The following is a 72,089-nucleotide window of genomic DNA, read 5'->3' on the forward strand; positions in this document are numbered from 1 at the left end:
ATTTTATAATAACTACACAACTGCGTGTATGATTAATATGTATGTAATAAGACAAGACAAAAAATCAGCTGGCCTTTGCCTGGTGATTGCACCATTTATTTCACAGTCATTGCAGCCAGTTGTGGTAATCAGCTGGTTGGCTGCAGGCTGAGCATGTGACGCCCTCAACCTCTGGGCAAAGTCGCAGGGCACAGGTCACCTGTGGGAGACAACCTGTCCTGTCTCCAAACGGTTGCAGTCTGATCCAGACTGGCTGCAGTCACTCTCAGACAGGTTTGTAAATAATCACATTCAATTTTAGCTACAGACACCAACTGTGGCGGGGCGTGGCCTGCGGTGCCGTGCAGAGGAGGCGGACGCACCTGCACGGCATCCGCAATCACGCCCCGCTGAATTAAATATTGTACTGGGTCCTGTGGTTGGGTTGTTGGTGTTATGTTGAGCTGGAAGCGGGAGAGCTGCAGCTCTGAGTGCAAATGTACAGCAACCGTGTAAGGATTAATAAAAGCATCAAAATGCCACTGGGTCTGCCGTGTATGTTTACAGTGCTGTCAAAACCCAGGATGGGAGGCACGGCAGATCCAGGAGTGGGCCAGCAGAGGGAGGAGCTGGCGAGAATGGTGGCCGAGCTGGCGGCCACGCAGCAGGAGCAGGCGGCGGTGTGGCGGGAAGAGCTGCAGGACCAGACTGATCGCCACCTGCAGAGGATGGAGAATCTGGCGGCGCTGTTCCGGTCCTGCCCGACACCACCGCCACCCCCACCGGTGCTCCCCAATGGCGCTGGAGTGGAGGAGATCCAGTCCGTGCAGGCGCCTGTGCCGGCCCCCAGGTTGCGACCAGCTAGCATGCAGCGCCTGTCCCCACACCTCACGTGGGAGCCGCTGGGGCTCTGCAGGGCCCGGTGCCCCTTCCTGCGCCCCGGAAGAAGGCGGCGGAGGAGGCGGTGGAGGCGGCACCCGAGGAGCCGCTCCAGCCGGGAGAGACAGCAGCGGAGGCCGCGCCCGAGGAGCCGGGTGCACCGGCCGCGCCGCGTGCATTGGCCGCGCCGCGTGCACCTGCCACGCGGCCGACTTCGGAACCAGCTAGGCCTGCGCCGCTGGATTCGCGGGCGGCCACCTGAACTCGCACCTCCCCGTCGCTTGGCCGGGGCCTGGGGTCGCCAGCTGTCCGGGCTCATTCCCTCTCCCACTGGCGGTGGGGGAGTAGGTTCGGCCGGATGGTTCCCCGGTCTCAATCGGGCGATGGGGGTATGTGGGGGGGCGTGGTCTGCGGTGCCGTGCAGGGAGGGCGGACACACCTGCACGGCATCCTTAATCATGCCCGCCTAGTTAAAAACACGGGGACTCAGGGGTTTGGGGATTGTTGTGGTGAGATGTAAATAAAGATGGCTCTGAATGATACTCCGTGGTCCCGCCGTGCCTTATTCTCGCCACACCAACATTTTACAATCAGCCTGAGGTCAGTCTGTACCAGTGAGCGCAACCTTCAGTCTTCTTCACACACTGAGGTTAATTATGGAGTTCCACAGGGTTCAGTGCTAGGACCAATTCTGTTTACATTATACATGCTTCCCTTAGGCAGTATCATTAGAAGACATAGCATACATTTACACTGCTATGCAGATGACACCCAGCTCTATCTGTCCATGAAGCCAGATAACACACACCAATGAGTTAAACTGCAGGAATGTCTTAAAGACATAAAGACCTGGATGGCCGCTAACTTTCTGCTTCTTAATTCAGATCAAACTGAGGTTATTGTACTCGGCCCTGAAAATCTTAGAAATATGGTATCCAACCAGATTCTTACTCTGGATGGCATTACCTTGGCCTCCAGTAACACTGTGAGGAACCTTGGAGTCATTTTTGACCAGGACATGTCCTTCAATGCACATATTAAACAAATATGTAAGACTGTTTTCTTCCATTTGTGCAACATCTCTAAAGTTAGAAATATCCTGTCTCAGAGTGACGCTGAAAAACTAGTTCATGCATTTATTACTTCCAGGCTGGACGACTGTAATTCATTATTATCAGGAAGTCCAAAAAACTCACTGAAAAGCCTTCAGCTGATCCAAAATGCTGCAGCAAGAGTCCTGACAGGGACTAGAAAGAGAGAGCAGATTTCTCCTGCTTTGGCTTCCTGTTAAATCCAGAATTCAAAATCCTGCTCCTCACATACAAGGTCTTAAATAATCAGGCCCCATCTTATCTTAATGACCTTGTAGTACCATATCACCCTATTAGAGCACTTCGCTCTCGCTCTGCAGGCCTACTTGTTGTTCCTAGAGTATTTAAAAGTAGAATGGGAGGCAGAGCCTTCAGTTTTCAGGCCCCTCTTCTGTGGAACCAGCTTCCAGTTTGGATTCAGGAGACAGACACTATCTCTACTTTCAAGATTAGGCTTCAAACTTTCCTTTTTGCTAAAGCATATAGTTAGGGCTGGACCAGGTGACCCTGAATCCTCCCTTAGTTATGCTGCAATAGACGTAGGCTGCCGGGGGATTCCCATGATGCATTGAGTTTTTCCTTTCCAGTCACCTTTCTCACTCACTATGTGTTAACAGACCTCTCTGCATTGAATCATATCTGTTATTAATCTCTGTCTCTCTTCCACAGCATGTCTTTATCCTGTCTTCCTTCTCTCACCCCAACCAATCACAGCAGATGGCCCCGCCCCTCCCTGAGCCTGGTTCTGCTGGAGGTTTCTTCCTGTTAAAAGGGAGTTTTTCCTTCCCACTGTCGCCAAAGTGCTGCTCATAGGGGGTCATATGATTGTTGGGTTTTTCTCTGCATGTATTATTGTAGGGTCTACTGTACAATATAAAGCACATTGAGGCGACTGTTGTTGTGATTTTGTGCTGTATAAATAAAATTGAATTGAACCCGTCTGTGAAGTGTTTCTTCGCAGTAGGAGACTGGACTCAGCTGGTTACCAGCTGGAGGGTTTAAGTTTACATTTGTAGCAAGTTTGCTGAGAGATGTTATTTACAAATTAAATCGCTGTCCTGCAGCAACTATGTCGCTATTTGTGGTTGAATTTCTGAATTTCTGCTTTAAAAAATCTACAAAGTAGTATAACCAGTTAATATCAATTTGTGTTTAATGTCAATTTGTATGTATGCAAATGACAACAGATGCAACTTGATCCTATGATTTCATATTATTGCTGTATTATTACCATCTTATTATGCCAGCAGTCGTAGAGCTGGTGTCATTCTTTGAATCACCCATGTTAAAGGAAACAAAACTGGAAGTCTAATGTACACAGCTGCAATAACTTCAACCACTGTTTTGCCCTGAGTGAGTGTAGCATCATGACCAACAACAGAAACAAAGGGAATAATGCTGATGTGACACACAGTACTTTACAAGTAAACATCATTATTATATCAGTATGGTCTTAGTAATCTTTGCACACAGAGGGAAGGTCAGTGTAAGAAGGCAAACTGTGGGTGGGAAGCAGACCCACGTCGGTCTGTTCAGTGCTACTGCATCAGTGTTTAGGCTAACAAGACCTCTGTTGTACAGCTGAGCAGTGGGAGGACAGAGAGGCGGGAAGACGGACTACCAGCACAGCTGCCACGTTTTGTTTTCTCACAGTCAATAATCTCTTTGCATAATAAAGAGCCACTGTGTCAATAAGCACTGTATGACATGTTTTTCATAACAAATACATTCCAATAGCCACACAAGCTAAAGGAGCTGCTAATCCACAGCACTGTGGCAGAAACATGACCTCACTCTGTGGATTTACAAACTGATGACTGCAGTGACATCATCATTTACAAGGTTTTACTGTAAATTCAGTGCGTGGGACCAAAAAGCTTTTTTAGTGACCAGGTTGGAGTTATACCAGGATGGGCTCAGTTTTTTACTTTGAATGCAACTATTCTCCCAGTTTGCACCACACGTTGTCCAATTTCACTATCTTTCAGTTGTTAGTTCGTCAGTGCAAGTCAGTGCTGTTCATGCAAACTACCAGTAATCAAAGCCTTTAAATAGTTAGTTAGTTGCTACTGTTACAGTAACGTGGCTAATAGCACAACCAGAAAGTAACATGGAGGGATGAAGAATAAATCCAACATGGAAGCGCCAGAAAATCCAGTTCCTCTAATCACTCCAAAAGCAACTCAATCCCCTGTTAACACGCCAAACTGAACAACATTAAAAACCACGTTTATAACCTCTAGTGAAGTCCTGGGCCTGCCTATATTTAGGCTGGTGATGGATTTTGAAGAGTGTTAATAGATTTAAATTACAAACTTTACCATTTGTTAGCTGCTGCTTGGCCTGAGTTAGCATGTATCTGTGTCTGGATGTTAGCCCTGTACAGTTTATGGATGTAGCTTGCCAACCAACCAAGGGTTAGCTGGCAGTTTAGCAGCATTTTGTCCAAATATGGTCCCTTTTGGCTCCAAGAAACTAAAAAAGCCAAAGTTAAGGATTAGTGCACAGCCTAAGAGCAGGTATTTGCCTACGTCCCGTCTTTGCATACGGTTAGAAGAACAACAAACCTATGCCAGTTAGCAGTTGCTTCCACACTGTGTCTTTTGTCCTGTCTCCCTCCCTCACCCCCATCCAGTGGTGATAGATGGCTGCCCCGCACTCAGTATGGTTCTACCTGACGTCCTGTTCAAAGGGACTTTTCCTTCTCAGTGTCTTCAGGTTGTTGCTCATGTAAGGCCATCTCATTGTTAGCTTACACTAGAAAGTACCTGGAGGGAACTGTGGCTGTGATTTGGCACAATATAAAGAAAACTGAGTACAGTTGAAATGAAATAAACTAATTACTTTTATCTAAAAAAACAGTCAATGGGAAGTCAATTCTTCAAAAATATTTTACTTCATTTGTTGAGGAAATACAAATCATACATCAGAGCAGTAAAATGAAATAACAACTAGTTTTCAAATGTGCACCACCTGATTAAAACTTGAAGTTGCTGTCATTGTTTCTAAAATGAGATTTAGTTTTTCTCACAAACAGTGAGAAAATTCAAATCTTACCTTTATTTAAACGTGTTTAAATACCAGGAAATGATTAAACACACATAAATCACTTTCCAAATCCTTCTTTTGTGAGTCCATGTCCTCATTTCCTTCTTCAAATATCATGTTGTGGTCAAACGTGTGTTGAGAATCATCAGCAACCTGTAATTAGTTTGACCAGCTTATAAACCCTGGAGGTTCCAGCACCAGGACTGGCCTGAATCTCGCAAAACATGTTTTCCCGCTTGCAAAGGAACATCATTGTCCCTGTGATATTAAGAGCTTAACATGTTTCATGTTCTCTCGGAAACAGTGAACAAAGCACCTGCTCAGGTTGACAGGATTGTGAGAGTGTACCCATACCCTTAGTTGTAGCGTAGAGGCATAGTTTTGTGTTTGGAGCTACTCGTGGATATGAAAACTCACCAAATGAGAGGTGGTGCAATGCCTGGAATGGCCACTTAAGGCTGAATAAAGTAAGCCAGTTCCTGCACACGCACGTGTTTAAACAGCATTAAAAGCATGTTTGCTGACTGGTACAAACACATTCAGGGGTTTGGATGCTTGACACTGGGAGCCAGAGGATGTCTCACCACTGCTAATGTAACAGAGTGAACTGGACCTGTTGGACATGTTTGTGCTATAATAGAATAATCTGACAAACAATAAGGCTTACTGTGTGAAACAGACCATCCAGGACAGTTTTGTGTGACTGAAATGATGGTGTTTTAATATTCTGTTATTTAGCACTAATCAGCACATGTATATGAATGCAGCTTGCTAACTAGTGTTAGTTGATAACACTCCGCCCTCAAGCCCAAATATGGTAACTTTTACTGCCAAAATACATGTCAAGATGTCAAAATGTAACCACACTGTTTAGTAAGTTAAAGAGTTAAACATCCACATCACCAACGCGTCACTGCAACTAAGCTTAGGCAAATGGTTTGGCTAACAGCAACCTGCTGCATCTGCAGCGACAGACATAGCTACAACTACTGATGCCATTCAGGTCACGTGACTAATGGAGATGGACACCTGAGGAGTGACTGGGCCAGACAGGAAGTGCACCTCCTGTCTGTTTGCCTGCCACCCTTTACAGAAAGCTCACCTAACGAGGCGAGCAGAGATGAAGATCGACAGGTAAATCAAGAGCTTCATGGTAAATGCACTGATTCTTATACAGCGCTTTTCTAGTCTCCCAGAGTACTCAAAGCACTGTATACAACATGCCTCATTCACCCATTCACACCCACTCATACAAGCACTTCTAAACACAATTGCAAACTAAACTACATTCATGCTCCGATGAACGCATCGGAGGGCAACTTGGGGTTAGTATCTTGCCCAAGGATATTTGGCATGCAGACTGGAAGCCAAGGATCGAACCACCGACCTTCGCAGCACCAATCCCTCTGTCACTCTCTCGCTTGCCTCTCACCTCACCTATCAACGAGACGCCACGATAAAAGCAGATACTGATTAGACCACCCGAGTGGAAGCTTCCGCCACTTGGCTACGCCTACAAATTCTGTCCAACTCCCACTAACCCTCCAGGAATGCAGACCAAGCTCTTGCAATGGTTGTATGAGGACTGAGCTGCTCATAGCAAAGTGCTGGACACCTCATACTCCCCAAGCACCTCCCACAATTTCACATAATTTCCTGGGACATGGTCGAACGCTTTCTCTTGTATCCGAGGTTCGACTAACATAAAAATACAGCCTACTGTCCCTCTGTCAGAGTTGTCTGACTGTCCAACCCTGGATGCAAACATAGATTTGCACATGGGAGACACAAATAAACATTTCTGGTTTTATAGCTTAATTTTAATAAAAATGATACAAATGTTCTTTGGTAAGTAATTAGTAACAGTATTTTGTTTCTGCTACATTCTTGCTATAAATCACAGATCAGATTTAGTAGAAAGTACAGTGTGAGTACAGCAGCTTCTATCACACTTGTGACTGAAACCACAGGTTCTGTTTTTAACCCGACTGCTTCTGTTTCTTTCTACTTTTTTTAAGTGCTGCTTATTAATTGAATGTTTGCTTTACAGATGGTACTGTTGGCCAAGGCTTGTTAAAATAAACACATATATATTATTATGTATTAGCAGCAGCTAGGCAAAAGGTTGTGAATTAGGGTTATTTGCCAGTGATGTTTTGTTCTATAATGTGCAAAATATTTTCCTCTCATAAAAACATTCCCAACAGAATAAGAGTCCTCGACCACAGCAAAGCTGTTAATGGACTTTGTGAGTCTTTGGCTCATTTGTGTTACGCTGTTATACACAAGTGTCGTAAGTACAGCCATTACCTGGGAATGTTGCTGCTTTGTTTCCCACAAGACCCATGAAAGTATATTTAGGGAACTCATACTGTACCAGGTTCTGTGCCAGGAACATGGAAAATGAACTCTTGATGCACACAGAAATTACAGGCCCATTTAAGGGTTGTTGTGCAGTGAGAAACCGGGTGCATAGTAACAAGCCCTGAATAAAATCTGAGATTCTCGAGTTTTGCTTTCCGTTAATCTCTATTTGAATTTTTGAACCGGAGGCGAGAACAGTAAACAATCTGATGACAGGTTCCAAACAAAACACTCGCTCAAAGGACATCATACTCTGACGGAGTGAGAGCCAATCCTGTAAGGCAAGCAACAAGGTTGCAAGATGCTCATTTCAACGTTGGCTCTGACAGACAGAGGAAAAGTTAACTCAAAGCTGAGGCAGTCTTCCCAATATAACCTACTCTCACAGTAATATGGGAAATGTGTTTGATAACCATCTTGTTTGCAAGTTAGTGTACCGCTCTTGGCAGGCCACGTACCTTCAAAGCATTTCTGCCGTCTACTGCACTTTACGTCAACGTTTGAGGTATAAAGAGAGATTACTCGCTCACAAATGAAAACCTCAGGAAGTTTGGCCTCACCACGTTATCCAAGCAGAAGTCCAGTTACTCACGTCTCCAAAACGCTGGACCTCTTCAAGAGCAAATGAAAGAAAGCTTCAATCTCCTCCTGACACTGTGTGCAGTGGAGAAATACCATTTCACTTGTAAACATATGTTCTGCATTTTCAGGAACAGTCGCTCACTCTGCTGTGCACAGAAGCTAGCTTGTTAGCTTGAAGCCTTTAGCCTGTTAGCTTAGGTTTGTATACAACTTTATTTGGTCTGGTCCTGCTTTGCTTTTCAGTCTTTTGGTTTGTCGGGTACACTGAAACTAATTTTAGCTAAAAGTGAAGTGACTAAAGCTGCGAGGACATTCAGGCCTGGATGACATTTTTGTCACAGTTTCTTACTATTTAATTCAGACGTACCAGAAAAATAAGGAAACAGAAACTGACACTGTGTATCTAACATGGATGGATTCAGAAGAAATGGAAAAATTATTACAAAATGATGCCTCGTGTTTGTGGCAGACCCTTAAAATGGTTTCTTCCACGAGGAACCAAGCTGCTCTGCACTGTTTGCATAGTTCATAGAGGAAGTGTGTGCAAAATACAACGTACAAAACTGTCCCTGGGTCCAACACAGCTCGGCCTCAGTTACATAGGTAGCATATAGCTTCTCCTACAATTCTTTTTAGTTTTAAAGGTCATGCATGAATTATCTTGAAAAGTGATAAAAACAAAGAGAACAGTGGAAACATGTATAGACGTGGAGCCTGAGCAATGGAGCAAAGGTATGGTTTCTTTTAGCTACCTTTAGCTACATTTTCACCATTTATGCTAAGACACACACGGGTTGATGTCTAACACAGGCTTCTCTCGTGTCCCACTGACAACTGCTTTTATTTTATAATAACCTACCCGGACAATAACACTTCCATCACCCTATGGAAAAACAAACTGGAAGTTCCAGGGAGCCATTAAAGGATGTTTTCTTAGCAGCCATCAAAAGGAGTCAAAATGAAATCTGTGAGTCAAGGTGGTGTTTGACTGAAGGAAGATACACTGCGCTGACAGGTTGACCCTTTAGCAATGTGTGACTGATGGTTGAATGAGTGCCTGGTCTGCCTGAACGAGCAGAACACAAAGTATTTTGACATAAACACAGGTTTGATGGAGAGGCGCTGTAAACAGACTTCATCCAGATGTCCTTTGCTGGTCAGATTGTGCCTGGAGCTTGTTGTGTTATTGGGTGAGGATTTTGTTAAACTGATCTGAAGGTCTCATATCCAAGGAATTTCCACTGCTTTTAACATCTAAACCAGAAGTAATAAAAGCGATTAGAGTTACACACAGAGGAGCTAGTAAGCCATCGCATATCTGGATGTTAATCCCACAGACAGTCTCTCTGTTATATGATCTTTTTGCGTGGCCTTTTTACCATGCATGAGTAAATGAATTCATCGCCCACATGGTCCACCAGCACTCACTGAGGCCCTCGAACAAGCTGCAGTGCCCTTTGGTGCCCTATGAAGCTTGCTGCAGCTTGTTGGCCTTAAATCTTTCTCACATCGCTCTCCTTTGTTTTTACTGGATGTGTTTTTTCAAAGCAGTTGTTGCATGTTTGTCAACAATTTCCTCCAATGGCAGCACCAGCAGTTTTATGGAAGTTTACACTGGCCTTCATCCCAGCTGTTATTCCCTAAATAACCTTTCCATGCTGTTCCACAACAAGATGGCAACACTCATGTTTCTGCCTTATCCTCAGTACTTGACCAAACCAGGAACTTTTCTATTGTGTTCTGGCTGATTGAGGCATCACGCTGTATGATTATAACTATTTTTATAAATAACCTCTAATTTTCATAATGTTTAGCAACAACACAACTTGGTGTTTTTGCTCAGGTGTTGAATAAATATAAATGTGCCAGAATTAGCATAACAGCTACAGATGCATTTCAATTCAATTTTATTTATATGGCACCAAATCACAACAACAGTCACCTCAAGGAGCTTTATATTGTAAGGTAGACCCTACAATAATACATGCAGAGTATGTATAATTCATATGACCCCCTATGAACAAGCACTTTGGCGACAGTGGGAAGGAAAAACTCCCTTTTAACAGGAAGAAACCTCCGGCAGAACCAGGCTCAGGGAGGGGCGGGGCCATCTGCTGTGATTGGTTGGGGTGAGAGAAGGAAGACAGGATGAAGACATGCTGTGAGGGTGAAGCTGCACAGATGAGAATGGAATTATTGGCCCCCATGGAAATGTAGTTTTTCAAAAGTAAGCTGTGCTGTGAAATTTAAACACAGAAACTAAATGAATTCACAAAAATGGGTCAAAATGATTCAGAACATAATGATTTTTCTTGTTCTGCAACATCACAGTCGGTTTCTGTTTTTGCTGTGATAACTTTTATATACCCGTCTCATGTCTTGGTGGTATAAATAGTTATTTTGTCCTTATCTGCAGTTTGCTGCTAAAGGAAAACAAGTAAAGACACATAAAACTTTATACTGCCTACATTTATTGTGTCACAATGTTTGTTTTAATTCTGTATCCACAGGAGACAAATACACTGGAAGGATGCCAAACCTTCTGGTTAGAAGAAAGTTGACCTAAAGGGAAAGGAAACAAAATAGCCAAACATTAAACAGCTGAAATGACCAGAACAGGTCCACCTTAAAGTTGCAACAACTGTTCTGCAGGTCACCTGAGGCCTGCAAAACAAGCTTGACCTTTCACCTTATTGAAGCTGGTATGACTGACAAGACAGAAAGCCACATCTATTTACGCTGTGGAGGACTTGGAGTATGGAATTTTACATCATGGTTATCAAAGACGTGGGCGCCACGAAAGAGCAAAGAACACAGAAACAATTACTCTGAGAAATATCAAACACTTTCCCCACCTCTCCTAAAACATAGAGTTAGGGTTACCACCTATAATAACTCAGACCTCCAACATTTAAACATGCTGTGATTGCATTAGATAAGAACATTTCCTATATAAGAGCGTGCACTGTGTTTGCCTAGGATACAAGATTAATTAAATCCACTAATTTACTGTTATTGTCTCACCCGGCGCCACACAAATGTTTGTCATTCCAGCTCATTGTCACATCTGTTGCTTGTGTTTGAATTAGACCAATAAAGGGAAGTTCCTCCTTCCTTCCAGTTTATCTAAACCTCTTTGCCTGGCTAAGGCCACGGGGCAGCTCTAATTATGAAGCCGCATGCAGTGCAGACTTTCAGGGTGTGTTTGGGGAGTGTTTGGAGGAAGGAGATGAGTGCTGACGACTCACTGACAGGAGGTTCAGCTGTCTGCATCCATCAATAATCAGCCCAAAGGTCTTTCTACAGCACAGATGAAGTGGTGAGAGAGACACTTGTGGTGTAGTACAGAGAGGAACCTGACGAGCTCGTGCCTGGCTCTCTTATTTTGCTACTGGATAACGAGCGCTGCTGCACAACAGTAGCAGCTGAATTAATAAAGTGTTACATTTTAAAGTCAACGTCAGCTACGTAATCAACACTGTGGTTAAGCAGACGCCTCCAAACATCAGTTAACAACCACGGTTTGCATTTATTTGGATGGAAAGTTGCCTTAATCACACCAGGGTTGATTTAATAGGGGTGAACAAAGCAGTCCGTGTTCAGTCAACTGTTTGGTGAGTTTTCAAGTGGTCTCATATATAATCTTTGTTTATGGACTTTGAACCACAGTCAAAGAACAAACTCTGAGTGTTGTTGTTGTTCTACTCTTAGAGTTACAGGCAGATAGTTCATGTGATGTTTGTTAACCACCATGAATAAACAGCAGACACAGCACTGTGACTGTATGTGCTGAAACACAGGCTCATAGCAGCCAGTGTGCATTGGTCTGACGCTCAGGCTCCACCTGTCAAGGTGGAACCAACAGCAGTCACCTTATAGCAGTAAGTGTGTGGTGTATTAAGTCATAAAGGCAAAGTCAGTGTGTGTAACTCTGGACACACATGCAGTCAGCAGTCAGTTCTTGTAGTTTGCATGTTGTTGGATGCTTGGAAACTTAATGAGTCAAAAACAAAAGACATGATCATTGATTTCAGGAAGTCTTACAGCTCATCGCCTGCTATCAGGTGGACAGTTACGGGTACGGGGGCTGTTCTTGATGAAACTACCAAAACGATCAGCAAAGACTGTTCTTGTTAAGGAGAATGGGATCTGTTAGTGTCTCTGAAATGTTACAGACATTTTATTGAATCTGTTATCTGCAGGTTTGGGCAAACTCTCAGGGTGTTGGCAAGACGGGCTTTTGGCCATCAAGCATGTGCTGAGGAAGGCTCCTCTATGTTAATTGTTTCAACCATCAACTTCACAGTGAGTCTGACTTGTTGCCCTGTGGCCATCGTTTTACCTGTGAGGACCAAAAGACTCCGGGTTTCTCCTTTTATCCCTACTGCAGCCCATCTCCTTGTTTCCCTCGCTGCTAAACTAACTTCTCCTTGTGGGACAATAAAGTTTTGAATTGAATGGAATAAAGACTTAGTAACTCTGATGAGCGCTGGGCGTGTCTCCAAAGGAGCGAGGTTATAGAGAGCTGTGACCAGCAGCAGTCTGTGGAGGGACAAACCATAAACTGCTAACAGGATGCTGGAGGACAGCCTGATTCACAGTGGCTCCAACTTATAGGAGCAACGGATCTGCTGCCATTGTGTGCCAGATACTGCACACTAGCCTCAGATGTCCCCTACAGACCATGCATCGGTAGGTTGGACATGTTTTTGTAGCATGTGAAGATCTAACCGTATATTAGGCAGGGGTGGTTATGGGCTCATTCAACTCCTGGACCTGTGGGTAGATTGGTTTTTACAGTGAGGTTGAATCTATTTCAGTAGGTCTATAAATTAAACTGCAGACGTGGTGGTCTAACGTGCAACAATACAGCCACTGCTCAGTATGGTAAAGATGGGTTGTGGAGCCAAAGACGAGGTTTAACATAATAATTGTCATTAACATGTCTGTTCTAGACATCTACTGGAGTTTTTCTCATCATTCAGGTCCAGTTTTCCGTCTTCCTGTCTGCGTTTCCAATCATGTTCGTTGCTAATGAAAACCCGTCCAGGTGTCACATCACTCCAGGCAGACCAGTTTTATTTTCCCTCTCGTTAGCTTTGCTCCCAGTGACTTACATGGTGGAGGGGACAAGAGAAGGCTTTGCCAATGGTCATGGCCTGACACGTGAACACATGAAAGACCACAAGGAAGTGTTTGCCGTAACCCTCCTCTGCATTGTACCTGTACCTGAGTCATTTCATCCTGGTGCCCGGCCTGGCCGGTGGGCTGGACTTTACAGTACAATCATAGCAGCACAGATATTATTTTGTTGATTGTTGTGTTTGCCTTTTCAACCTTTACTGACAATACACAACGACGATTAAACAAAAACACTGAGGAGAGGCGTTTCTTATATCTGCTGACCAGGTTTATGAATAGAGGAGACATCATTTTACGACTTGGTTACCAGAACAAACGTGATATTTAAAACCAACTGAGGTGCCATGAAAAAGTGTTCACTGCCTTCCTGATTTATTTGTTTTTTGAATATTTGTCTCACGTTAATGATTGAAATCATAAAAAAAATTTCAATATTTACTTTGAATATCTAATCTTCTGTGGCCCTGTGTGGAAGTAAGCTGAGCTGAAGGTGGAGAGTTGGAGAGTCTAGTCTGTGTGAGGGGCAGCTGAGGTTGGGTGCTGTTACAGAGGGTTTGGACATGTACAGTGGGTCTTCTTTACAGCACACTGATGATGGAGTTCCACAGGGTTCTGTGCTAGGACCAAATCCATTTATATTATACATACTTACCATAGGCAGTATGTATAATACTGTAATGTATGTATAATACTCTTGGTAACAGTGGGAAAGAAAAACTCCTTTTAACAGGAACAAACGTTCTGCAGCTGCCTGCTGCGACGAGCTCTGGGTGAGAGCTGCGAGGCAGGGGGGAAAGGACAGGAGGACTCGAGAGGAAGTTCATGGATGATAGGATCAGATGGATGCAGATCATGGAGACGTCTATAAGGAACAGGTGAGAAAAAGTTAAAAGCAACATAACACTTTCACTGTCTTCTGTTGAGTGCCTGCTAACTACCATTCACATTCTGATAGAAGCAGCTTTGGGTTAATACCTTGCCCTAGGATATTTGGCCTGCAGACTAGAGGTAGCCAGGGATTGAACCACCAACCTTCCGATCAGCAGATGCCCTGCTCTACCTCCTGAGCTCCAGCCACCCTTTTCAGCCTAACAGCATCTGAGACGCTTGCTATAATGCTGATCAACTGTTATTCTATTAAAATGACTGTGGAGAGCATGAGCAAATGTTTGGAGAATGCTCTGAGGAGCAGATGTAAGACCATTACTCAATAAAATTGCAAGCACCGTCGTCTGCCAAGTGGACAAATTAAAGGAAGAAAAAACTCTCATCTCAGAGTTAAACAGTTCACGGTGATGTCTAAAATGAAGACATCTCTTTTCATTTTCTCTGTAGTTATCAATATAACCATTGTTTATTATCACAAATGAAGCAAGTCTTGAATATTGAAATCATTTTCTTAAAAAGGCCGTTGGGGACCTTTTGTTATGCTTTCCAAATAAGAATAAGAGACCTGAAAAAGACAAGTGCTTTTCCTGATAAAGACTCAACAAATCACCAGCTAGGATAAGCTAGCACGCTGCAGTTTGGGAAGCAGGCTGACAAATGTCTTGACTGGAGATGTTTGTCCTGGCACCTGCATGGAACAAACAGTCGAGAGCTAAACATGGTCATAAAATCTCCTTCGTGTCCTTTTGGCAAACCTGGATTCAGAATCTTGAGTCATAACGCCCATTCCACTGATGACATGCATGCTATCTTTAATTATGATAAAAAATAAAAAATGCAAATGAATAAAATATAATAGAAATGCAATACAACTGTGTGCCTGTGTGGGGCAGGGATAGCTCAGTAGGTAGAGTGATCCCCACATGATCGGAAGGTCGGAGGTTAGAATCCACTAAATGGTTACCCTGAGATACCCCTGAGCAAGGTACCGTCCCTACACACTGCTCCACGGATAGGTGGCTGCCCACTGCTTCACTGAGTGAATGGGTTAAATGCAGAGGGCTAATTTCCCTGTGGGGGTTAATAAAGTATGCATTGCATACTTGCAGCCTACATGCATTTAGGTTTGTGAGCCTCATGGGCGCTGCTGCACGTGGATCACAAGTTAACCCTAACCCTCTTAGTACAGATACTATATATAATAAGTATATATATGCAAAATGTACTTTACTATATGTATTAATTCATCCTGTCCTGATGAGATGGTCATCTGTCTCACCTGTCACCTGTGTGTGGGGGTGGGGCTAAACTGGCTCTTTTCATGTTGTAGGTTACAACCCCTGGTCTACACACGTATCCTGACCATTAGAAATTAACTTCAAACCATAGCTGGTTGGCTCGGTATTAAAACTAGCAGACACTACAGCAGAGCCAATGTATTGGGGCGATTGTGGCTCAAGAGTTGGGAGTTCGCCTTGTAATCAGAAGGTTGCCGGTTCGAGCCCCGGCTTGGACAGTCTCGGTCGTTGTGTCCTTGGGCAAGACACTTCACCCGTTGCCTACTGGTGGTGGTCAGAGGGCCCGGTGGCGCCAGTGTCTGGCAGCCTCGCCTCTGTCAGTGCGCCCCAGGGTGGCTGTGGCTGCAATGTAGCTGCCATCACCAGTGTGTGGATGTGTGTGTGAATGACTGGATATGTAAAGCGCTTTGGGGTCCTTAGGGACTAGTAAAGTGCTATATAAATACAGGCCATTTCCCGTTTTTATTTATTTTAGTGTGGAAATGTAGCGGCGTGTTGGCTTATTCTGAAAACTAGAACGCAGTTTAGCTTTGCCTGATTCAAAGACATGTAGTTAGTTTAGTATGAAATCCAGCTGCTTGTTGTCTTTGCTCAATTTGAAAACTAGCAGCCACTTCTACCTGTTTATTTTGAAAGCTTAGTTTAAAACTAGCCTCCAGTCAGTTTTGCTAAACAGGAAGTTATTTTATTTTGAAACCGGTCCAGAGTTTTGACAGTTGTGCTTTAGCTTTTAAAGCCCAGTGTCTTCAGCAGTCTGTGTGTTTGGTGCTTGAGACTTGGACAGTTACCCTTTCCCATTTTTGGCAACTGAAGCTAATGAGCTGCAGCCAGTCAGTCAGTCTGACGTCACTAGCCGTGTCTGGGTCTAAACTCTGCTGCAGGTCCACGTATCAAACGATCACTGTGGCATTACTGAGAGTTGAAAAACTGTCTAAAGTCTTTCATCTTTAATAAAATGATCAGCGTTCTGCTCTACCAGGTGTAACAACTGAGTTTAACATCCAGGCATCCATGAAAACGGAATTTATGACATTTAACAGAGTTAGAAGTTAGCAGGGAGTTAGCTCGCTAGCTTCTATCTAAATACAATATAGCATGTCCTGACTGCGGGGTTTTGGAAACAAATTAAAACGTACAGCTCTGTTATTACTTCCAGCATAAATGAAGACAGAAAACTAAACAGCAGTGACGTTTGTAGGGTTACTGAAGTTTGGCTAGCTGGTATATAATGATGTGCTACGTGACCGCTAGCGACACAGCTATGTTAGCATAATATAAACAAGCTAACTTTTTTTCCACTCGATAAAAGTTAACGTGAGTGTTCTCGGTGGTCAGGAACAAATGTAATCGCATGGCAGGATGCTGTAAAAGGACCAAACTTCAGCCAGGAGAACAACTGAGATAATCCATCCACAATACGAGGTTAGTCATTCATATACTGCTGCATGGGCTGGGCTGTAGTTACATCCTAAGGTTTTAAAAACTGAGCTTAAATAAATGATTAGCGGTAATAAAAGCCGAGGGAGGTCAACAGCGATCACTGACTGTTTTAGGAGCTTTTTGAGATTAAATAGAAGAAAATACAAAACATTAAACATGTTAACAACACAAAAGCCATATTAAACGCAGACTACTTTAGACCCGGAAGTAGGATTCGTCACGTCATCACTTAACAATCGGATAGCTTTATATTTAGCAGCAGATCCAAGCGCTCTATCGTCTTGTCTAGCTTGGCAGGAAAGCGAATAAGTGCTTTTCCTAAAAGCTCCAGCTACGAGTTCATGTTTGAAACAAAGTGAATAATAAAGACATGGAGTCAAAGGTTCAGTTGCAAATCTTACACAGATCTTTATTGTTCTTTTAATTACATCAAATTGCCGTTTCACTCGTTTTCATCTCAACAACCAGCCAAATCCTGTAGTCACTTTCCCAATCCTTCCTCATCTGCCTTCCCCTACGTACAGTTTCCTTTCATTTCTTTCCATCCATGAGCAACATTCCCCATCCACCTGAGCAGATGACGGGAGTTACACATGTCACACTGAGCATTTCACTTCCTAAACGTTCTCGTCTTCGTTCTCTTCTGCCTTCAACAACTTTCATCGTCGCTTAGTCCCGTCCCTCGGGACAGTTGCATACATCATGCCGCCTCTTCAGGTGCAAGCGGCGTCCACAACTAAAGCTCCATGCAAGATCCTACACTGAAAAGTGATCCGCCTCATTCTCAGGCATCAGCTTTTTAAGAAACCAACGTGGCTCAGTTCAAAATTTTGTCTTAAACAAAACTCATCATCTCGTCTGCGATATGATTTCATCACGGTTTTTTGCTGACATATCATCTGTTCTGGAATTAAATTAATGCCTCTGTAGTAAATAAAATAAAATAATGTCTGGCTTCTAGCATCTGTTATTTAAGGAATGTATAAAAATAAGACATCTTCTGCTCAGTCTAAAAACCCAACTATGACAGAAATCTGTTTGTGTGGTACACCTCACCTTTTTGGGGTTTGGCTTTTTGTCTTTCACCTTGACATCGGCAAATGTTCAAAAACCTGCCCTAACAGCTAAAACTCTGCTGCTTTACAATACCTAAAACAATACTAGGATAGATCTGAAAATATAAAGTGTATTATCCCCCAAAGAAAGGTCTAAAAGAATGTTTAAATATGAACTTTATAGTAAACAGGATCTGATGCACCAACTCTTTCTTCAAGAACTCAGCAAACTGGCCACACCGAGTGTGAACCGTGGGTTTACTTCTTGTCATGCTTCCCTTTTAGAGCTGAACCACGTGCACCCCCCTCCAGAATACTGTGTCTCTATGGGATGCACTTGGATGGAGGAGTAAGGTAAATAGCTGCCAAGGAGGACAGTAACAGAACACTGCTGTAATAACACGCAGACACTCATAAATGTGCTGTGCGGTTTTATGTACAGGAAAAACAAAGAGGTCCATTCACGTTCTCTACCAACGCTCCACCTCACACCATCGTCTCTTTTCTCTTCCCTAAAGAACACAGAGCCTTCTTGTCCTTTTTGGTTTTATGTGTCGTGGGTGAGGATGACGTCGATGACACGGACGTCGTGGACGACGACGGGGAGCGAGGCGAAGGGGACGCCGTGGTGGGGCTGTTGCACAGTGAGGCCGGGGCCGACTGAGAGCCTGGCTGCGGGTAGTTCTCGTCTGCTTCCTCCATGTGGATGATGGCAGAAACGGAGGAAGGGCGGCGCTTGGAACGGACGCTGCCTGTAGGCGGGCTGGGGCTGGAGGGCTCGCTCAGAGGCCGGTGGACGGCAATGGCACTACGGAGGCAGTTGAGCCACTGCTGCTTGTGGAAGACGTCGTTGACCTGCAGAGTGTGTGACTGTGCCTGGCTCGGGTCTTGGGAACGTACCCGGAAAATGTTCTTGGCTGCAGAGAAAGCAGAGAGCGTCATTAGGAACGGGGGCAAAGTGCTGCTCAGGCTACTAGCGGACACTTTCTGGGACGAGCCTTACCTTTGTCTGCATTGCTGAAGGCTCCTCTGAAAGAGCCGCCCATTCTGACATCGCCATCTTGCAGGTCCTCCAGCACCAGATCCTGCACTGCGATTGGCTGCCGGTACACCTGGAAGCACTGGCGCTCGTTCCTGGTGACGGGGCGGGTCAGGATCAGCAGGTCGGTGAACAGGAACACGTGCAGCTTCTGAAAGAATTTCCAGGAAAAACAGAAACTTTCAAACCAGAGCATCATCTGAGCACATAGCCCGCCTCATGTGGGACGGCAGCCTCGTGTTAACATGCAAAGAGAAGCACCGAAGGACGACTTGGAAGTGTGCGCTGTGCTCACCGTGCCGCTCTTGTTGCGCAGCTCCCCGTGACACAGAAGACTCTTGCACCGTTCGATGCGAGCGTCCCTCTGCCTGTCGTCCAGATACTCCAGCTTGTCGATGTAGTACTGGCACTCGGACTCCCCTTTCTTCTTGTTGATGCCAGACAAAACTCCCTGGATGACAGTGATCTGAACACACAAGCAGCCTAATTATTACATGGGAGAGGCACTATGATGGATCAGTGTGTTGAACCAGTTTGTCTCCTGGACTTACAGCTTCCTGCAGGCTGGCAGCATCGGGGTGTTCTGCTGGAGTGTGTCTCAGGATTTCCTTGAGCAGTAGGGGGTACTTGACCAGGCGGGATCTGGGAATGTCCAGGAAGCTCCACAGGTCCAGTTTCCGACTAAAAGGTGACTCAAGGCACCGCTGCAGGAAGTCCTGCACACGTGGGTCTTGCTTCTTCTGGTCCAGCAGCGCCTTGGCTGCCAGCTGGTTACTGCAGTAGTCTTTGTAGGCATTGAGCCTGGGCAGCTGCAAAGGAAGGAGGGACTCTTTATCTAACTGCTAATTCAAAATACGGTTTTACTAGCGTAAAAGCTTTTGATGGCTCAAAAAGTCAAAGACACTTACCCAGCTAATAACAATTTGCCCAATCTGGCCCACGGTCCCGTCTGGCCCCGTGGCTTTGGAGAGCTGCGCCAGAAGGTCCTCGTGCAGTGGGATGTAGGCATCCAAGTTGCCGAAAATGTGAGTAAGCTCCTCCTCCGACATGATGGACAGCTTCAGCATCGGGTCGTGGTATGCCTGTGGATGGAGCAAAGTGATCAGTAATATCTGGGCAGAGCTTTGGGAGCGGCTACTAAAAATATCTTGGTCAACAGTTTTAGGGGTACAAAAAAAAAAAAGACAGAGGAACAATCCCTGTCTTTTTATAGCTCCTGGCTGCGCTGCATTCAAAGCCTGCCAGACTGATTTAATCTGTTTGCTTTATATGTACTCCCGCTGCCTCAGAGCTTTTAAAATTACAAACCTTGCGTGCAAGCTGCAGGTCCTCAATCAGATCCTGTTCTCCACGAAACAGCTCAAATATGGCCTGAGGAATGGGAGAAGGCACAGACAGATGTTTTTTTAGTAAACATGTAAATCAGGTTGTCATTACATCGTAGCCTAAACCATAGTGAGCTTAGCCAAGATGGCTGAATGGCTTCTAGTCCAATTTAAACCATTTGACACAAAGACATGTGAACTAGTCTAGCAAGCATGTAGAATTCATCCCTGTCTGGACTCCTGGACTCACCTCTTGCCGCTTGATCTCTTTGGTGGAGAAAGTTCCTTTCTGGTGGATGTCTAATGTCTCGGACCATAAGGTGCTGTTCCTCCTTTTAGGTGGTGTGGGGGCCGCTGCCTTGCTGCAAGGCTTCTGGGGCACGCCCGGCAACTTGCCATCGCCCCGGAAAGAGGCCTTCAGAAAGAAAGAACACCACATGTTAGACATGTTGAAAGGGATGTCCCTGTCCCCCCAATGCGCTGTGTTTCCATTGGATGCCGTGAGCGCTTACCTGGATGGTTTGGCCGAAGCGCCGGACGGCCCCATTCTTTACCGGAGAAATGAGGTTGGCTAGCGACGTCACCCTGCCGAGAGAACGGACGCGCTTGTTGCTGGGTTCCTGCAGAAGGAGGCAAAAACAGAAGGGGAGGTTAGTCGTGCAGTTATTCTATCATAACTCGTGTCTGAAAACCCTGAACGTCTGAAGTGCGAGAGAGGCAGATCAAAACAAATCGATCAGTAACTGTGACACCTCAGCAAAGACTTCCTTGTGACAAAACACGTCAAGTCACGTCATAAATCCTGGTTATGAACTCTAGTCCCTCCTTTAAGACGAGCAGCTGGAGCCGAGGTCAAGCCGCAGGCAGACAGCCTGGCGGAGCGGCAGACAGAGATACTAAGGAGGAGGAAGCACTTCCAGCAGCTGTTGGCTCCATCATATGAAGAGTCCTGAGCCAGGCCAGCCCACTGAGCACAAAGACCCTCTCTCACTGCTGATCTGGAGGGGAAGGGGGTCTGGAGGAATGCCAGGAATGCACGAGACCGTGCTTCTCAGCTGTTCAGTGTCTCTAATCTGCTGCTATCTGCTCTGACAAGAGCGAAAACTCAAGTACAGAGTGGATCTGCTGCATCGCTCAAACTGGGGTAAATGATTCCTGATTTACGGATGGAGCTGCGTGGCAGCGTGCTGCTGCTACGAGCAAGAAAAAGGAGCAGCAGTCAGGAATACAGCAAAGTGTTTACGCAGTGCAGCGCTGCATGGGGCACACCACACAATTTATGGCTGCGAGTTGAAACACGCTCTTCAACAAGCCTTGCGTGAGAGAGTACTGCACCTGGGGCAGGTGACCCCCCCAAACACACACAACTCCTCACCCGCCCCGAGGCTGGGAGAAACAGGAATCAAAGAGCAGCAGGGTAATGATTATAATTCCACACGATTTGCATTTTCTTCTGCAGTGTAACATCTTAACATGACAGTAATGCAGTTTTGCCCTCTGAAGATAAAACACATCGCTTGTGTTTCCCTGACGCACACCAAATGAGATTTTGTCCCAGCTCAGCAAATGTGGGAAACAGTACAGCCACTGAGGCTCCGGTCTCTGTGGACGCAGCTGTGGAACAGCTCAGTCTGCTGTGGCTGCGGTCAGACTCTCCACGGAGAACTTAGCAAGCCCTCGAGTGGCGGGGGCCACATGTCAACTGCTTTCCTCTTTTTGTAACTTATCTGTGGCTACCAGACTTGGCTCCCTCTAAGTGATCACCAGTTCATATCTGTGGACAAATAAGTGGTAACAAGTAGTTTTTGGTGTGTTTTTGGGGGGCAGAGGGAAAATAGTGGAAAAGCGTAGTGGCCATGAAGCGCTGTGGACGCGGATAATGAGAGGCCACTCGTCCTGCTCTTTGTATATCAGTAGTTAAACAGGGAATGCTGCTATTCCTGGCAGTCCTGTGGCATTAGAGCGAGTCAGGCTGGAAACCATTCAGATCTGGGCTCAGTCAGTCGAACCCTCCAGACATAATATACATGTAGCCTCCTTCAACTTTCAACCTCAAACTTTTCTCAGCTCCCTCCCTGTGCTTCCTCTTTGATGTAACCTCACATGTGCCAGATGTGTCCCTGTGATTACAGCTTAGAAAATGATGGAAAAAAGAACAGGCACAAATCAAAGGACGGAGGTACTTAGAAAGTCAGCACAGAGTGAAAATACAGGGTTCTACTGAAAGAAAGGACTCAATTCGTGAAGTGTTTCCAGACTTGTCTTTTGCAGAGATTTACTGTCAGTGAAGCCACACAGCCACAGGGAAATACACAGACAGCACCTGGGTTTCCTACGATATCTGCTGCTTTCATTGTAAAACGCATTACCCTTTGAATGCTTGGTTGTTTACTGAGACCCTACCCCCTGCTGTCTCACTGTTCCTGTACTCTTCTGTGTGCTCACTATGGACCTGATCTCCCCATTTCCCACTGAGACTGAGGTGTCTGCTGGGGTGCGTACGAGAGCAGGGGGAATACACAGCCGTGCGTGGGGGAGGTCGTTACTGTTCACAACTAAAAAGGTGCAGTGTAGTCCAATGATTAACTTTTCAGGGTTTGACAGTATCTTAAGCATTGTCCCAAGTGCCCTGGAACAAAGGTCAAAGTCTCTGTGCACGCACGCGCACACACACACACACACACACACACACACACACACACACACACACACACACACACACACACACACACACACACACACACACACACACACACACACTGTGTACATACGTGAGATAAAAACCAGGGTTAGGTGCTGATTGACTCACAGTGTGATACCTAACACCACACTATGACTTCATTTCCAGCAGCTCTGGTCAAACATTTACAGAGTAAAGTTTCAGCCATCTCACCTCTAACTCCTTGTTGGCCTGGTTCTGGCAGTCTGTCACTTGCAGAGTCCGTTTGATAGGCACCAAGCTACCCACTTCATCGTAAGCCACCATATCTTTCAGTAGAAACACAGTATCCTTTTAATCCTCACGAGTTGGCTTCAAGTAATCCACACCAGAGAGAAAAAAGGTGGCAGAAAATCAAGAGTTATAAGCACGTAAAAAGACGGAACAGATACACCTTCCCCCTGTTTGGCTTTTTCTGGCATGGGGCTCCCTCCTCACTCTGCCTCGCACTCAGCTCTAAACTTTGGTCTGAGGCAGAGCAGGAGGGGAGGACTATATATGCAGGGGAGGAGTCCCGAGGAGGGACAGAGGGACGGGTCTACCTGAGGAAACAGAATGCCTTTGAACAGCTCCTACTCAGTGCAGACAAATAGCTGCCCGCATGCTTTGCTGCTCTATCGAGTCCAAATATTACTATGAAATGTAAAAATGATGGGCAAACGTTACTGCTAAGTGTGGTGGACACACAGCAGGTCCATACTACGGGCTAGTTTCTGTAATTCAGTCAATGGAGCCTGAATTCGTTGAATTAAAGACACATTTCTGGAAAGTATTTACAGCTGTATAGTTTATCAATATGTTTACCGATCCACGATTTGCTACATCTGTAGATCCCATAATAGCATTACTTAATCATAAAGGTACCTAGTGATAAACCATTTGTTACATTCTTCTACATTTAGTTCAGATTTCTGATTTTACTTTTAAATCCAAAGTTAACCGAATAGTAGAAAATATGTCCAAGAGAGACACAATCTGTGCAGCAGGGCTCATTAATTACACTGTTCTGCACATACGTTAGCTGAATAACTGATGGATACTCTGAGGCATTGTTTCTTTTTACCAAATTCATCAGGATAAGGGCCAGAGGCAGGAAACAGGCTGATTTTTTCATGTTATCCCATCAGTCTTGAGCTCCTTACCTTCAGTCATCTACAGGACAGAGGCTCTTATCATGTGAAGACAGTTTGATGAAGGGCTGAAAGACTAAAACAGTAACTTACTATGATAAAGACATGATTTCACTGCACAGAGCGCGAATGACAGTAAAAAGATAAAACATTGGAATCCGTGTTATTTTAAATATCAACCATTGCTCCTAACTGACAGAAACCATGACAATCACAGTTCTCAGTGCTAATTATTATAAATGGAAACATTAAAACCTAAAAAGAATCAAATTTAGCTTTCAGAAGTGTCACATGTAGCTAGTTTGCGTCACTAAATCAAAGAGTATAAACACTGTTTTAGTTACAGTTTCAATGTCACAGGAATGTTTTAATTAAAGTCTTAATCAAGTCATTAAAAACATTAAAAGGTCGTACGCTTGGTCGTACTCAGCTTTCCATCAAGTGCCACAAAAGCTGAAACTAATTGATTTGGTTTGATTAATGGATTTCAATCAACAAACTATTATGGGGGCAGTGGTTTCTGCTTCTGGCTTGAAAGTCTTCCTATCAGTCTCATCAGCTGAACTGGGACTGAGGAGATGGTCAATTTGCATATCAACAGCAGGGAGCATTGTGACACACTCAGCCAGATGTTTGAACTGAAACCGGGATATTGAGCAGCACTGGGGTGGGGGTGGGGGCAGGGGACCGCTGCAGCTCATATGTTGATTGCTCTAATTAAGGGAGGGGGTGGCAACATGCTGCCAGTTTCAGTAAGGACAAAAGAACTAAGCAGAAGCCAAACACGTGGCTCTTTTCATGCATATGTGCACATCGAAAACGGACATTTCATCCGACAGGCGAACACGGCTGAAGGACAACCTTGTGAAGCCTGTGTTTTCCTGCCCAAATGGACTCTGTTCATCCGCCTGGGTCAACACAGAGGTGTGAAACCAGCCACAAGCTTCATGCATGCTCCTGATGGGGGTGTCGAGATGTTAACACTTGGTCTTTGGGTTTGTTGACGCAGCAGTCAGAAGTCTGATGATCCTCCAACCAAAGAGGAGTATGAGCATGTACCGAGTAACTTCAGTCTCAGGCTAAAAATGAGAGTTTATACTGTCACATATAGTTTATATGGCAAAGCACAGAGAAAACTATGCAGACAGAAGAGTCACGCAGGCTCTAATAAAACCTGTCTGTGTGTAGTCTGTGTGCCTGTGGTAGACACTGTGCAGTCCTGCTGTTACTCACTCTTACGGGGAGACCTCGGCTGAATCAGCTGAACGTCTGGTCCAGACCCCGTAAAAACAACACCAGACTGAGCTGCAGCTGGAGTACAGTGGTGACTCCCAAAACCTGTCTGAGCGCAGCCCGCCGAGTTGTGCAGTAGCGTGTGTAATGCACCGCTCTGCACACTTTCACCTTTGTCTAACCTATGTCGTGCCAGGGACAGACAACCCCGAGGCCTCAAGAGGCTGAGCTCAACCTGTACTTCACATCAGCAGCTGTGAGTGCAGAGCACATAGAGCCTAATTACAGCTTGCAGAAAGGCATAAAGCAGGAAGCTCCAGGCACAGAAATACTGCTGAGTGATTCAAAGTAAGAAGAGAACAGGGGGAAGGTGCTGCTGCCCTCTGCTGATGGAATAGAAAGCGAGTGTTTCTGATTCTGTGGCAAACTGGAGGCATGAACACATCCCCCTAAAATGTATTCCCTACATGGAAAATGACCGTACATGCTTCTGTCCATTCCAGTGCTCAGTGCTTTTCTGTTGCGCTGTCTTTGTTTTTGTTTTTTGCAGTTTTTGCACACTTTATGCAGTCCTGTGTAGACTGTCTGTCACAAGTAGCACCAGGGTCTGTCTCCTTCCACTGTGCACTGTACCACTGCACGTGGTTGGAATGACAATAAAGCCACTTGACTTGACTAAACTACAGTTTTTGGGGGTTTTTATGTAAAGTATCCTTATAGTTTTAGAAACCTGCAGATAACTCACTGAAGAAAGAGTGTTTACAGTTCCAGTGCAGACCTATTTTTCAGCTGAAGCTTTAGTTAAACACAGAGGACGTTTTGTCCAGTCCTTTAACACAGTCAACACATTAATTATGTAAAGTCATCACACGATTCTGCTGCCTGTTTTCAATGATGCCACAAAAATGCTGGGACTCTATTTTAAACCCCGATAGCTCAAACTACTTGAAACATGTTTTGATTGATGTTGAAAGCGATGTGTTGTTGCTCATCTTTTAGAGATTTCGTGTCTCCATGGGACCACTCAGGCTAAAGTAGTCCATCCTTAGAGGGTGAATGCGGATAACTGCGCCAATATTGTACATATATATATATATATATATATACATATAAATACATATTGGATGTAACTATCCAATCATGTCCTCGAGGTGGACTCCAAGCAGAAATGATGAGATGTGGTACGTGCAATTGTCCCCATGCAATTCTGCAAGCCAATATAATCCCATGTCAAACATTATAAAGAGACGTTTCCTTTGTCATTATAACTGGATGCTTCTCAAAGTAAAGGTTACTGGTGCTGCAACTTGCAGCCGAGAGTGGCAGCTCTCTGTCCTCTAATCCTCGCCTCCACTAATTGGATTCGTTGACTAGACCTCTGGAGCATTTTTTAAAAGTCAATAACTTGACCTTCTGCATGGTTCAGACCATCCAAGAGGTTTGCCTTTCAGTTCTGGTCAAATTAAACTCAGTATTTTGTTAGTCTAATCCTAATCCTGTCTTGTTCATTGCACCTATACAGTCTTGCTAGCTTTAGCTAATGACTGGCCACACTGTCGTTTGTACATAGGTAGGTCACAGGCTACAGTTAAAGGTTTTCAAACACAGAATTCAAAACCAACACAGGACGTCACAGTGGGCACATCAGCTTTGATCAGAGAAAAGCTGTAGACGGTGAAAAGCCAGCACCTGTTGCTGTCAGAGCGTTTGGAGTGAGACGAAGAAACGCCGTAAACTTAGCCAGGCATCCAGATCCAGACCCACATGGCTTCATTTAATAGCCTGATATCAAAAACATGCCATGGAAGTATTCACTGAAATGAACTTCTTCCATTTCTGTGACAAAGGTGTTCTTCCTCCCCACTGTCGCCAACTCATAGGGGGTCAACTGATTGTTGGGGTTTTCTCGGTATTATTGTAGGTCTTTACCTTACAGTGTAAAGCACTTTGAGGCGACTGACATTGAGACAATTTGAATTAAAATTGATCTATAATAGTGACAACTGCGTCTGTTGTAAACATACCCCTTGAATACTATTTATCTTAGACGTGTCAGCTCTGAGGACAGAAAGTCTAATTCCCTTCACTCTTTTGAAGGTACAGAGATTGAAAAGAAGCAAACAGTGATATAATTACACAACAGGGTGTAGGAACAATGAAAAGCACAGTTCCCAAACCAGACTGGCATCCTCAGGTTACTTTCTTAAAGGTTTGTTTTGACACTGTTCACACCCAAAGCACACCGGGTTGCTACCAAACACAGTAACATGACTAAGACTGAGTGAAACCTCCAACGCTTTGTCAATAGAACAAACTGAGACACTGACAGAACAAACTAATGGAGAAAAACATGTCAAGTTCATATCGAGACGTCTGTCACTGAAACATTTTTCACGTGAGGACAAACAGACATTTTAAGGAAACACATGATTCGTAGCCCCTGAAGTGCTTCCTCTGACCTCAAAGTGTCAAACGCTGCACTTTCTTATTCTCAGGAAATCAAAACGAGCAGAAGTGAAAGGAAAACATTTATTGTGACGACTTTCTTGTTAGAATGAAAGCAACTCATGCAAAGTGAAGAGGCAGGACTGGGCTTGTGTAGGGTGAAGCCTTCCACCTAAGTGGCTTATTCAGACTCAGGGGAGAGCTTGACAGGAAACGTGAAGGTGTTAACATTCTGGAGAAGAGATGGCTGGTATGATATACACCATTAATACCTCTGCAGCCACATTCTTCCACAAGATTACTTATACTGATATCCGTAAGTGGAGAATATTAAAGAGAATGGAAACTTTGGATTAGATGAAATATTACTAAACTAAAGACAATTAATAGAGGCGTTATCATCCTGTAAGAGACCAACAGATGTGATGCAGTGTGCAAAAAGCTGGTGCACACTGAGAATAGCCAAGCAATAACACAATCAACTTTCCAGCATTTGTTATCAGGACATGATAAGAACAATCTGGTCCTTAGCAGCACTGAAAATTTATCGATTCAGGTTTTTAAGTGGTGAACATGAACAGCCTATAGGGCACGACCTGGCCAGTCAGCCAAGGAAACATGTGACGGTCTAACAAAGCTTTTTACCATTAGTTTCATCATTTAAACTATTTGAAACCCCAGTGACTCAGAGGACAGACAGTTTGCTGTCTTCAAGTTAGAAATTCACATAAATTAAATCTGCTTATTCAATCCATCTCTTCTCTTCTGCTTATCCTTGTGGGGGTACACCCTGGACAGGGCACCAGTCTGTTGCAGGGCTAACACACACAACCACTTGTGCCTATAGAGTTACCCATTAACCTAACCCCACTAACTATGGACTGTGGGAGGAAGCTGGAGGACCCAGGGAGAGTGAGATCCCACGCAAACATGGAGAGAACATGCAAACTCCGGCCTGATGGTGGAAATGAACTCAGGACCTTCTCACTGTGAGGCAACAGTGCTAACCTCCGTGCTGCTCCTAGTTTCCCACCTATCTTGGTTTCTGCATGCTCTGTCACAAATTTAGACTGATTTGCAGTGATCTGATGGCAAGATTTATTACAGTTTTTTACAGACGCTAGGACACATGTCTCAATACTTAGGTCACGTTGGCAAAACTCCTCACACAGTGAGCACAACAGAAGTCTATGTGGGCTAAACTGAGGACCAGTTATCATTGTTTTGGCACAAAATGCATTCAATGACTACATCTCTCAAATTTCATGAATTATCTTCTCACTCAGACACAACAACTGCCAATAACCTTTGTACGTACAGGACATTTTGCATGTGCTTACATACTGTTTTCAAAACTGTTAAACTTATGGCCAAAACAATAACACAATGCAAAACTTGAAAAGAGCAAAATCCAACAGCAATATTTTATTGAAACATATTTTAAATCTAAAAATGCAGTTTAACCAGCCACAGCTGATTCTCATTGTAGATGAACATCTGCACAGGTGTTACTCCTTCAATTGTTCAACTCCTTCAATTCTGGCAGCCAGAAGATTCTTTCCTAGGTGTGTTGCCCTAGATGACATAAGATGTGATGTGGATGAGAACCTGTGGCCAAATGGAGGAGACCGAGTAGATTAGCATTACTATTGTATGTGTATCAGTGGATGGTGTGTATACAAATTCTTGTATTTTGGGATTACTTAGTGCAAAAACATAAAAATACATAAACAAATATTAACGAATTCTGCATGATGTCTGATTCATTCCAGTAACATATATTGAAATTATAAACAGAGATGTGTCCTTGTTTTACACAGGAAACACTGTGTAATGCTACATGTTGTTAGTGTTTTTAGGTCATTGTTTTGTGGGTGACAAAGTGTGTTTGTCGGCTGTCAACCTTTGCTAGTGTTCTGGAAGAATGAGTTTATTTGAGACCTGAATGAAGTGTTTTGGTAGTTGTAGTGCATTTTGAATGTGAAATGAACTGCTTTGCCAAGCTGACGGTCAGTTAGGAGGATTGTGTGAAGAGTTTTGCAAAAGTGACCTAAGTATTGAGACATGTGTCCTAGCGTCTGTAAAAAACTGTAATATGGTGGCAAACTGACTGCACCTGTGTTTAGAAAACAAGGCAACTTTTGTAAATCACCTGTGAGACTGTCCACAAATACGAGCACTTTTTGGGGATTACACTGGCATCAGGCCCAAACTCTGAAAGTTTTGCCGAAAGTCTTTATTGCATACAAACTGCAACAAGGTCAATGTGCCAGGTGACGTGAACAGAGGAAAAGCCGTAACTTCACCTTTTAAACAGAGGAGAATCCATGACTTTGAAAAGGACTCTCATGGTGTTGAAACTAGAGGGCCGCTTTAGCTGGAGAGGCAGAGCAGGTCAGCTGCCAGGTTGATCCCTGAACCCCGACATGTTCATCACAGTATGCACGTATGTGACTGTGTGTTTAATAAAAAGCACTGCAGTAAAACAAATGCTTGTGAGGCATGTCATATATTTGAGTGCGCTACATAAGAACTAATTGATTTACCATGAAACTCTTGAACCTTGAACTGTAACCAAACTGTATCTCTAACCTTAAACTAAACAGTTTGCTGGTGACTTGGTGGATCCAGCATGAGTTTATCATTACTCTGTGAAGTTTTATAACATGTTAAAGAGAGGCAGAGAGGAAAGTGTCCCATCTGCTCGAGCTACTCGGTCCATGATGACTAGCAGCCTAACCTACGCCTACGTGTGGCTGTTGTTGTTACCATATTTTTCAGTTTGGTGTGCCCTGTGAGCCAAGTGTTTACTGTTGAGTTAAGCCAGAGACACACCTGAGAAACAGCTGAAACCTGCAAAAACAAGACACTCAGACAAAGCTCTTCCACCAACAGAGTTTAACACTTGCACACTTGTTTCTCCAGACAGAGCCAAAGGGCAGCCTCGTGTCAGCAGCCACATGGTTGGTTCCAACAACTGCCCCTGTATATGGAGCAGACGGTGCTCGGATTAGGCTGCACTGGAAACTGGCTCAGTTAGAAAAGAAAGGCAGAGCACAGTAAAGAGTGCCTTCCTCTGACTTGTATCAAGGAGTGGCCCTGGGGACTCTCAGCAACACTATCAGCTTTGTTAAGCCAAATCAGAGCCACTGAAGTCCAGGCTGTACGTCTCTACTTGTCCCTCTCACGTGGGCGCAGGACTAGAGCGACCTGGAGGGCCACAGAGAAGATGTAAATAAGCCGTTTCATCAATCAGTGCCACCCTCCTCGTCAAACTCAGGCTTTTAAAACCAAGAGACATGAAGGAAAATACCCCTGAAGCTAAAGTTATTACACAATGATCCCACATGCAAACAGCACTGACAGATCTTTGTGTGCACATGAGTAGGAGCGCTCATTTAACACCCACACACCCACTGAGGTGTATTTTCCGACCGAGCCTGTCCGGCCTGTCAGATCTCAGCATCGTGAAACCTGCTTTGGCGTAACAGTTGACTTCACCAAGCAAACAAGCCTGTAGATGTCTGCTAAAGATAAGCTCAGTCATTTTAATGACATGTAGAAATACAACCAGCACAGTTATTAAGACAATGCAAGAGACCAGGACCGTGTTCAGAAAGCAGGTTCACCAAACTGAAGCTAAGCGCTCCAAGCTAACGAGGAGCAAAAGGAAATTACTGTGAAATAATAATAAATGTGAGATGTAATCATCATCTTCCTCCTCCGTGCTCATGTTAGGCATACAAATGAAAAACTGGTATTTCAATGTTTGCACAAAACATAAACTGCAGATGAATTTGCTGCACTCTGTGCTTTGTGTCACGAAGGTCACCAGCAGGTGAGGAGTCGGAAGGAAAGTGTGTTGAGGAAAACCTGCCAGCGAGGACAGGGATGTACTGCGAGATTAATGGACTAGCGAGCCGTCAGCGCTCTGTGTCACGAAAGTGGCTCTCTGTTTACCTGGCTAAGTCACCATGGTAACGTACACTGAACAGAGCAGGTTATGTCCAGAGTTTAGAAACGTGTGGAATCACCAGCTTCTCATTGGTTCTTTTATTGCAGGTGCACTTTTTCATGTAGAGAAGGTTAACGAATAACACGATGACACACCATGCAAAAAATCCCCTAAAAGTCCGATCACCCCAAGGTGAAAAGTTTCAGTTTTTCTTCGTGACTGGAGTTTAACGTTTCAAACTGGTTCGACACGTTCATGTTATTTTTCCTTACAGTACAAATGATGCTAAACCCTGTTTGCTCCGAGTGTGGCCGAGTCCTGGAAACTGAACTCTGCTCTGGGTTCGGCCTGGATCGACACGTATCACCGATGAATGAAAACTATTTGTCTGTAAATTCGTTTGAATATTGTTTGATTCTGCTTTAATGACAGGGCCATGTAAACCTAGCAGTAGCTCTGTTTAACTTCAGCTATGCAGATAAATCTTGGCTAAGTGTGATTCAAAGCAACAATAACGGCCCAACATCTACAGGTGCAAAGAGGCGCAGACTGTGAAATGAAACTGAAGAGCAAACTTGTGATGTGCAGATAAATCAAAAGTAAAAATCTGAAGTGAAATACACTCAAGTCAGTTTAAAATGATGAAATGAAAGTATTGTTGGTGTTTAGTTACTTTATCTACTTTTACAAGGCTAACAGTGATTTGGTTTCAAAGAAGCTTGCAAAGAAAAGCGTCTGGACTTCTTTAAGTTGCTTGAAGACGTTTCACCTCTCATCCGAGAAGCTTCTTCAGTTCTAAGGTCAAATGGTGGAGAGTCCCAGATTTAAACCTAGTGCGAGTTTCCCCCCACAGAGGGACAAAAGGACCCCTGATGATCCTCTAATCGCCTGAGCCAAGGTGTGAAACTGGGTGTGGGTCCCAATCAGCCAGAGTTTCGGGTGAGTTCATGACCTGGATGACTGAGAACTTTCACAGACACAGTGATTTGGTTTGTTTTCATTTGTCAACAGCCTGCTGGTGTAAATAGCAGCACTAAGGTCTTTTCTTATATGTGTATCTAAAGCACAATATAATGAATCGTGGAGACCTCGTTTTCATTTATTTGGATGTTTTCAGAGAACAAGTGGCTCTCTGCCACAGAGGGAGGCAGCACGCCTGGACACCAGCTTTGATTTCGGTTTTCTTGTTATCAAAGCAGCTCTAATTTCTGTGGCATTTTACTGATTCTCAAAGTTCAAGTGATTTAGGTGATTCCTACGAAACCAGGGTCCCAAGGTCAGCGTGGTGCACAGCTTGCTGCCTGATGATGTGTTTATACCTTCAAGTCGAAGCTGCAGAGGCTGACTGCATCGCTGCCATCTTTCTCCCTGTGTGTGCACACATAAACATGTGGGATGTGAACAGGAAGGTTCAGCATGTCACTGTGTCATCGAGTGTATTGTTCACAGTGTGAAGAACCATGTTTCCAATGAACACTTGTACCCAAGGCACAATGTATACGTAGAGAGCATCTCCCCCTGTTTGAGCCTACAGCTGGGTCCCCGCCCTCGCTGAAGTCTACAGCAGAATTTAAACTGTCTGAGCACAATTATCAAAAACTTCTCAACATGCAGGTTACATTTTCTTTGCCTAGCGGTGAAACACACATCCTTGTTTGGATGCCATAATCACAATATTAGGCCTCATCATCAGCTCTCTGGGGGGAGATTGCTGAAACTATTTGAATGAGAGAAAGTACAAAGACGTGGACAAACTTGAGGGACAGATGTGGCTGCTCGGGTCACCATAAAAGCATGGGTCCCGCCTGAGTGGGAAAAAGTCTCAGTGTTTTATTTGTTTCCATCTTCGCCACAAGGTAATGAACACATAAGCAAAAACAACAATGTCGCCCAGTTATGTAGCTTACATCATAGGCTCTACAATGATTCACAGCAGTCTAAAACAGCTGATCACGTATGCACTCTGCCCCTGTAGCTCTATTGAAGCTACAATAGACCCTGCTGCAGGGACACTGGGAGCAGGAGCGGGTTAAATACACAGCTTTAACACCTGCATGTGGGCTGTTAGGGCCTCATTATACCCGCCATTTTTGTCGCTACACACACTGCTGCTGCCTTGATCACACAGCCACAACCAACTCTACCTCGTTCAGGAGGCGAAGTCAAAAGGTTTCTCCAGAAAGTCTCACCTTCAAACTACTGCAGCATCTCCCTGTGAATCTCTGAGATGCTGTGCTGTTACCATAATCATGTTAAAACCTGACATGAACATATAACATCAACCTGGCATCATCAGGGGAGTACAATCGGGAAAAATGCACAGACTTTGTCACACGGTGCATGGCGCCCATCGGCAGGTATAAGGGGCCCTTAGAACAGTAGCCTGGCCTGTTGAGGCTGAGGGTTGTAAAAGCCTCACAGAGGAACTGCAGTCTGAGGAAGCCTGGGGCTCTGTTACTGTGCTCCACTAACCAGGACTGAGTGCTGCTGGATAAACATGCAGGACGTCAAGACCTGATTGACCAGCGAGGTGAGGAAGGCCAAAATGGTCAGGGGTGGCTGACGAAGAATGGCCGAGCTGTGTGTGTGTGTGTGTGTGTGTGTAATAAAAATGTGAGTAAGGTACCGAACTCAGGTTTGCTCCCGCTTTATTTTTAAATACGCATACGGTACTTGTATGCGCCCTATGATCCAGTGCGCCTTATGTGTGTGTTAAATACAGTAAGGGCACACATAACTGAGACTGCGCCTTTTAGCACAGTGCGTCTTATGGTCGTGAAAATACGGTAATTAAACAACATTGATTAAAATATTAAATACCTGAGTCAGTTTCCGGGCTTTTTAGAGAATCAGTGAAAAGCATAAATCATCACTTTCATGTTTAATAATTAATGATTGAAATGAACTGAATAGCGTTTAGAAGATTTGTTAATTTGTTTGTCTTTTGTTAAAAAGAGTGGTTTCAATAACTTCAGACACACCTTGCAATTGTGCTTATGATGAGTTGGCACTTGGTCTTTTGAAGGTCATAAGCTTCGTTCGGCGTGATGGTCCGGACTGATATATTGCAGGTTTTGACTTTGAGTGCAGAGGGCTAAATGCAAACATGCTTACAGTACATATAATACATATAATCTAGGAATGTGTCCGGCCTGAGGCCTTAACTCATTTGGAGTCTCACTATATTTTACTCTACTTGGTAACAGATGACCAGAGTCCATAATTAGCCTCAGAGACCCTGAGGGCTTGAAGTTTGCTGCCTTGTTTGGAAGGTGTTATAGAAAGGAGAAGTTTTATGTCTGTTTGTAGCCGTTAGAGATGTACAAGATGTACGATTACAGTTTTTTCTGATTGCGTAAGCACATTTTTTGTAACTATTGGCTAATTTTGCAAAACTCTTCACACAAATAAGAAAACCTGTCACCCAATCATCAAAACATTGTAGTTCTCTTGCAAAAGCAAACACAGCTAGATTAACTCTTCACACCTTCGTAAAAATGGTGTTTCCGTATCAAACAGTACACACAAGCCATCATCTACTAAGCACACAATGCGCCAACTGCACACTGATGGTATGAATACAAAACACATCTGGCTTTTGCTTTCTCTGTGCACAAGGTAGGCTATGTCAGTGTGAGCTCATACTTCTGTCCATAAGCATAGAGGGATCCAAACTTCAAGTACTGGTGTTTATTCAAACACATCAAAACAAACACAAGTGTTTATTTCCAAGTATAGGATTATTTGCAATCGCCATAATGACTATATGGGTTACTTGGTCTGCAGAGAACATGCTTCCTCTGCCCCAGCATCTGGTCATCTAGCAATTCTGTAAAGTCACAATTTCAGTATTTTTACATCAATGGTATTGGTGTGTTTCTCATTGGCATATGGCAGTGCTACAGATCTTTGTGCGAAGTGACTGTACTCACCGATTCTCATTTCAAGATGTCCTTATGGTGCTTGCTACAGTGTAGCGGCTCGAGTTAGGCTGGACCCGTTGGCCAGCTACCCTCAGGGTCATTCCACGGTTGATTACATGGTCCGCTATTGTAGCTCTGATGTCATCAGCAATTCTATTTCTTACTCTTCCTACCCTTCCTCTTCCCCCTCCTCGTCTTCCTCTTGCTCCTCCTTGTCCTTGTCGTCCTCTTCATCCTACTTCTTCACCTCCACGTCCTCTTCCTCGGCCTCCTCTACTTCTCACTCTTTCTGCTCCCTCCATTGTACTCCGCACACACAGCTTACCTGTATTATAGTGCTTAGGCTGATTGCAAAGTGAACTAATTATCTAAAAAAGTTTTCACATGGGAAAGTGTGCCAGACAGTTGGCAAATTAGTGTTAATGATAGCCATACATGTGTATGCTTTTGCTAGGAGTGTGTTGGAAATTTGGTAATTGAGTGTTGTGCAGTGAATTGTGCCTACAGTTTTGCAAAGTGTGTGTTACAAAATTGCAAACTGAGTGCAAAGCAGTTTTTGTGCTTTTAGTTTTGCAAACTCAGTGAGTGGTTTTGCTATAAGTCTGAATAGTTTTAGAGATTGTGCTACAGGAATCACAGTTAGGGTTTAAACTGTAGCAGACAACAGATCGTTAAAAGCTGGAAGGTGCACAACACTTTAATGTCTGAACATATTGAAACTTCTAAAGAGTACTACGTTCTGTCATCAGTCTACATCAACACCTTTTTATGCTGCGTACAAATCTGTCAGTTGCTCCCTAATGAGTAACAAAGTCTGCACAGCCTCAGTGTGCAGTAAGCGGCTGTTTGTTGAGTCAGTGTTTACACTGAATCCAGATCGTCACTTGAACAAGTAGCTGCTTGAGATCTGTTGTTTCACATGCGTGCTGCTGAGGGCAGGGATTTCCACATGTGGCAGGAACATGAGTGCTAATTTTCTCCTGCTTTTTCCCTGCTGTGTGTGTTTGCTGAGATTACTCTCGTATTGTTTTGTTCTGCTGTGTAACAGTCGAGCCTGAGGCAATATCCACAGCTGGATACTGGAATGCCTAGAATTGTACAAGATCAATGGGACCCTAAGAGCCTTCATCAGGAACTCAATGGGGATGTGGCGTACAACACTAGAGGCCAACTCCAAGCCCATAGCACAAGTCACCATCAAGTGCGGGATCTACCAAGGAGATGCTCTGTCCCCACTGCTGTTCTGCATAGGCCTGAACCCCCTCAGTGAGATCATTAACAAGACTGGCTACGGATACCGACTACGGAACGGAGCAGTTGTCAGCCGCCTCCTGTACATGGATGACATCAAGCTGTATGCCAAGAGTGAACGAGACATTGATTCACTGATCCACACTACCAGGCTATACAGCAATGACATTGGAATGTCGTTCGGACTGGAGAAGTGTAGTCGGATGGTAACAAAGAGAGGGAAGGTAGTCAGAACTGAGGGGAATGAACTACCAGAAGGCAACATTGCAGACGTAGAGGACAGTTACAAGTACCTGGGGATCCCGCAGGCGAATGGGAACCATGAAGAGGCCGCTAGAAAAGCTGCAACCACCAAGTACCTGCAGAGGGTCAGGCAAGTCCTGAGGAGTCAGCTGAATGGTAAGAACAAGATCCGGGCCATCAACACGTACGCCCTGCCCGTGATCAGGTACCCTGCTGGGGTAATAGGCTGGCCAAAGGAGCAGATAGAAGCCACTGACATAAAGACAAGAAAGCTCCTTACCATGCATGGAGGGTTTCACCCCAAGTCCCGCACCCTGAGGTTGTACGCTAAGCGGAAGGAAGGGGGCCGGGGACTGGTGAGTGTCAGCACCACAGTCCAGGATGAGACAACGAACATCCAAGAATACATTGGGAAGATGGCCCCAACTGACCGAGTGCTCAGTGAATACCTCAGGCAGCAGAAACCCAAGAAAGAGGAGGGAGACGAGGAACCATCATGGAAGGACAGGCCCCTGCACGGTATGTACCACCGGCAGATAGAGGAGGTGGCTGATATCCAGAAATCCTACCAGTGGCTGGACAAAGCTGGACTGAAAGACAGCACAGAGGCACTAATCATGGCAGCACAAGAACAAGCTCTGAGCACAAGATCCATAGAGGCTGGGGTCTATCACACCAGGCAAGACCCCAGGTGCAGGCTGCGTAAAGATGCTCCAGAGACAATCCAGCACATAACAGCAGGGTGCAAGATGCTAGCAGGCAAGGCATACATGGAACGCCATAACCAAGTGGCCGGCATAGTGTACAGGAACATCTGTGCCGAGTATAACCTGGAAGTCCCGAGGTCAAAATGGGAGATGCCCCCAAGGGTGGTGGAGAATGACCGAGCTAAGATCCTGTGGGACTTCCAGATACAGACGGACAAAATGGTGGTGGCTAACCAACCGGACATAGTGGTGGTAGACAAACAGAAGCAGACGGCCGTAGTGATCGATGTAGCGGTTCCGAATGACAGCAATATCAGGAAGAAGGAACACGAGAAGCTGGAGAAATACCAAGGGCTCAGAGAAGAGCTCGAGAGGATGTGGAGGGTGAAGGTAACGGTGGTCCCCGTGGTAATCGGAGCACTAGGTGCGGTGACTCCCAAGCTAGGCGAGTGGCTCCAGCAGATCCCGGGAACAACATCGGAGATCTCTGTCCAGAAGAGCGCAGTCCTGGGAACAGCTAAGATACTGCGCAGGACCCTCAAGCTCCCAGGCCTCTGGTAGAGGACCCGAGCTTGAAGGATAGACCGCCCGCAGGGGCGTGCTGGGTGTTTGTTATATATATATATATATATATATATATATATATATATATATATATATATATATATATATTTAGCAGTCACCTGGAGCTGCTAAATGAAGGCCGTACAACATTAGAGAACAGACAGTGCACAATGTCTCCAACAAGGCCAGAGCAGGGAGAAGCAGCACCCACTGTTTGTTGTGTGAGGGGAAAGCCCAAATGTAGACATACAAGATTAGTTACTTTTGACCATTAAAAATATTACATCAAAGAGTACACTGCTAAAGCCTGTACTGGGTTTTTATGATGTAACAATGATAATAACTTACGGTGAGAGCACTGCTTGACTCTGCAAGTATGACTGCCACCTTTTCACATATGTATGATTGTTTAGGGCTGTCCGGCGTCACAGTTGAACATGTGTGAGTATTGCATAGCTTGTTTTTATAACCAAACAGTAATTTTGTCCTGTTTAGCTTTGGCTGGCTTTTTGGCCAAAACGCTAGTTTTACATATTTACATATTCACTGTATGTTAACCTAACCTAACTAAATGATGAGGTGAAAACAGAGCACAAGTTCACACCGTGAGTAATGGTGAGTAATGGTGTCTTTCACAGTTTTATCACTTAAATTATCCTGTTCAGTAAGAACAGCTTACACAGAAGACTTGTTTTTGTTTGTGTGTCAATATTTGTAGTGTGGGGTGGCTGTAGCTCAGGCAGTAGAGCAGGTCATCTACTGGTCGGAAGGTTGGTGGTTTGATTCCTGGCTTCCCCTAGTCTGCATGCCAAATATCCTTGGGCAAGATACTAACCCCAAATTGCTCTCCGATGCATCCATCGGAGTATGAATGTGTGTGAATGTTGCTATAAAGCACTTAGAAAAATGTGCATGGGTGAATGCACAAGTTGTGTAAAGCGCTTTGACTGCTCAGATGAGTAGAAAAGCGTTATATAAGAACCAGTCGATTTCTTTTATCCTGCTGCTACTGAAATATGTTAACTCTAGGTCTGCAATGGGCCAATATACACCACTGCAAAGCTTTAGACTAGAAACTGAACTGAAAACTCTTCAGTAAAATGATGTACTGCTTCTAGTTTGTTGAGTTGGACAGTGTGTGGAGCTACTACGTATCTAAAGAACCCGCGGTCAGTGTTCTTCTGTAGGTTCGGGCTGTCTCAGTGTCTCTGGTATCTTCATTTAATCCCAGACACTCAGATCAGGGCTCTTTGGTCTGTTTGTCGCAGGACTCCGTTACCTTCCTGTTCTTCTATGGCTGCATCTTTTCTTTTGTCGCCTGCTGCAGGCTGAATCTAGGTCAGTCCAGATAAGAGTACTAACACCTTGAGGCTTTCGCACATGACTCTATCTCTGAGTGAGTGAAATCTCTGAGTGGTTTATAATTTGACTTAAGCAAACATTCAAGTGTGATTGGATCACTCAGAGATATTGTAGTGAATACATCGTGGTGCACAGCTGTAAAGACGGAGGAGAGATACAGGTGAGATCCATCTTTTCATCTTCACCCACGTTCCCCGCACTTGCAGATGGAGAGGAAGATTTCGAGTACGAATGAAACGCAGGCACATTCTTAGGCAGTCTAAATAAAGCTTTTTTTAGCTGAACTCCAAACATACTTCTCCTAAAATAGCTCCCTGGTTGCCTGCTACCAAGTAGATGAGTGTTCTGTTTAAGATGGGTGAGACTTTAGCTCGTCACCTTAAATCAGCTTTGTTTGTGCAAACTCATATTACATAAGAAACATCAAACAATATATTTTGCAGCAAGAGAAAAGTTCTAAAAATATTCAAAAAGTGCAACTTTTCCCACAGCAGCAGAGCCCACTGAGTGTTTCTGATAATAGCTGGTTTTCCATCCAATGTACCGGGAATGTTTACTCTTACAAACTTTATTCAGGAGGAAAGAGGTCACTCGAGGTCACTGTGTGCCTGCTTTTACACTGCGGTGAGGACCCTGAAGCAGCAGGTTTTACACAACGATGGTAGATCTCTGCCGTCTCCCTCTCGGTTTTCTCTTCTCCATTTTGTTATATGAATGATGACAAACACAGAGCACCAACGTGCCACTTTGAACGTTTAACAGTTTGTAACTGCTCTACACCAATCCAAAAACAAGATTGGATTTCTGTGATTTGCTGCTTGGTCTTGACTGATAGTGTGTTCAGAGCAAAAGCAGAGCTTTCACTTTGCTGACACACAGCATCACACAACACTGGTGCAGATGGGCTCTCGCATCACTAGCAGCTGAACATGTGGGCGGCAGCATAACAGACATAAGCATCTTAAAGACCAGCACTCCGGTCTTTACAATAATGTCGTGAGGTCAGTAAAGAAACTGTTTAAACAACAGGGAAGTATTAAAAACTTGCATGGAGATCTGGGGTGGTGATCCCCATATTTAAAAGGGGGGACCAGCGGGTTTGCACCAACTACAGGGGGATCACGCTCCTTTGGCTTCCTGAGAAGGTCTATGCCAGGGTGCTGGGCGGGACAGTTCATCGATTAGTCGAACCTTAGAAGAAGAATTTCCAGCCAGGATTTGAAACACTGGACCAGCTCTTTATCCTGTCAAGAATATTTGAGAGTGCATTCCTAACCAGTCTAATGCAGGGGCGTAATTTCCAGAGGGGTTAGGGGGGTTCAGACGCAACCAATATAACCCCCCCAATGAAATTATGAAATATCTTGCATAAATAGGCTGTTGATTTTATTTACTCAGCAAAATAGTTGCACGTTTAATCATTTACCAGATTTATTTATTTATTTAGACAGAGCTCTTGACCGCCCCAATGTTCAGCACAAAGTTACGCCCATGTCTACATGTGTTTTGTGGACTTGGACAAAGCCTTCAGCGGAGCCCGTTGGGACGCTTCAGGAGTATGTTGTGTCCGGCCTGTTGCCACGATCCTGTTGTTATGGTTCAAAATATTGGGGGTGGAGACAGGAGAAACACCACAATAACAACACTGGTCCGGCCGGGTCAAGTCAAACGATGATTTTAATGGTCACACACGTGGGAGATGGAAACTGTATGCAGACAGCCTCAGATCTCATCACAAAAAACACATCTCCATAGTTTTGTAAAAATCAGGGTATTAGAACGCCCCTTCATGCGTAATGACAGATCAAAATAGGTTCCAGACATTAGTCACAGTTACAGTTTTTTCTGAATGCTTAAATAGCTGTTGATAATCATTTTCTGTGTTTGCATGAAAAGCCACTGCCAGTCTGCAGCTGGCAGCCTCATGAAATCACACCATCAGATTAAAGCTGGCTGGCTGCTTATCAGACAGGCCACTGACATCTCTGGCTGCCTGAACTTGTTGCTTGACAAAAAAACTCGGGTGTGATTCTTACCATAGTTAATTACCGCCACATTCCACCAAACAGCAGTCGGGTTTGATCTCCTCCAGCTTAGCATTGGCCTGGAAACCTGACTCACATTCCTGCCATGACAAAGACCCCCACACCTCACTGCCTCGTGCATAACACAGTCTGACAGAATGCGCCAAGCACACTGGGAATGCTCACCTTACCCACTTCCAAGGTTTGCCAGGAGCTAATTCACTGCAATATGTGCCCACACACACACACACACACACACACACACACACACACACACACACACACACTAAAACCCCCAACTTCAAAGCCTTCAAGCTTAACATGCCACGGCTGACATGATTGGGCAGTCAAAGTTGCTTCCAGGATTCGTTAACTGCTCGCTATGTGATAGATTTAAACACAACAGAATAACTGTTAGAGGGGGAAGTAAGCTGAAGGGGGGAGCTAACAAGTTCCACATGGTTTTGGTGGATGAGATAAGTGTGCCATATTTGTGACTCAAAGGCAGCAGGCTGGCACGAGATAAAGAGCGATTGGCCTTCACGCTTGCCTTTTCATTTCTCCTCCTCTGCCTTCAGATGAGAGCTGGATTGTGTTCAGGCAGCTGGAAACCTGGAATGCCTACATACTGGTCACTGCTGCTCGCTTCTCTCTGTTTCTAATTAGTTTGTCTCATTTGAGGCTGACAGTAAACTGCAAGCAGGCCTGTCTTTGTAGGTCATTATGCTCCAGCGGGCTGGATTTTCTTTATCCAGCAGTTTGGTCTCTGGCTAGATGAACAGCCCTGGGTTCAGCCGTGAGGGAGCCCCTCACTGAGGTATTCGATGGAGATACACATCAAGTGGAATGCTGGCCTGGAATGCCGAGCGAATTTTATTGATTTCGATCCACTGATAGCACTCGAACGCCGAGGCGTGAGAATCAAAGCTGCTTTGAAGGTCGACTGTAGAGGCCACTTCCAGATCTTAAGCTGACTTTTAAACAAGGCCAAGACACTGGATATGTACCCCTCTTTCAGACTTGTGTTGCATTTATAAGAATGAAGTCATGGAACAAAAGAGTTTGTTAATGTCAGGCGCTCTGAGCCAACAACCACTGTTAAACGCAGTCTTTCAGATCTGTTGCTTTATTGGAAAAACACCACCATGCTTTGCACACATTTGTCTTAATTATTTGACTGATATTTTTTCTTTAACTGGACAACTGTGTATATAAATGAGTTTTTGAACGGCAACATCGTTGGAGAAGCAAGTCTCTGAACTCGGCAGCCTTCTTGAAATGCCTCCAGGTGCTTTTATTCGGGTGCCTGAGAAGACGTGCGTTAACCAACCAGGACACCAGGAAAGCTTTCCCTCAGGTTTCCAGATCACCAAAAAAGAAAGCCAAACAGCTCCACCCCGCCCGTCTGTGCTACACTGTAAGCTTACAGCCTGCTTGCCTTTTGATGTATTGGGCTTTGATAAGCTTATAGTTAGCAGTGGATCGGCTGCCTCTTCATCCCTGCTGTTGGGAGACTTCCCATGATCTCTACCTCACTCGTGTCACCATTGCACTAACGTTACATTTGCTTTTACTTTCTCCCAAAGTTTGTCTGCGTTTGTCCATGGTCTTCTTTTTCTTCTCTTTCCCGTCACCCCAACCAGTCACGACAGATGGCTGCCCCTTACAGTGCCTGTTCTGCTGCTCTCTTCCTGTTACAGTTTTTGCCCATTGCTTGAACACTATAAACCCATGCTTAGGCTAAAGTAACACAACTTGAAGCTTTTGTTACCATACCTCAAACACATGTACCCATACCTTACAGTTTTTTCTGATTGCTTAAGCACATTTTTTGTAACTATTGGCTAATTTTGCAAAACTCTTCACACAAATAAGAAAACCTGTCACCCAATCATCAAAACATTGTAGTTCTCTTGCAAAAGCAAACACAGCTAGATTAACTCTTCACACCTTCGTAAAAATGGTGTTTCCGTATCAAACAGTACACACAAGCCATCATCTACTAAGCACACAATGCGCCAACTGCACACTGATGGTATGAATACAAAACACATCTGGCTTTTGCTTTCTCTGTGCACAAGGTAGGCTATGTCAGTTTGAGCTCATACTTCTGTCATAGATCCATAAGCATAGAGGGATCCAAACTTCAAGTACTGGTGTTTATTCACACACATCAAAACAAACACAAGTGTTTATTTCCAAGTATAGGATTATTTGCAATCGCCATAATGACTATATGGGTTACTTGGTCTGCAGTGAACGTGCTTCCTCTGCCCCAGCATCTGGTCATCTAGCAATTCTGTAAAGTACAATTTCAGTATTTTTACATCAATGGTATTGGTGTGTTTCTCATTGGCATATGGCAGTGCTACAGATCTTAGTGCGAAGTGACTGTACTAACCGATTCTCATTTCAAGATGTCCTTATGATGCCTGCTACAGTGTAGCGGCTCGAGTTAGGCTGGACCCGTTGGCCAGCTTCCCTCAGGGTCATTCCACGGTTGATTACATGGTCCACTATTGTAGCTCTGATGTCATCAGCAATTCTATTTCTTACTCTTCCTACCCTTCCTCTCCCCCCTCCTCATCTTCCTCTCCCCCCTCCTCGTCTTCCTCTTGCTCCTCCTTGTCCTTGTCGTCCTCTTCATCCTACTTCTTCACCTCCACGTCCTCTTCCTCGGCCTCCTCTACTTCTCACTCTTTCTGCTCCCTCCATTGTACTCCGCACACACAGCTTACCTGTATTATAGTGCTTAGGCTGATTGCAAAGTGAACTAATTATCTAAAAAAGTTTTCACATGTGAAAGTGTGCCAGACAGTTGGCAAATTAGTGTTACAGTTTTTGCCCGTTGCCTGAACACATTTTGCAAAACTTTGCTCATTGTGCCAAAACCCTAAACACAAGTAAACATGACACAACACTGGGAAATATACCATTCACATCTGCACCAAATTGAAACTCTACTCTCAAAACCTAAACTCTGCTATCAAAACCTAACATTCCTTTGTCAAAATGTAACTCTGTTGACAAAATGACACATACTTGCATCATATGCAAACACTTACAGAGCAGGAGGAACACACTAGTCTACTTTATATAAAGCACTGCAGTCTTTGATTTCCATTGTTCATTCAGAAGGCATATTTTCAGGAGACACATTTGCAAACAACCAAAAAAGCAAATAGACCTACTCAATATTGTACATTGCAGTACCATGAATTCAGATAAAGCAAAAAAAACCAAAACAAAAAAACCCCCATAATACAGTAATAGAAAAAACACTATACTGTAAACAAAAAATCATGACAATTGTGCATACGTGGGCTCATGGATCCCGCCGTCTGTTGGGGTCTGGCCACAGGACCTCATCAACATCGCAAGCAATGTCTTCTCCCGCTGGGCACCGGGGAAAATATCCTCTTCCATGTCAAAACCATCCATGGATTGCTGTCACCTGAATGTCGCCGCAGGCCTGTTCCATTGCCTGCAGAAGAGGCATGCAGGCATGTGGTTGGCGGTCATATACACGCCATCTCCAAGCCGAAAAAAATTCCTCTATAGGGTTTAAAAATGGTGAGTAAGGGGGCAAGTATACCACTTCAAGTTGACTTTGGTTGGAGAACCAGGCCTGGACCAGAGCAGCCCGATGGAAACTGACATTATCCCATATCACCACAAACCTGGGCTGATCTGCTCTGTTCTGTACAACTATATCATGGAGAGCATCTAGAAATGTGAGTATGTGTTGGCTATTGTATGGACCTAGTATTGCATGATGGTGCAGAAGCCCTCGAAGGCATATGGCGGCACATAATGTGATGTTTCCCCCGCGCTGCCCTGGGACGTGCACAATTGCCCTTTGGCCAATTACATTACGACCCCGTCGTCTTGTTTTGCTCAGGTCGAATCCAGCTTCATCAATGAAAATGTATTCATGAGGCTGTGCAGCTCCATCCATGGCCAAGATTCTCTGAAAAAAAGGGGAACATGTCACTGTACTACAGTGCTACACATGCAGCACCCTCACCCCATCACACAGGTACCTGTGTAGCTCTCAGAATGGATCCATGTGGTACTGATATGGTACATATTCAGCTGCTACTGGACTTCACCAATACTCTATTGTAAATGTAAGGGACAGTTACACGTACCCGTACATATTCAGCTCGAAGTCCTTTGACCCTGTCACTGTTCCTCTCGAATGGGACTCTGTAGAGCTGCTTCATGGTGATGCTGTGTTTACCCAAGATGCGTCTGATGGTGGTGATGCTCACATGGTCTATGTTGCTGAACACTCGCCTGTCTGCAAGTATTTTCCGTCGTAGCTGGTGGAGACGGATGGCATTGTCTGCCCTCACTAGGTCCACAACGGCAAGTTCCTGCTGTTGTGTGAACAGGCGTTGCCGTCCTCCCCCAGAAGGTCTTCGAGTCATTCTAGAGAAATACAACCACATATTGTCATCGGTTTGCTTATTTTTCTTACAGTACTTTACTGTATATACTGTATCATCCACTGTACAACACTGTACTTCAATATAAGTAATCATGGTATGTTTCACAGAAACTACCACTTTGGCTGCAAAAGGAGCATTAGCACCCTGCAATACCCTGTACACTTGATATGGTGATGTGATATACTGTAGAACAGTACTATGAAAACCATCTGAGTAGAGTAGAAGGCAGTGAGATGAAGACAGACCTGTTTTCTAGTCGGAATTTTCTTATTACAGATGCCACTGTGAAGTGGCTTAGATGTGGGTGGACTCTCTGCCCAGCTTCCCTCATAGTCAGGCCGTGGTTGATGACATGGTCCACCAAAGTTGCTCTTATATCATCAGAAATATGGGTCCGTGCATGGCCTCTTTGACCTCCTCCTCCTCTTCCTCTTGCTCTCCCTCCATCCATGCTTGCAAAGTTCTTGAATTGGCTAAACTGAGGGCTTTTTGTGGTTGGCTAATTGGTGTTCAGTTTTGCAAGTAAGTGCCTTCAGGTGTATATTTGAGTGGTTGCAATTACCCGATGTGTTTTGTATTTTGGATACATGTGTTTTCCAAATGGCACCCTGAAATTTCATTTTTGAACGAAGTGTCTTATGTATGAAATAGAGTGTAGCATGCAGGACCATGTGTGTTGCATAAAGGAGTAAGTGTGTTGCATAATTGCAACCAGAGTGCAAAGCAGCACTTTTGTTTAAGGTATGGGTACATGTGTTTGGGGTATGGTAACAAAAGCTTCAAGTTGTGTTACTTTAGTCTAAGCATGGGTTTATAGTGTTCAAGCAACGAGCAAAAACTGTAATGATAGCCATACATGTGTATACTTTTGCTAGGAGTGTGTTGGAAATTTGGTAATTGAGTGTTGTGCAGTGAATTGTGCCTACAGTTTTGCAAAGTGTGTGTTACAAAATTGCAAACTGAGTGCAAAGCAGTTTTTGTGCTTTTAGTTTTGCAAACTCAGTGAGTGGTTTTGCTATAAGTCTGAATAGTTTTAGAGATTGTGCTACAGGAATCACAGTTAGGGTTTAAGCATTCAGAAAAAACTGTAAACAAAAGTGCTGCTTTGCACCCTAGTTGCAATTATGCAACACACTTACTCCTTTATGCAACACACATGGTCCTGCATGCTACACTCTATTTCATACATAAGACACTTCGTTCAAAAATGAAATTTCCGGGTGCCATTTGGAAAACACATGTATCCAAAATACAAAACACATCGGGTAATTGCAACCACTCAAATATACACCTGAAGGCACTTACTTGCAAAACTGAACACCAATTAGCCAACCACAAAAAGCCCTCAGTTTAGCCAATTGAGGAACTTTGCAAGCATGGATGGAGGGAGGCAAGAGGAAGAGGAGGAGGTTGAAGAGGCCATGCACGGACCCATATTTCTGATGAAATAAGAGCAACTTTGGTGGACCATGTCATCAACCACGGCCTGACTATGAGGGAAGCTGGGCAGAGAGTCCACCCACATCTAAGCCGCTTCACAGTGGCATCTGTAATACGAACATTCCGACTAGAAAACAGGTCTGTCTTCACCTCCATACCTTCTGCTCTACTCAGATGGTTTTATAGCACTGTTCTACAGTATATCACATTACCATATCAAGTGTACGGGGTGCTAATGCTCCTTTTGCAGCCAAAGTGGCTGATTCCTTATATTGAAGTACAGTGTTGTACAGTGGATGATACAGTATATACAGTAAAGTACTGTAAGAAAAATAAGCAAACCGATGACAATATGTGGTTGTATTTCTCCAGAATGACCCGAAGACCTTCTGGGGGAGGACGGCAACGCCTGTTCACACAACAGCAGGAACTTGCCGTTGTGGACCTAGTGAGGGCAGACAATGCCATCCGTCTCCACCAGCTACGACGGAAAATACTTGCAGACAGGCGAGTGTTCAGCAACATAGACCATGTGAGCATCACCACCATCAGACGCATCTTGGGTAAACACAGCATCACCATGAAGCAGCTCTACAGAGTCCCATTCGAGAGGAACAGTGACAGGGTCAAAGGACTTCGAGCTGAATATGTACGGGTACGTGTAACTGTCCCTTACATTTACAATAGAGTATTGGTGAAGTCCAGCAGCAGCTGAATATGTACCATATCAGTACCACATGGATCTATTCTGAGAGCTACACAGGTACCTGTGTGATGGGGTGAGGGTGCCGTATGTGTAGCACTGTAGTACAGTGACATGTTCCCCTTTTTTTCAGAGAATCTCAGCCATGGATGGAGCTGCACAGCCTCATGAATACATTTTCATTGATGAAGCTGGATTCGACCTGAGCAAAACAAGACGACGGGGTCGTAATGTAATTGGCCAAAGGGCAATTGTGCACGTCCCAGGGCAGCGCGGGGGAAACATCACATTATGTGCCGCCATATGCCTTCGAGGGCTTCTGCACCATCATGCAATACTAGGTCCATACAATAGCCAACACATACTCACATTTCTAGATGCTCTCCATGATATAGTTGTACAGAACAGACCAGATCAGCCCAGGTTTGTGGTGATATGGGATCATGTCAGTTTCCATCGGGCTGCTCTGGTCCAGGCCTGGTTCTCCAACCACAATCAATTTGAAGTGGTATGCTTGCCCCCTTACTCACCATTTTTGAACCCTATAGAGGAATTTTTTTCGGCTTGGAGATGGCGTGTATATGACCGCCAACTACATGCCCGCATGCCTCTTCTGCAGGCAATGGAACAGGCCTGCGGCGACATTCAGGTGACAGCAATCCATGGATGGTTTCGACATGCAAGAGGATATTTTCCCCGGTGCCCAGCGGGAGAGGACATTGCTTGCGATGTTGATGAGGTCCTGTGGCCAGACCCCAACAGACGGCGGGATCCATGAGCCCACTTATGCACAATTGTCATGGTTTTTTGTGTTTACAGTATAGTGTTTTTTCTATTGCAGTATTATTGTGTTGTTGTTGTTTTTTTTGCTTTATCTGAATTCATGGTACTGCAATGTACAATATTGAGTAGGTCTATTTGCTTTTTTGGTTGTTTGAAAATGTGTCTCCTGTAAATGTGCCTTCTGAATAAACAATGGAAATCAAAGACTGCAGTGTTTTATATAAAGAAGACTAGTGTGTTCCCCCTGATCTGTAAGTGTTTGCATATGATGCAAGTATGTGTCATTCTGTCAACAGAGTTACATTTTGACAAAGGAATGTCAGGTTTTGACAGCAGAGTTTAGGTTTTGGGTGTGGAGTTTCATTTTGGCACAGATGTGACTGGTATATTTCCCAGTGTTGTGTCATGTGTACTTGTGTGTACAGTTTTGGCACAGAGAGCGGAGTTTTGCAAAATGTGTTCAAGCAGTGGGCAAAAACTGTAAAAGGAGCTCATCCTCCCCACCACTGCCAGATTCAATCATGTGACCTCTTGTGGTTTTCTTTGGAATAGTGTAGCGTGTTGTCAGGCATCTCTCAGGTTCCTATTGGCTCTACATAAGTGTACGTTTTTTCTTGTATCTGTGGGATGAGCAAACATGCTGTTCACGTTGTCATATGCTCATTAATAAAACTGTAATCTTGTACGCATGTGTGGTGAAGCATAATTTATGTGAGGGGGGAAATGTCGAAACCTTATTTTTCAGCAAAGTTGAAAAATGTTTATTAGATCTGAGATGTAAGACTTCACAAAACAAAAACAAACAAACACCCGGATTTGTTGGCGGGGGGTTTAACAGAACACGATTCTGTGTGAGAGATCTCGTAGTCAGTCATTGTTGGACTCAATAGAGACAACATTATCAGAGCCACTGCACAGAAAAAATGAACGCCATTTTTTCCCAGTAAGTACCAGTACAAGAATTTACTGTCTTTCAATTTTCTCCTTTTGTATTTGATTGTTTGGGGATAATTTTGAAGGCGTGAACAGGTAAAATGAAGCATTTATCCTTCGCTCCTGTTTAGTGACTGTGGGCCAGGAGGGAGTTTTCTTGCTGTGACAGTGAGCAGCGCTCCTGTTTCCAGGACCTTGTTGAAAACTCTGAGATGAGAGTTAAAGCCAAAACACATTGTTATGACGGGAAGTGGAGCTCAAGCACACGCCCAGTTTGGACGACAAGACAGGAGTCAGCCAAAAGCCATGCTGGGAACAGATGCAGTAAATATGCATACAGAATGTACAGCAAACACATGAAGTAAAAGCAGTGGGTACAACACTGTGGCTCACTTCATCGGTTATCCCAGTTAGTGATAAACTAGCTCAAATGTGTTTGTGTGTTTAGCAGATGGACCTTTACAAACAGGCAAAGTGGGAAACATGAGTCCCACAGCTCCTTTGGTGAGGACAGTGACCTGTATGATGACATAGACACAACAAGAGAGACTCATCTAAAACTCCTGTTTAGCCCGGCCCACCAGTGTGGTTATAGTGTCATTTTAATGTCCTTTTGTTGGGAATTTTCAAGCCCCAGTGGAGTCCACCCTGACCTTATGTCCCAGCCAGAGAGTGAGTAAAGTTCAAACCACTCATGAGGTGCTAAGAATTGAATCAGAACAGGAGTATTCAGAGAAAAACCATTACCTCCCACAGCCTCAGCATGCTGTCGCTGCAGCCGAGACCAAGACTGACCGATCGGGATCCACCGAGCCAGAATCACAATCCTGTCCTTGGACCATCTGAAGGAGGAGTCACTGAAATCATGAACAGCATCCAAGTGTCCTTTCTTTTTTTGGTTGGGTAGCAGCTTTTTCCTTTTTTGGGACTTTAACAACTGCACTGCCCCCCCACACCCAAGCATGAGCTCTGAAAATGCTTCTGATGTCAAACAAATGATTAGAACCTGTGTGATCATTGAAGCACGAGGTCAGGACAATTACACAACACATCACACACAGTGAATGGATGGTTACACAGGCAGAAGAAATACATCAAAGCAGCGCTTCGCATCGGTCCTGCACTAATAATAAAGTGGATTTTTATTGAAACACAGATGAGATACTTTGTGTGAAAACTGTGTGTGAGACGGCCATACAAGGCCAAGTTATTATACAACCAAGTAAACAGATCAGAAATGCCGTGCAAGGCACAGCGAACAGAGGACGTTGGTTCATGCTGCATAAAAGTATGAAGATTGTTTTTGAGGGTATAAAGTCAACAGGTGAGCAGCACCGCCATTCTGCAGTCATCCAACCGGAAAAATGCAAACAGGATGTTAACACACTGTTAACATGTCATCACTGTATGTTTAACTGAGCTACCAGGAAAAATGGATCATCAGACGCATGAGGAGGCGCTGAATCAAAACCTGTAGACGGGGGTTCAAACGTGGTGGGACCAAAAAAGGCTTCAGCATCCAGACAATGCTGAACTACTCACAAACACTTGTTCTGTGTGTGTGTGTGTGTGTGTGTGTGTGTGTGTGTGTGTGTGTGTGTGTGTGTGTGTGTGTCCAGTAAGTGTATAGCTGAGTCCTTCCAGTCATACTGTACATACACCAACCGTTTTTCTGTAGTCAGCTGCAGCTTCACCCATTCATGTCCGGGGTAAAGGTTCATTTTTACAAAGCTACGCTGTAAAAGTGTAGCTCCTTACTCAACATAGTATCGACTCAACATAGCAACCAAGCCACCAAATGTCACTTACAAGTGCTACAGAGAGGAAACGTGGGAATTTGTATAGAACAACATCAGAGACAGGTTAGAAAATGTTGCTGATGGCAGGAACCACAGTACCTGTGCTAATCTTACTCCTGTCTATGCAGAGAGACAGGACAAGCCTCGTGTGTCCCCAACACATGATTGAGCAGCAGTGGCATACAGTCGTGCCCAGATGTTCTGTTTGACACCTCAGCTTTTCTTCAGAACGTGTTTGTATGATATAGTGAAGAATACTAAAGTGCACCCTGAGGCAACATGTGTTGTGATTTGGTGCTACAGACGTCAAATTCAACTGAATAAGCTCAAAAAGTGTTATTGGCAAAGATGCTGGCACTGCTAAAACCTTTGATCACATCGATATTTTCTATGTCTGAAAGGGTTTTTATGCTTTGTTGCATATCAGATCTTCTTTTCTGCATTCATAACTCCATCGATTTTGACGAGATCCCCGACACCACTGACTGAAACACAGCCCCAAACCATGACAGAGCCTCCGCCGTGTTTCACTGGCAGCTGTAGACACTCACTGCTGTGCCGCTCTCATGACCTCTCAGGTTGGACGGAGTGGTGTTACTGTAAGCTGCAGAAACAGCACTGTGCAATAACAACCATGTTAATCAAACCCGCACAAATATCATTGCTCAACGCTCAGTTGTTTTAAAAAGAAAGAGGGACATGCGTTCACTGCTGGTAAAGCGGTTCAGAGGAACGGAAGAGGCGAGCCCGATCGTCATAATCAAGTAGAAAGATGAGGCTGGAATTGCAACACATGCCTCGAGCACATTTTCATTCTTCCCTCACTGACTTCAAAAGTCATTCCTTTTCTTTGCAAGCTCCTTTGACTCATTCCTTAACAGCAGAGTTGCGTTAGTACAGAAGAAGTCTGTAATAACAAAGACTTGATTATGCAAGCTTAGTACCAGTAAACCGTAGCACTTTCAAAACTTCACATGGCCAGCATGCTAATGCTGCAAAATGGCTTCGATTCTACCTTAAGCTGGAACAGGTCGAAAACAGCAACTCAAAGGCGTCTTGGTCTAGGTACAAGCGAGACACAGTTAAAGGTGCCAAAACGTCTACAGCAGCTAAGAATAAGATGTGTGCCAGAAAGTCTGACGGCACCATGTTTCACAGCAGCTGGTGACAGTGGTCTTTATAGCAGCTTTCCATCTGCTCCCGGGTCTGGTTTGAGTAGCCCCATGTCACACTGTGTCTGCAATTTAGGGACAGCTCAGTAGGTACAGTGGTCGGGGGTTCGAATCCACTGAGCACGGGGGTCAAATGCAGATTATATTACATTATGTGTAAAAATTACCACCAGCTCAGGTCTAAGATCCTGGACGTTGGTCACACGTGAGGTCAATACTGAGTCAGAATTTAAATGTAAATAAGTCTTTGATAAACTCTCCGTCGGCTTACTGTTTTGTGTTTTGTTCTTTTTTTTCTTGTTGGAAATTCTAGTAAAACTTTGTTTATGTATGTACACATATGCACTATAAATGCATTAAGACAGATGTGAGCTCACTGGGCCCCAAAATACATTTACATTATAAAAAAGACAGAGTGACGCAGAATAGAGAGATTTAACTAAATCGGAGGCCTTTCCACTGTTTTATGGAAAGCAGAATTTGAATGGCCATAACGAAGTTAAACACACATAGAAATATGAGAACTTGACTGATGCACCGCAGGAACAGACAACTGAACCTCTGCAAAGCTACAAAAGCAACGCGAGTCCCCACCAAGAGCCTGAAAAGCAGTAAGCCACTGTCTGATGATTCATCGCAGAATATTCAGTGAACTCTGTGGTCCTAACATGCCCTAAGAAATACAGCTACAGTCCAAACAGTCCAAACCTTCCTCCTCAGCTAGGACATTTATGGCCTGAGTCCTGCAGCAAGCACTCAGGATAAAGCAGCGATTTATTAAGACATCAGATTAATGACTGAGTGCAGTTTATTGGTGTGGCCATAACTGTCCCAGTTTCTGGCCCACTGGGAAAATTAACCACACACCCCTGACATGGTATACTGTGCATAATTCAGATCTCAATTTCCAGTATTACCTTTTGCTGCTGGTAGTTAACGAGTGTTGGTTAAAAAGAAACCTGTGTAGTTGCATCATCACTGCAGGAAGGTGTGAGTCAGATTTTTATAATGAAACAGAAAGACATGCTGGGAATGATGAGCCACAGAAACTCAACAATCTCACCGACTTCATGCCTCATTGCTCAAATTCAAAGGCAGAATTACTCTGTATAAAGCAGAGAAGACAATGACGTTTACTTAAAAAGTTAATTGTAATCAGTGGAGCGCGCGCACGTGTGTGTGTGTGTGTGTGTGTGTGTGTGTGTGTGTGTGTGAATTATGTGTCTCTTTAAAATTTAACATACTTTCATTTTGTTAAAAGTTAAAGATGAATGAAAGGAAGCTTTGATGTCCACTCTCAGACCTAAACTTCACCTTTGACCACAGTGACAGTGGCATTCAAACACAGCCTGACCTCATCAGACTGGACGTGCATCAGGGTCCAAGGCTGCTCCGGATGTTTCAGAAGAAAATAAACTTGTAAGAATCAAGTTCTGTAAAATTGTACAACCTTGGAGACAAATTTTTTTACTTTGAGATAAGAAAGGTGGCAACAAGTCACTATGTCTGATATTCATCAGTGAACATAGAAAACAGCTGGGCCATTATTACAAATTATAATTTAATTCTATCTGGAATATGAAACATCAGTGCACAAAGACACACTGTGGATTTACTGCACCCTTTCAGTCCGCTGTCACACAGTGTGACAGGATGACATCAGTCACACAGCTTTATCTGATGGAGACTTGAAGATCTCATATCTACTATCATATCTACTCATTTCAGCAGAAAGCAGTCCCAGTGCAGAGCAGATGACAGCGATTCTCACAGGCGGCGTCATCGTTTTACGTGAAAGCAAGCTGAGGTCATCTCCTCAGCCTGTAAACTCCTTGGGCGAGCTCGACTATGCACGTGAAGTTTTGGGCCCTTTCAAAGTGTCTTTGGAGAAACCTGCTCACCCTTCATAAGGTCTCAGCTACTAATCATCTGAGAATCACATCCATGGCTATGGCCAGCTATACTGTGTTTTTGTTTATCACAAACGTTATCTACAGTAAACGATTCGTGTTTGGGACGCCATAAACCTGTCTCAAAGTCGCTAGCATCTGCACGTCTAACGTTTTCATGGATACATACGTGATCCATGTCACTGCACACTAGTCACTATCACCTGCCAGGGGACAAAGGTCCATTCCCTTTCTGTGCCTGTTATGTGTCAAGGGAAGTGTGGCCCGTGAGTCAGTGGATTAGTATCCCTGTTAGCCCTGCCCTTGTTTGTTAAAGGTTAAAGCTGTGACCCCACCAGCACCCACGTGCTCTATCTTCTGTAGTCGGAGGAATGAGTGTATAAGAACAAAGTTTCCATGAGGCTGGTAAAGCAGGTGACCCCACCTAAACAACATTTACAGACGTCTGTCTCTGCCTGTGCTCCAGCTGTGCTGCTTTACATGACCCATGTAGCTCTGGTGGTTGACTGCACGTGCTTGGCATGAGAAATAAAAATCCGTCTATTACTTACTGCCAATCTCTCTTGGGAAAAATCGAGCCTCGACATTTATGTTTCTTTTTTCCATAAACCTTGTTATGGAGGTCAGCTATTGGGGGATATTTTCCATGTTTGTCTGCAGAGGCAGTTGGGCAGGGCTCAGGCACTCTGGCACACAACATGGAAAACCTTTCAAAAGAGGCCAACATAAACGCTCCGTGCCAGAGCGAACTGATTACTATTATATTAGCTGCCAGTCTGAGAACGAACCCCAGAGAACCCATTTGGTTTTATCCCACAGCATCACTGTCTCTGCATACTCCATCCATCCACTCCATCCATCCATTCGCTTCCGCTTATCCCTTTCAGGGTCGCGGGGGGCGCTGGAGCCTATCCCAGCTGTCATAGGGAGAGAGGCAGGGTACACCCTGGACAGGTCGCCAGTCTGTCGCAGGGCTAACACACAGGGACAGACAACCATTCGCACTCACATTCATACCTAGTGACAATTTGGATTTTCCAATTAACCTATCCCCACAAGCTGCATGTCTTTGGACGGTGGGAGGAAGCCGGAGTACCCGGAGGGAACCCACACAAACACGGGGAGAACATGCAAACTCCACACAGAAAGACCCCGGCCTGATGGTGGAATTGAACTCAGGACCTTCTTGCTGTGCGGCAACAGTGCTAACCACCGTGCCACCGTGCTGCCCTCTGCATACTCATGGCCAACAAATTTAAGATGCTTCAGTTGCCACAGATAGAACTGGATGACATTCACGCTAACATCACCCTTATATCAGTACATCAGAGTGTAACAGTACAGTACATCACAGCAGGCTGTCTGCCCTCTCAGACATATTACAGTTATAGATTATCAGTACTGCAAACACTCACCATCTACTCTGTGAGCAGTAGTGAAACTGTGAGAAGTCAAACACAAATGGGAAACAATGAGTGTCTGCAACCTGCTAGCGACCAAAGCCAAACTGACAGCAACTATTCACCCACTACACTGGGAATACACATTTATCCCCCAACATCCAGTGGTTGCCAACCAGTCTGTAGGCCTGCGCAACCCGACTAATGCTGCAACAACTCATGCTCACAGACATCTGTGGAGGCAGGCTCCACCACACTGACTGTGTCATGTGCAACACTGGTGTGGGCGCTGATGCCACGGTACATAAGGAAAATTACCACATCAGTGGTGGTAAAGGTGGAAAAGTTGAAACTAGAAACAAAACACATCCTGAAAGTTGCATCTTTTCAAGGTGCTGCAGCATCTGCATTATAATGTGGGAATCTCTGGGCTCCTGCACTGATGTATCACTGAAAAGGTGGGAAAACGGACAGAATCACACATCTGCGTCTTCAACCTGGCCTAGCCAGCCGCAGCACCTGGTTACAAAAGCTGTGAGATGGACAACCAGCTGAACTGTGCCAGTGGATGCAAGGTCACTTTTGGCTTGTACAGCCATCTCCCAGGGCAACAACAGCAGGTGTAGCGGGCTCATTAGCCCCGTTTAGGCCACACTCTTACCTTTTAATCATTTATTTAAATTAGTTTACTTAATGTTTAAAGAATTCACTGTATAAGATGATTATAATAGTGCCAAAGATAATCATGAAGCAGCTTTAGATGTTCACTTTGTAAACTTTGCTCCATGTGGTTGGGATTGAGAGCGGGCCTACATTATGACCTTCATCTTAGTTTGCTCCTAAAACTTCTCAGGCAGATTCATCCATGGCTTGCAGAGTTGTGATAGTTTTGTATTTTCTCATTGTTTAATTTTTAGTTCAATTTTTATTCGTTCCCGTGTTTTAGTCTGTCTGGAGGGCATATATCTGGGGGAGAAGGAGGAGCATCAGCACAGGAACCTATTACACATCAAAAGTATATCATATGCAGTATAATAACAGCCACATGGTGCAGGACAGTGATTACAACGTTTCTATTGCCGAGGGAGTTTGGGGCTCGCTGCTGCCATCTTGTGGTGCAATGCTAAAAATGTCCACAGGGCGCTTTAAACCTACGACAGACGTTACTGAAGCTCCTAATATCACATCTTTGTCGTAGCTTCTCACACTCAAGTGGTTATAACCGAGTGATAATCCGTGTGTTTAGAGACAAAGCACCGTTTAATATCTCTCTGCCTATTGCTACGCTAACGTATGCTAAAGTGTCCAACCAGACATGTTGTCCCAACAGCAAACGCTGAGTAGAACGAATGGTTCCGGCCCTGCAGTGTTTTTGGGTTTTTTTGTTTTTTTTCATACTTTAATTAAATTTATGCACATATTACAATCTCTCGTTGGGAGACAACATTAGTGCAACAACATCTTGAAAAGGTTGAATAAGAAACCAAACGAAAAACAAAACAAAACAAAAAAACAAAAACACATATATACATATACATAAATATATGAAGGCCATTTTTATGACATATAACAGTTTCCTTTCTGCGAACACTTTAACATATATGTGGCTTACTTAGTACACCAAAAACACAATCATTAAAAGGATAGAGATTGAGTCCCATTGTCGCATATCAAAGCAGCCTCTTTACATGAATCCCTCAGTAATTCTAAAGATGACAAAAAAGATTTTAATTCAAATTTCAATACAGTTAGGGAAGGTCTTTTACTTTGCCATTTGCATTTGTGTATGTGGTATTTGCCCATAATTATCACCACCTTGTGTACCGGCCCTGCAGTTCAAGGTTCAAGGTTCAAGGTTCTTTATTTGTCACATGCATAGTTATACAAGTATAACACACAGTGAAATGTAGCCTGACACGCTCCTCATATATGTGAGACGTTCAGGGTCTAACGCTGCGGTCTCCAACCCCCGGGCCTTGGACCGGTACCGGGCCGCGAGAGTTGAGGCTCAGGTGTGAAATGTATAGTTTTCAGGGTTTTTATCGGTTTCCAGCGTTATTTTGTTATCGTTTTTATCGTTAACTCGTTTTCCTGGGTCTTTTCAGTGTGTTATGAATAAATCTTCTTCTTTTCGGTACCGGTACTAGTTTTATTTTGTTGTATTTAAAGGCCGGTCCATGAAAATATTGTCGGGCATGAACCGGTCCGTGGTGCAAAAAAGGTTGGGGACTGCTGGTCTAACGGACACACCGCCGTCGGAGGCTGTTCTCCGGGGGACCATCATCAGCTGAAAGCTTCCTCTTCAGTGTCGCTTGTCTCTACCAACTGCCTATCGAGACCAATTTAATGTACGAGGGGGAACAAGGTGGCACTCCATTCTCATTCCACACAACCAACCTGTTTCCAACTTTCCTTGTGACTTGCAGAAATTTAGGTGAGGCACTAGGGCTGGGTATCGTCACTGATTTCTAGAATCGATTCGATCCACGATTCGATTTAATTCGATTCGATTCGATTTGAATCTGGGAAATTTTGACAGTCAGAAATATTATAATTCAGATCAGTACATTTACATATTTTTGTATCTATAAAAAGGAAGCTGACACACGCAAGACTTTATCCAAGGTGTGAGCATCACAGCAGATGCCTTTGTGTCAAAGTAGCTGAAGATAAAACACAGAAAAACATGAAGGTGATTTTCCTGGCCTGGGATTTTATAAAAATATTCTGCAGTACATCAAAAAACAAAAGAAAACCATTAATCAACATATGAACATTACCTCTGAAGTTACAGCGGTTTTATTAGAGACACGGTTAAGCGTTTTGCATTTTGCATAATTTTAAAAAGTTTAAATTTGTTCAATATTGAACGGAAAAAAAAAGGGCGTAAACAACAGCGCAGACCCGCGGATCAGAATCAGCGAGCTGTCGGCTTTCAGCCCCGACCGTCAGCTGAGAAAGGAGACATCTCACTGATTCTGATCCACGGGTCGCGCTGTGTGTTTACGTCTTTGTGCAGAATCCGTCTACCTGCTCTCATTTACTGTCTTAGCTGTTTGGTGGTTGTTGAAATTTTGTGAGGTTTCACCAGAGATTCTGGCATTTCGGGCAAAATAAATTTATATTAAAAAATCGATTCAGGATTTTAATGAATCGATTTTACGTTATCTAAGCCAGAATCGATTTTAATCAATAAATCGATTATAAAAACCCACCCCTAGTAGGCACTGACCGCACTGAAAGTAATGGCGTCGGAATATTCTGGCTGGGGGAGAAAATTCTGCCTCGCGCAACAGCAAACTTTCCGTATTTCGCAAAACGGAGCGAATCCGTAGCAAATCCACGGTAAAGGGACCCCTAAATTTACTGATTTTTTTAACAGTGCAGATGATTGAGCTGCGTATCAAAACCCTGAAGGAGCTACAGAAGCGAAAGGGTCAAGTTAAGGAGGAGCGGAACAAGGAGAAGATGCAGGACACTGGAGAAAAGGACTGCCCCAATTGGGGCCAGAACCAGTATGGACAGAACTTTGAGCAGCAGAACCGATGGATGTAAACAGACTGAAATGGAGGAGGGCAGGATCCAAGGGCACGCTTCAGGCCGTGGTTTACCCAGAACACCACAACAGGAAAGTGATGAACACAAACACCCACACAAACACACACATCTACATGCACCGACTCAGAATGAAGAGTGATCCACACACACACGCTGATGCAATGAAGAATGCTTTACTAACAAATGCTGCACACAAACATCCAAATACGGAGTCGGTTACAACAAAAAGAACCCATTGATTATTTATTGGTTAAATGCATTTCATGCCACACAGAGGGCATTTGTGTAGATTTAGGGGACAGGGTCTATTGCAGTTTGGAAATGAAAACAATGTCTGTGCGTGATGTCTGTTTATGGCTCAAGGCCTCCACTGAATTGTTTACTGTGCTTCACACAGCCTAACAAGGAGCAGTGGTACAGAGTGAAAATGATGAATGAACGGTGTGAGTTTTATTTCGGAGAATATGAAAAGGTTGTGTTGATTTAACTTAGTTGTTTAAGTTTCTGCCAAAGCAAAGCATTTGTGTGTAACCAGTGTCCACTATTGAGTCAAGTAAATCCAACATGTTTTTGTTGGTGCAAAAAAGGAGTTACGGTGCCTGTAGGCCTACACAATAGTGTGTGGAGTTTCGGTTGATCTTTGGGTTTTGTTTGACACTAGGTTGATTCTATCAGTGAGGTTTGGATTGTTTTCCTTCTCTAAGAGAGAGATGGATGGTTTTATGTTTGGACATGTTTGCAATGGGCCCCAGTATCTGTTATTATATGAGCGTTTAATTGGTTACGTTTGTTTTTGCTTTCGTTACAGTGCACTGAGATAAGAACATCTGAGAGGTGTGATCCACCGGTGGTGATATTTTGGTATTTTGTGAGCTCCTGATTTAACAAATCGGCTCCTTAATCCAGGCCTGAGAGAGTGAACGTTAAAGCGCTATAAAATATTCTTACTGAAAATAGTCGCAAAGTGTTTTTCTCCATGATTATAATGGGCTGGGGAGAAATTCACCTATATGGGACACTGATGGAATGAGAAGTCCTGAGCCTAAAAGGATTGCAGCGAGTCAATCCAGTCCAAAGAAAAAATAACAAACAAGGAACTGTTTCCTTTAAACGTCATCTTGCTGGTGATGGAGCCTCGAATAGGTTGCGCGTGAGACCCCATTATCAGCAATATCTGGTATGAAGGTGTGTGGATGTATGCATGTGACTGGACTGTGATGGACTACAGGGCTCGCAAAATTTTAAAATCCCTGGTAGCCCTTCGGGCAGGCACTCTTTAGTTTTTGGTAGCCCGAAATAAATTTGAGTAGCCCGAATAAAAAAAGATTATTTTTATTGTATAATATTGTAAAGGAAACAAAACATCAATCAAAAAATTGTTAAAACACAAATTACAACAACTGTGTAAACATTACAATCAACTCAAATATCTGGTTCTAATTAAACAGAATTTTCTGTGAACTTGTTAGAACTGTGTAGAACATGAATTAGTCTGTGTCAGATCCTGAATCTGAAATTTCCACTGAAGTCTCGGATGAGAAAATGCCACTCGACGTTGAGGGCATAGCATCTCCTTCATCAGCTTTCTCTTCCTGTGCATTGCCCTCCATTTCACTGCTCTTTGTTCTTGTCGGGATTTTATGATCCAGGTGTCTTGAATCTTTTCCAGAAAACATCCAGAAACTAATCGACTTGTCAGGGCAAAAAGATTCAACTGTTTCCCCATTAATGGAGAGTTGCATGCAGTCATTCAGTGTTTCAGGGTGTAGAGAGGTACGATGTTTGTCTTCACTCGGTTCATGCAAGAAAATCCTCTCACAGATGGCTGTCGATGGACTAAGTGTCAGCATTAATTTCACCAGCAACAAGATATGAGAGAGATGTTCTGGATTCTCAGAGAGGAGATCTCTGTACAAGCAATCTACTTTGCGACCCCGGCGTTCTGCAAGCCACACTTTTAGATCCATCCATTCTTGTGGAATTTTCTCTTTCTCATCTAGCAAACAGGCAAACTGTGTGACAAGATAATCCACCTCTTCATCCCCATAATTCGCCAGCTCTTCTCTGGGGTAGGGAAGAGTGGAAGGGTCAAAAACCTTGAAACAAGAGAGAGGCTTTTCATGGAAATTTTTAAATCTGTTGTCCATGTACTTGACTGTGTTGTCAATAATCTTCTGGATCTCTGTACCAAAGGTGTCTTTGTCTGTTCCCTCACCTCTGCTAGCAGGTCGCTAACTTTTTGTTAGCTGAGTTCCACAGTAGCAAATGCTACCATCCTGGTTCGCTGTGAACTTTGTGTCCAAGGTTTTCTGATATTCTCCTGGTTTTGTTTTTAGGCTGAGTAAGCGTGATGTTGTGCTCTCAACTAACTGATTTGTTCGTGTGATGTTTAGGTTATCATGCTGAAAATCAGTAGAGCACTTGGATAAGATGGTACTGGAGTCCAACATGAAATGCAGGAAGCGAACAAATTTCTCAGTCTTCATCTCCTGCACCACCCCCTTAGCCTTGGCTGCATCCTCGGCTTTGACATCACTTCCTTCTGCCATGTTCTCCATATGAACAACAGTGGGAGTGTAATTTTTTTCCACAGCCTTCAGTCATCTCCGCCGGCTTGGAGCCACCGTGTGCTCTTCAGCCCACTGAAATGTGCCAGCCTCTCATTTAGCAGTTCACTTATTTCTGTCAGCTCTCTTCGCTTCTTTGGGGAATAGTAGTACATCTTAAAGATGGTTTTCAGTGTATCTTCAAATTTCACCAGGTACTCACAGCCTTTCACGCTATCCAGCACAGCTAGCTCTAGTTTGTGTGGCACACAGTGGATTGTTATGATGTGGGGTATCCTCTGTTTCAGTCTCCCAGCTACTCCTGTTTTCTCACCCATCATCACTGCAGCACCATCAAAATTTGCACACATAACTTTCTTTTTCCATGTGTCCTCTCTGATACCCAAGGTGTTCACTGCTTCATCAATAGCCTCTAAAATACCTGCAGCATTTGCACTCTTGACTGGCTGACATTTGATCATGTATGTGGCTATGTCACCATTATCCCTCACATACCTGACATGAACCAACTCCTGTTCTATTATACCAGTGTCTGTACTGCCATCTGCAAGAATGGATAAGAACCTGCTTTCTTGAATTTCCTTTTCAATCTGGTCTCTTGAAGTTTGTGCTGCTGCTCCAATAAACTCTCTGCAAGCATGGTCACTGAGGTAAGTGGAACCAAGATCGAGGCCATTTGCTTTCTGAAGTTTGCAAAGACTGCTAAATTTTGCCAGTGGTAGTTCACTCTTTGCAACATAGCACGCAGTTCTAAACAGCTTTTTCAGGACTTCTTGTTGTGCTTGGTTTATTTTTAGTATGTTTTTTGCAATTGGTGTTTGTTCTGGGACAGATGCTGCAGACTGAGCACCAATGCATTTCTTGTGATGCAGAGATTTCTCATGAGTTCTGATGGGGTCTTTCCTAAAATTACTGGTCCCAGTAACAAAGGCGCTTGTCGACTCAGCAATAGAGGGAAACTCACGACACACCCGGCAGAACATCATGTTATTTACCTTGTCATATTCCAGCCACAGAAATTCTTTTGTCCATGAATCCAAAAAACTGCGCTTTCTTTTTGCCTCGTAATCTGATTTATCATAACTTTTCCGCTTTGTGGTAGGCCTTTCTTTGCCTGTCCCTTCTTCATCCTGACCTGTCTTTTTTGGCTCAGCAGAACTAAAATACCTGCCTAAATCCATCTGTCTTTACACATGCCAGAGATTTTTTTTTTTAATTCTCTGCGCAGTCAACCTCGAGCACGTTTAAGCTTGTGTTGTGCCCTTAAACAGGGGAAATAGTGAGGAGAGGTGAAAGAAAGGCACAGACACGCAGCTCTCACTCTCACTCGTCTGTATTGAGTGAAGGAGGAAGCGCGCGAACCCACCTACTGGAGCCCTGAGGCATTAACAATGGATCGACGCACAATCAACCCAGGCAAAACTTTCACTACTTATCTCCCTCTATATTCCCACTGCATATTCTATTTGAAAACAGTCAAAGCAACAAATAAAACATTAATAAGGGCATGACATGAAATATAAGGAACAGAGATGTACAACTTCAAAACTAATCAAATTTATGATCCACCACATACTCCCCCTCAGAATAGATGTTGTCCTCAACATCCAAATGTTTAACATTTAGCACAAACGTGGAGTTATGAACATTAATATCACCAAAACCAATAAACCATTGCATACTATAACTGTTTCTTGTACCTTATATGTACTCTACAAAAATAGTTTCACAAGCTGGAACTCTTTTCATACATTCTTTAGTGTGGGTTATTACCCAAAGTCTTTCAGTGTTCTCATACAGTCTGTATGAATTACAGTGTCCATGCAGTTACATTAACACAGTCTGCTGCTGGCTTGAGAACAAAGTCATTTTAGTGCAGCTTGGCAAAGCAGTCACTCTCTCCTTTGACAAATGTCCATGAGAGTGATACAAGTGGCCGTAGCCATGTGGTGTGCTTTGGATGTGTGTGTTAAGCTGCAAGCACAATATGAATCAGTTCAATGTCCAAAAGTCACTTTGAATATGAATTCTGTGTTAAACAGTCCATTTCCTTGTGGTTGGTGTGGAGTGTAAGTACATTGTCTCTGTTCAGTAATGTGTTTCGTGTGTGATCACAATGTTTCTTTTCACTCAAGTCCATACAGTTATCAGTGGCAGTATGCCTGAACAGTCCGTGGAACCATGAAGTGTGTATGATGTGATGGTGTTCTCAGGTTATAACAAGCTGGTGAACCAAGCCGATCATATGTGAAGATCTTTGGTGGTTTGCGCTCTCTACTTGGTCGCTGATGCTCTTGCTCACAGGTCCTGCTGTGTTTGTCTGGAACAGGTGCAGGAACAGGTTCCTCCACTGATGGTTCCTCGACATAATTTTCCTCTTGGTCGGGTAGTTGTTCACATTGGTTCAGTACTTCATGTTCATTCTCTGGCTCAGATGACATGTTTTCCACTGTTTGAAGGTGTTTGACTGGTTCATCAGTGCTCATAGGATTCAGTGTCGGAGGGTAAAGTGGCTCAAATGGCTGCTGAGATGACACTGGATAGTACTCATCATCGTCATCCTCTTCCTCAGCTTGTTCCACTTCCTCACTTGTCTCCACGGCTCTTTTTCTTGTTCGTGGTCGCACTTCAGTTTCAACAGGCAGATGGTCACATGGCAGAAGAAGATTGCGATGCAATATCCTTGATCTCCCTTTTGCTTTCTCAGGTCTGAGTTCATAAACTGGGATATCTCTGCTGACCTGACGAACGACTGTGTGAACCACATCCTCCCAGTGGTTCCTCAGCTTGCCTGGACCTCCTCGAGGTGTCATGTTCCTTATTAAAACACGATCACCTGGCTGTAATACTGAGCTCCTCACCTTGCTGTCATAATGTCTTTTACTTCTTACAGCTGCTTTATGAGCATTTTCTCTCGTGATCTCATATGCTTCTTCCATGCCTTGTTTCCATTTTACCATGTAGTCATGATGATTGCCATCTCCTTGTTCTGAGGTCAAGCTGAACAGCATGTCGATTGGCTATCGTGGGGAGCGTCCATATAACAAGTAAAAAGGGGAGAATCCAGTTACCTCGCTGCGGGTACAATTATAGGCATAAATCAGTTTGTTAAGAGAGTCCTTCCAGTTAGTTTTCTGACTCTCTGAGAGTGTTTTCAGCATCTGGAGTAGTGTCCTATTAAACCGCTCCACTTGTCCATTCCCTTGGGGATGGTAGGGAGTAGTCCTGGACCCAGCAACTCCACAGTAGTTTTTCAGTTGTGTAAACAGATGATTTTCAAATTCAGCACCTTGATCATGATGTATTCGTGCTGGAAAGCCAAATCTTAAAGCATAGTCATTAAAGATTTTGTCTGCAGCCGTTTTACCTGATTTGGAAGTTGTGGCATACGCTTGGGCGAAGCGTGTGAAATGGTCAATGACTACAAGGATGTATTCATAACCCCCTTTGCACTTGTCAAGGTGCAGGAAATCAATTGAGACAAGTTCAAATGGGTGAGTAGTGACAATATTAGTCAGTGGTGCTCTGCTCTCATGACACGGCTTCTTCTGTTTTATGCAAACACACCTTCTGGTCACATAATCCTCTACTTCCCGTTGCATATAGGGCCAGTAAAACCGGTCCCGTATCAGTGACAATGTTCTCTCTACACCTTGATGGCCCATTTCATCATGTAGCTCCTTTAGTACAGTACTTTTGTGTATTTCTGGTAGGACCAACTGTTTTCTGTTTGCTGTTTTTCTGTGCAAGATCCCATTCTCATCCATCTCCAATTTGTCCCACTCCCTCAGGAGACATATGACCTGTGGGCTGAGTTTTCTTAGCTCTGAACGTGATGGTTTTTCCTGTGTTAGTTTACACTGAATTACAGGTCCAATAGTCGGATCACTTCTTTGGTCCTGTTTGATCTGGCCTTTTGTCAGTGGAATGATGGAAACATCTGTGGCCATGGCTGAACACCTGACTGAGACACCCATGGACCATGACACATTGGAGTCATCCTGCCTTTCCACTGCCTGTGTGGTTGCTCCAATTACATCGTATGCCATTTCCTCTGTGCATTCATTCATAAACGTTTCCATGTCTACCGGCATCCTGGAGAGGCTGTCTGCATCCACATTTTCTTTACCAGGGCGATATTTAATTGTGAAGTGAAAATCTGCCAGTTCTGCTACCCATCAACACCCTGTTGCATTCAGTTTGGCAGTGGACAGTACAGGTAAGTGGATTATTGTCGGTGTACACGGTGAAGAATGGTGCATAATATAGGTAATCACGGAATTTTTCTGTGATAGCCCACTTGAGAGCAAGAAACTCTAACTTGCCTGAATGCAGGTGGTAATTCTTCTCAGCTGCAGTTAAAGTGCGGGAACCATAAGCAATCACACGAAGCTTTCCATTCTGCTTTTGGTACAACACGGCACCTAATCCCTGGTTTGACGCATCAGTGTGAACGGTGAATGGCTGTGAAAATTCTGGAAAGCCTAGAACAGGGGGCTGAGTTAGACAGTCTATCAGCTGCTCTAGTGCTAACTGGTGCATGTCGGTCCACTCAATAGGTGTACTCGAAGGGACACTACACCTGTTTCGCTTTGTTTGCCACTTTAATCTTGTGTTTCGCTGGGTCTCAGCATCTGCAGGTCCCTTGAGCAAGTCATACAGAGGATTTGCAATTCTGGCAAAATCCTTGATGTATTGTCTGTAATAACTTAGTAGGCCCAACATTGCTCTTAGTTCACCAACAGTACCTGGCTGTTTGTTTTTCAAAGCTGTTACAGCAGCAGTGTCTGCGGAGTCTATCCTGCTTCCCTCTGCTGACACAATCCTGCCAAGGTACCTCACTTCTGTCCTAAACAGGTCACACTTTCTTGGTTTGAGTTTGATTCCGTACTCCCTGAGTCGGCGCAGCACTTTCCTGACATCCTCAACATGATCCTCAAACGTTCTGCTAAAGACAAGGACATCATCGAGGTAAGGCACACATATTTCATCCCTTAACCCTTCTAAGCACTCCTCCATGCAGCGTTGGAATGCTGCCGGAGCATTCATCAGTCCAAATGGGATTCTGACCCACTCATACAGGCCCCAGGGGGTCACAAAAGCTGTTAGGTGTTTACTGTCTTTGCCCATGAACCCCTGGTGGTATGCTTTACCCTGGTCCAGTAGAGAAAAGAGAGTGTTGCCACCTAAGTTGTCCATTATGTCTTGTACTCTGGGAATGGAGTGGCGGTCTGGGTGAGTCTTCCTATTCAGCTCTCGGTAGTCAATACACAAGCGCAATGTACCGTCTTTTTTTCTCACACAGACTACTGGAGAGGAGTAAGATGAGTTTGATTTTTCCACCCACCCCTGAGCTATTAGGTCCTGTAGGTAGTTTTTCATTTCCTGATACAAGGGTTTTGGTACAGAGAGATAAGTCCGTGTGACTGGCTCATTATCTTTCAACGAAATGTTCATTTGCAAGTTTTCAACACAGCCTATGTCGTCATCAGATTTAGAGAATGACTCTGACTCTTCTCTTAACATCTGACTAACAGCTTGTCTCTGGTGGTCATTCAGGTGAGTCAAGTCGACAGGTGGGTCCCATTGTTCACTTTTAGGTGTGTTCTCACCTGAGCTCTTAGCCTGGATGGGACGGACCGATGCAGTAGGGAGGCAGTCAGTTTTGAATACATTAGCAGGATATATTGATGCAACAGACTGCACAGTTCCAATAACAGTCCTACTTGGCAGTGTGATGTCATGGCTGGTGGGATTTTGTACACTAATGACAATTTTTGGTGTCATACCAGTCTTTACTAAAACAAGGGTATCACAGAACTCGAGTCCTTCAGGCCACTGTGGGTTCTCATGAGGCTCGAAGATCAGGGTTCTATCTTCTTTGAAAGGCGGGGCTTGCACACGACACTCTATTTGGACGGAACTCTGTTTAGGCACTTCAACTCTCTCATTTGTTGTTCTTACACTGTGCTCACATGGCTGTCCCACTGTCACTGCATTAACAAAAGCTCTTGCCCTACTCTTTTTGAGGTGAGGAAAAGCTACTTTTACTGTTTTCATGAGTTTCTCTTTATTCTTAGTGTTTGTCTTATCCTGTACTCTGTTTGCAACTAGGTGTGAAATCACATTGAAGCCAATTATGGGGCATGACTGTTGGTTGCCTTTTAACACTAACACAGGTATTAGCAGATCTTTATCAGTAGCAGTAAGTCTGAAGCTTACCTCGAGCCAACCAATATATGGTATTTCCGTCCCATTGGCTGCTTCAAGTTGCAGTGGTTCAAGTGGGTCTACTAGTTCTGCTATATCTCTTAGTTGGACATCAGGGAAATGGGTCTGTTTCCAGGCCACATCTACAGCACAAATTTGTGAACCTGTGTCCCAAAGTGCCTGGATTCTTTGGTTGTGCAGAAAGCACTGAATGAGACATTTCTCTCCTACAAGCTCTTTTACAGTAGGCATCTTCACTGGATTACTTCTTTTTCTACACTTTGGTTTGCAACTTGACTGTGTTTCCTGTTTCTTAATAGATGAACATGTATGTGGCTTACAGTACCTTCTGTGCACAGACCAGTGTGTCTCTTGACAGTCTTTTGAGCAGTACAATGTTATTTTACAAACAGAACAACATTTTAACTTCATACTCTCTTCCTTTCCCTCACAGTTAGCACAATATTGGGACTTTTCAATGCTGTCGGTTGCCCCATGTCCCGTGGGAGCAACCTCCCTTAGTTTAAAGGGCTCCCTTTATCTGATTTTGTCAGTCTAGGTGCTTTACAACCTGCACGGAAATGCTCACTACTCCCACACCTAAAACAATGCTGGCAATATGCCTCACCTGCCTGCACACATGCAAAACATCTGGGACGGTGACTTGGTGAGGGATAATATCGCTGTGGTGCGAATCTTTGTTGAAACTGTGCTGTCCCATACACATGTCCAGGTCCATGTGCTGGGTGGTGTTCCTGTGCTGCTGCAGGAGGGTGCTGGTGGTAAAATGGCATGCAGTTTTGTTCAGCCTTAATGGGGAAAGGCTGCTGAGGTGCTGGGGTTGTCTTTTGAATGGTTTCTCTGATTTGGGAAACTTCAGCCCTCAAGTCTTTCAGCAGCACCATGTCAGCACGCATTTCCTTTATTTCTGTTAGAAGATCAGGGGGTGGAGGGGCTGGTTTCTCTTGAGCTGTGCTTCTCTTTCCCACTGGGGAATCATTAGACTGGACAGTATTTACAGCTGTTACTCGTGATGGAGCGGCATGTTTCTTTTTGTCCTGTCTTTCCTTTTCATTTGCGACTGCAATATTTACCTTCTCGAGCAACAACTCATCTGAAGTATTTGTTTGCAGGAGGTAAGGTTGCAGGTCACTTTTAATATTGTCATTCTGAAGACCAGTCAGGACAGTATGCATAAAAAGGCTCTGGACTAGTGCTGGATCATACTTTAGACTGGACTCAACTTCCTGAGAAGCAAACAGGATTTTCTGTCTCAAGTCCATTGTCCTGATCAAGAAATTTTGGGGTGTCTCTTTACTACTCTGAACCTCAGAGGTAAGTTGTTTGTATAACTCTGTGGCACCTTTCTCCTGGTAATGAGACCTGAGGATTCTCCTAAGAGCAGGTAATGTGAGGTTTTCTTTTCCTTCAAGATAACTCCTCAGCTGCAAGCCTGGCGTGATAGCACGAATTACAGCATCAGTGATTTCTGATTCTGGGTAGCCTCTATTGAGCCCGCTCTCAATTTGTTTGGCCAGACTGGAGAATGTCAGCCTGTCTTTTTGCCCCGGCTCTCCTATTTGGCCTGATATCTTAAAATCTTTGCGCCACATGGAACTGTTTGGTGCTGTTGGAACAATGTTTCTCACTGGGGTGCGAGGACTTAAGGCAGGATTCATGCTATTCCTCATCAAGTCATGCATTTCACCCTCTTTTTGTTTTAAGAGCAGTCTTAATGTCTCTATCTCCTCCTGGCTACTTTCCTGGTCCTGAACAGCTGGATCCACTGTTTCATTCACACCTTGTTTTTTATCCATTTGTATGTCACTTATAATGTCCTGGACATTAAGAAGTTCTGACATACCTTCATCCTCTCGGGTAGCCAGCTCGGTGCGTTCAAGGTGCTTAACTAAATGCGAGACTAGCTGACTGCGCGTTCTATTAATCACAAACTCTTTTCCTGGTCCTGAGATTTGAAGTACATCACATAATTTAGTCAGCTGCTCTAAAGTCAGTTGATACAGTGTTCCTTTAATCTCCAGCTGTAGCTTTTCTAATTCAGACTCCATGTTGTCAGAGGAGTTAGCACAAGCAGTCAGTTGAGAAATGATCAGACTTAGTTGGCTTTTACTGCCCCCTAGTGGCCACTTTTTCCACTTCAGGATACAGATACCAACGTAGGTCTAGCGATGTCTCTGCTGCTTTAATATGCTCCTTTCTGATACCTGGGTCGTCTGGGGGGGATGATCAACGAGAGGATTTCTCTTACAGGTCAGGGATGGTCCTCGAATCAATCATCCCAGCGGTGCCTCCAAATGTTGTGCCCTTAAACAGGGGAAATAGTGAGGAGAGGTGAAAGAAAGGCACAGACACGCAGCTCTCACTCTCACTCATCTGTATTGAGTGAAGGAGGAAGCGCGCGAACCCACCTACTGGAGCCCTGAGGCATTAACAATGGATCGACGCACAATCAACCCAGGCAAAACGTTCACTGCTTATCTCCCTCTATATTCCCACTGCATATTCTATTTGAAAACAGTCAAAGCAACAAATAAAACATTAATAAGGGCATGACATGAAATATAAGGAACAGAGATGTACAACTTCAAAACTAATCAAATTTATGATCCACCACACTTGCTGCGGGAGATTTCACGTGCCACGTTTGAAGAGTAAGCTAGTGAGTGATGTTGTGTCCTGTCCGACTATACCATATTGCACCACGGGTGGTGTCGTGAAATAAGAGGAAAGTGCAGTCGGGAAATTGAAGAGTTAGAATATAGTTAAGACGGCTATCTGATAACTCGATATGTCTCCCTGTTACCTCTACGATGTAAAGTTATGTGCTGCATTCATTAAAGAGCACTGTTCTTTGATGAGGACTCAGCTAATTACTCAGCTACATTTGCGAAAGAAAGCAAAGGCATTGTCATATATTTTTACTTCCTATGATAGCCCGACGGGCAGGGCTGAGATAGATTTTGGTAGCCTGACTGGAAATATCACTAGCCCCGGGACGTCGGGCTAGCGATTTTGCGAGCCCTGATATATATTTTGTTAATATTTTGGCTATGGTGTCTTGTTTTGAAATGTACAAGAGTAAAAGTGTTTTTAGCATGTGCTTCAAAGCTAAGTTTGACTGGGAAACTCAAAGCTCAATAGGCTGTATCAACAGAAATTCACTGCAGCCTATGTAATATTTCATGCGTCATAATTTATTCTACTCTATCTTGCAAATACACATTTGTGTGGCAATGTCATGCACAACACACACAACTATTAGATCCTTAAGATCAAACCCGTGTCATTGTTTTGGTCCACTGCAGTGCAGTAGTCAAAAAAAAGAATAAGTGAAGTGTCCACAGATGGCCAGGATAGAGCCCAGAGTGTTAATGTTTAAAATGTATAAAAATATTATTGATTGCAATTCTTTACTGTTAATATCAACAATAAGCTTTTTATTTTTAAATTACA

At 44.1% G+C, this 72,089-nt stretch overlaps 1 protein-coding gene across 1 annotated transcript; it reads right to left on the reverse strand.

The window, feature by feature from the left end:
- Positions 1–17,094: 17,094 nt before the first annotated feature.
- On the reverse strand, positions 17,095–23,327 carry net1 (neuroepithelial cell transforming 1). The gene is made up of 9 exons (XM_024805834.2): positions 23,024–23,327; positions 20,643–20,750; positions 20,381–20,545; positions 20,114–20,176; positions 19,714–19,887; positions 19,357–19,614; positions 19,101–19,271; positions 18,770–18,956; positions 17,095–18,683 (listed from the first exon to the last, which is right to left on the reverse strand). Exons 1-9 carry the CDS (start codon positions 23,114–23,116, stop codon positions 18,253–18,255), a joined length of 1,650 nt encoding a protein of 549 aa, XP_024661602.2. The 5' UTR covers positions 23,117–23,327; the 3' UTR covers positions 17,095–18,252.
- Between the last annotated feature and the right edge of the window lie 48,762 nt (positions 23,328–72,089).

The sequence above is a fragment of the Maylandia zebra genome, linkage group LG17 (genome assembly GCF_041146795.1).
Source record: "Maylandia zebra isolate NMK-2024a linkage group LG17, Mzebra_GT3a, whole genome shotgun sequence".
NCBI classification, from domain to species: domain Eukaryota; kingdom Metazoa; phylum Chordata; class Actinopteri; order Cichliformes; family Cichlidae; genus Maylandia; species Maylandia zebra.

Bases quoted from the DNA above. Each gene is read 5' to 3' on its own strand.
- net1 (XM_024805834.2), bottom strand. From the start codon at position 23,116: ATGGTGGCTTACGATGAAGTGGGTAGCTTGGTGCCTATCAAACGGACT. The intron at 19,615-19,713 runs GTAAGTGTCTTT...CTTCCTTTGCAG, and splicing joins GGCAAATTGTTATTAGCTGG to CTGCCCAGGCTCAATGCCTA. The intron at 19,272-19,356 runs GTAAGTCCAGGA...TTGTGTGTTCAG, and splicing joins CTGCCAGCCTGCAGGAAGCT to ATCACTGTCATCCAGGGAGT.